This window comes from Magnolia sinica, chromosome 15 (genome assembly GCF_029962835.1).
Source record: "Magnolia sinica isolate HGM2019 chromosome 15, MsV1, whole genome shotgun sequence".
NCBI classification, from domain to species: domain Eukaryota; kingdom Viridiplantae; phylum Streptophyta; class Magnoliopsida; order Magnoliales; family Magnoliaceae; genus Magnolia; species Magnolia sinica.
Window position 1 is genome coordinate 62,002,035 of NC_080587.1, and position 72,089 is coordinate 62,074,123.

Sequence of the window (72,089 nt, forward strand, 5' to 3'; positions counted from 1 at the left end):
AGCAGTGTGGCCCACCTACTCCCTTCTGTAGTATGATGTAATCCTATGTGGTGGGGCCCTCTAACTTGATAGCTGGACCACTTGGGCTGATGTCCTAATCAAATGAAACAATTACTGGACTCCAATAAGCCCATAAACCTGTTGGGTTAAAAATCCAGCAACTTGTTATAATTATTATTGGCCTTTAGGCTGAAATTTTGAGGAGTGAGGCCCACCACATTGTGAAGATCTTAGAGAGAATAATTTATACCTTTGGTTCCTTAAATGTTGGGCTTGATAAATGCACTTTTGAGGCCCACCACAGTTGAATTTAATTGGGTCCATGAATGTAGCTAGTTGTTGAACTCTTTAGGCTTAATTGGGCTAGAACTTTCCAGATAGGCCCATTGAACTCTTGGGCCATTTTTACCATACTATTGTGTTGGGTTAGTGGGCTGGATTACACAAGTAGATGGGCCCTTGGTTGCCCACCAAATCAACTTTAATACTTGGGCCGGGTTGTAGGCCCAACTTACTTGACTAAGAGCATGACATTTGCCCATGTGGTTTGAGCAATGGGCTGCCCACTAGGCCACCACAATATATGGGATTAGTGGCCTTTATGTTGGGCCCTAACCTTTCCCCTATGGACCCATAACGGTATGTATGGGTTGGGCTATGTGTATTTCCCTTGGACCCATGTTGTAGATAGGCCTTGGGCCGCCTTTCTGAAGCCCAACATGAGTATTTGTGATATGATTATGGCTGCCCGTTTCTTATTTCTGATGTTGCGTGGGCCTTGGACCTTGATCCATGATCAATTAGAGATGGGCTAACTCTTGGGGACCAATTGTGGTTGGATGTCCACATTGGTGGCCCTAAGGTAGGCCCATGGGCTTCTATAGGTGGTTAAAGGTCCACCATAGACCCTTGCTAGGCCCGTTTCATCTATTTAGGCCATACCATTGTTCTCCTTAGTCTCTTGGGCTACCCTAGGTGTATGGGCCCCCACTAGAGGTTGTATTCCTTATGAGGAATTGGTTAAGTACCTAGACCCTTCATAGTTAGGTAGAGAGTTCATCTTCACCTCATCGGCACCCCTATTCATCTTCATGGGCCACTCCCATATGCATCATATGCATGCTTGGTTGAGATATGATTGGCCATGGCTGTGTCATTGTGTAGAACATGTTGCTATCTCCCCAAGAGATAGATGCTTGGAATTGATGCATGGGTGATTGTGTGATTCATGCATCTGGCATTGCATAACTTGTGAATATCCGCCCTTACTTCATCAGGGTCTTGCCTCCACAGGGGTATTCGTGGATGGCCGTATGTGTGGACACCGAAAATATTAGTTGAGTATACCGGGTGCATAAGATGCCCATGGGTGAAATTTCCAAAACTTCCATGGTACCAAGGATCTGCTCCAACGCTGTGATCAGGTGGAATACATGAGCGCACAAGGGCCTTATACCGTTAGGCCGCGACTCCCACTGTCGTGTAGTCGGTTGGATAGGGGTGTGGCCTTACCTGTCTGGTGTGAGGAGACATTGCTAGGCTGAGTCTGACCAGCTCGTAAATGGGTCCGCTACCTTCAGGCCTTGTTAGTGATTGGTTGTCCACAGGCGGGTAGTGAGGTCTCTTACGCTCGTTTGACTGTGTGGGATCTGCAGAGCGGCAGTCATTGAGTAGTGTAATGGACCCCGATGATTTTCTTATGATTGAAAATGTACTTGACTTATGGTTTGGATATGAGCACTGACATTACTTGCATCGCATTAGCATTGGCTGTACAAGCCCCCCTCATACATTGCCTTAGTATGGCACCCATTACTTATTGCATCGCATTTATGTGAAGCCTTGGTAAGACTAGTGATATGTTCATTGATCATGCTTCTCTCCTTATACCTCCCACTATTCTTCTATGCACCATTGTCACACACTTACACCACCCTCTAAGCTTCTATAAGCTTATGCACGATTGATGCGTGCAGGAGACTCTAGGTAGGCGCCGTAGCAGCAGAGCGTTGAGTAGAGTTGAGCAATGAGGACTCCAGTGCTGCTGATTTCTCTCTCTTTTCCTTTTATCTCATGTATGTCCTTTTGGACCTTATGGATGATTGTAAAAGTTCAAATTCTTAGTGGATTTTGTGATGTGTGCCCTCTGTTATTCTCAGGAATACTTGCTGTGATCTTGGGTATACTTGTATTGGAATGATTATACTGTTATGGAAATCCTCCTTGTAGGATCCCAGGATTTGGAACCTGCCTCAGGAGCCAAGAATGGGGTACTACGGAGGCTGTTGCGGCCAGAACCGGCCATCGGGCTACTTGTGAGTCCGATTACCGAGTCTGGGGCGTGACAGGAGTTGGTATCAAAGCATAGTAAGTAATTCTGAAATGACTAAGGATAACATCGTATGTCTACTAAGAGCATGGGACAAGTAGTGTCCCGAGATCCTTCCTTTCGCTCCGTATTGAGCCTCTAATTGTTTTGATTCCTTGCATCATCATTATTTTGTAGACGATGCCGCGTGGACGTGGCTCCCGTGGTCGTGGCACCTGTGGTCGTGGTGCTCGTGGACGAGGCGCCCGAGTTACCCCTTCTACTCGAGCACATCCTGCTCCCGTTGTTGAGGATCCGATTCCTGAGGTCCCAATCCGGCTTGTTCCTCCAGTTGAGCCCATAGCGCCCATACCTCCAGTTGCTCCGGTTCCCCCACCTATTCCTCCTACTCAGCCTGCTGCTCCAGTTACTGAGGCTCCTGCTCCTCCGGCCGCACCCGTGCCTCCGCCTGAGGTGAGTGCCGCCCCTGCCATTCCGATAGTACCTATAGGAGCCGAGCATTTTCAGCAGTTGATGCAGCTTGTTGCCATCGCATTGTAGACCCGTCAGCTAGCTACCGCTGAAGTTTCTGGGCAGTCTGACTTACCACAAGCTACTGTGATAGCTCGAGAATTCCGACAGCATGATCCCCCGAGGTTCAATGGTGACAAAATGTGTCTACTGATTCCAATGACCTATTTGGATTACCGATTGTAGCAGTAATGTGTCGTAAATGAATAATGATTTCCATTACTACCATAGTAAGTGGTAAAACAAGGCAGTGGTTGTACACAATACTCCTCTCGGATATCAACTTCCGACATGTAAAGTACTTTCGTTGGTTAGATACATTTAGATGTAATTTTGTCATTTTGAAGCATGTCTTTAAAAAAATGAAGAAGATCCAAAGCTCAAGTGAACCACACCACAAAAAGCATTAGGGTCAATGACACCCACCGTCAAACCTTCCTTGGGCTCACCACAATGTTTATTTACCATACAAATTGTTCATAATCACAAACAACTTGGATGAAGGGAAGACACAAATATGTTTGATCCAACACTTCTGTGGACCTCAAGAAGTTTCAATGACAAGTGTTTAATCCCCACTACTAGCTATGGTCCGATCCATTTCCGCTTTGAATCTGTCTCTTTTTTTTTCATCTTATTCAATAAAATGATCACCTAAGATGGATGGACATGGACAATGTCGATATGACACATACATCATGGTTGGGCGCATGAACTTATGCCACATGAATACACATTTAACAATTCATGCCATACATGATTCTAAAGGATTACATTGATTTGAACGTTATCAATATCTAATCAAATGTAAGAAGTAATGATGTGAGTTTTACACCACATTATTGTGGTAGTCCATAATCCAAATAGGTCATAAGGTATGACCCATAAAGGTCAATGCGTATCACATTTAAAAGTCCTATGTTCAATTCACAAATATATATATATATATATATCTTTTTTTAAAAAGCTTAATTATAATGTTTAGAAAAATTAAATTAAATTAAAATTAGAAAACTCACCCCCTTCTTCCCTGAATATTTTTAGATCAGAAGAATCTTTACTCTCCAAACACATGCAATTCCCAACCCCCCTTCTGTTTTCCTTCCCCTTCCTCTTCTCATCTTGCTTTTTTGTTGCTGCCCGCCTTACCTCGATTGCAATGTCAGCGATCGAGAAGTACTTATGCATATGGAGGACAAAATTTTAATTCAACTACTTATGGTGGATCACAACAAATAAGGCCTTTTAGTCTAATCGTCAATCACCGTTGTCGTTTTGCATCAAGTGGTGGCAAAGGTGCCAATAAACACATTGACCAGGGGTCAATTTTTTTTCTTGCATGTTAAAGCTCGGCTTTTGCAAGACAACCCCATACATGAAGGTCTCACAAACTAAAGTTTTCAATACAACTTTGCTTGAGACACGATTAAGGATATACATAGTATACTATATAACGATATTACAATCTTATAGATATTCTATAAAACTTAAAAAAGTGTTTAAGATAACGTAGTTGTTGTATATAAAGTATACGTACTCATAATGAGAGTAATAATTTAAAGGTCATAAAATGCTTACACACATTTTAAGGTGAAGAAAGAAATGATTTGAATATGATTGTACATACCAATTCTAAAAGTCATATGCTCAATTCATCAAAAAAATCATTTTCTTCTTCTTAAAAATGATTATAATATTTGAAAAAAAAATTAAAGTTATAAAAGAAAACTAACCACTTTCTCCTAAATCTTTTGATTAGAAGAATCTTCATTCTCCAAACACACATCATTATTAATCCCGTCTATTTTCTTCCCATTCTCCTCCTCATCTTTCTTCTTTGCCTCACCCCACCTCAACTGAATCGCAATATCAATGATCGAGAAATACTTCTGCAAATGGAGGACAGGAATCCACTTCAACCACCTATGGTGGATCACAACAAACACGGCCTCATAGCCTGATCGTCGATCCTTACTGTCGGTCTGCACTAGGTGGTGGCAGAGGACGTCGATGATCACATTGACTTAGAGTCAAATTTTCTTTCTTGCAAGTTAAAAGCTCAACTTTTACAGGACAACCCTATATATGAAGGTGTCGCAAATAAAAAATTTTAATACAATCTTATTTAAGTCTCGATTAAGGATACATATAATGTATTATATGATGATGTTACCTTCTTATATGTATTTTATAAAACTTAAAAATGCATTTACGATAACTTATTCATAATATATAAGGTATGCACATCCATATTGAAAGTAGTTATCTACAAATGATAAAATACTTCCACCCATTCTAAAATGAAGTAAGGAATATGTAGGGCCTAAATCTTAGATTATTGTGTAGGACCTTGGATCTTGTGTAGGGCCTAAATGAAGTCCCAGTGTAGGCCACTAGACATGGGTGTGTATGTCTTAGTATCCATGGGAGCCTCCGATGGGAGTAAATGTAAGTTTTTAGACTACGACCGTGGTTGTTGGTTAGCCTACGGAAAACCAACTAAGTCTCTTATGTAAGCCTCCAACGGGAGTGTACGTCGGTAGGTTTTTGTGTAAAACTGAGGTTTGTGGCGAGTATATAGAAAACCACATAAAGTTTCTTGCAGGAGTCATTCCTTGTGTAGGATTGTAAATATTAGAGGTTAACTTGATTTTAAAACTCCAATAGTGAAATTCAATACACTCATGGGTTGGGTGCGTCCGTCGGAAGTGGAGTAGGAAAATCGAACCACTATATATGCTTGTATTTAGAATTGTCATTTGTTCACTTGTTTAATTATATTTATTTGATTGAAAGTCTAAATGAATGCATAATTAGATAAATGCTAAGTATTGATAGTTAGCATATCTCACACATACATGCACACTATCATATTTAAGGCTTAATTAAAACAAGGGTGGGGTCTACATCCCAGATTGGTCAAATGACCTAATGGGTTCAAATTTTGCTTGAATTAGGCAGTGGGCCCTGGAAGCCAGAAATAGGATCTGATATGACATTTATGGTACCCTAATAGTGTGTTTGGATTAGTGGTTACTCCCCTAAATGGTGATAAAAATAACCTAATATGACATTTATGGCGTTTGTATAAAATCTGTTGAGAGAAGTTATCGTTGCTGCCTTTGATTTATTCACATCACCTTATCTCCAGACGAGAGATCGTATCCGGTGAAGAGACGGAACCAGATTCACAGTTATCATTTCCCATTGATTGACTATTTGTAGCGTAGTCTCCTGTGCACCTTAGAACCATAAATCATCATCCCTCTGTTTTATAAAACACAACCTCACTTGGTAGCTCCTACACTCAACCCTTCCTTGGAACTAGTTTCTTGTCATCGCCGTGGTTGAGGAGATGGACCTCCGTTCTCCGTGAAGGACAGATTTGTGGATAACTACAGAGGCCTCAACTCAAGTACAACACATTCACCTTACCATATCCTAACTGATTCATGGATGTGAGCAATAATGGGTGTACCTTCTTCCTTAGTTTCAGCTATCTGCAAGAGGTAAGGTGTCTATATCCTTGAACTCATTTTATGACATTCTTCTTTTCCATTTCCCTCCACCGTTTCCATCATTTTCCATCACCCATTTGGTAAATCAGGTTGTGTGGTGTTACATGCATGCATTTTTTTCGAGTTTCTTCATAATATTTTCATTCTGTATTACACACACACCCATCAACACACACCCTTTCTCTAAGGTACAACAGACCATCATCTGTTGCACTTGCATGCAATTCTTTTATTAATGGTGCTACATATTAATTGTTATATTGTCTTTCCACACACACACACACCCGTTTCTTTTGTGTATGTGCTTTTCTCTTCTTCTTTTATTTGTTTTTCATTTCTTTTTCTTTTTTCCAGTATCCCTCCACTTCCCCAAAACCCTTTTGGTAAAATGGACGAAAGTTCCTACCTGCATGCATATTCCCATATTTGAAAATCTTTTCTTGTGTTTCATATTGTGATAATTTTATATAATTTTCACAGCTTTCCTTGGAAGTAGTTAAACATGCTATTATAGGCATGTGTAATTCTCATGAGTACCCTGGTTATCATGTGTTGAGTATAACGACTAACGGTTGGTTTTGCAAGTGATGGTCGCATCTTGTATGTTAATCTTTTATATTTCATTTATTATACGTAATACCATATTACGTAATTTCAACTTATGATGGAATATTTCTATCGTTGTTAGTATGTGGTATTTTTTAATTTGAAGTTCGTGATTGGATGTATAGATTTGCTCACATCAAATTAATGGAAGTTATGATTTATTAAATGGAAAGCATGGTTAGTAAATTATATAGGTGCCATTATAACTAATGTACATCACTCCTTATTTGTAATCCCGAAATAGGCCTTATATATTATGAAATAGCATTAGTACAGGTGCGGACTCTCGACTAGTCCATCTTGGTGTTTCAACTATGAAAGAGAATTAACGAGATAGTCCTGGAAAAAATTGTTTGGGGTAGAAGATGATTGGGTTTTTAACATCTATTTGAAGATATCTTATTTGTTGGCTGAAAACCCAGTATTTATTACAACTGGGACGAGTTTCAAGCGCAAGTGCATAGGTTCAGTGGCGACGACTACAGGTCGTACCCTACATACGCAGATGCGAGAGAGGCTTGGGAGATGCATGTGACCTGTGCCCGCCTAACTACAGGTCGTTGTACCACATAGCAGTGCTTGAATTAACGAACGTCATTGTAAAGTTTTTGAGCTTCTGATGTAATCAAAGGTAAGTTTTTGTTTTTGGACATCTGACATTAATAGCGATACAACGAACTGTGGATGTTAATAGTTGTAAATTCAGTATTTTTATCAGTTTGTTCAAGAATCGATATGCAGAGTCTTCGGTCATGAGACAATACATCGTCACTAATTCAGAAACCTTACGTGGGGTGGAGATGGACTTAGCAGGCTCAAAGCGAATAAAAACAAGGCCTAAACGAGATAGAGCCACGCCCAAGATGTGGGCCCAAAAGAGAAAACCCTAGTCCAGACCGGTAAAGGTAGGCCCAGGTGCACCAACCATAGGGCCAATACTATCAGGCACAGACCCAAAACAATAAATGGGTCCAAAAAAAGAGGCAACTGCCCAATCCCCACCCAAGCCCAAAACTGCAATGCCTGGTCCCGAAACTGAACAAAATCCTACAAAATTCAAACCCCAGGACTAAAGCCCAACGGATGGGCCCTCTTTAAAACATCTGATCAGTAGGTCCCACATGTTGATGTTTACGTTGTATTGGATCTGGTCTCATCTACCATTCTTATACTTGCTTCTTACACGCTCTAAAGTAGAACTCGTATGAGATATCCAAAGTGCTCATCTACCAGGCCCCCAAACCAGGTAGAAGCTTTGGCCTAAAAACTAAGTTGGTGTACTCCTGTCGATCGGCTCCTACAAAGGATGAGTGGTTAATAGTAATTGTCCAACAACGGCACATCTTATGAGCGGTCTGGATTATGCACATATAAGCGGTGACTGATCACACCCCCCACCCCCCCCCCCCCCCCCCCCCCCCCCGCCAACCAATATTCTCTTGAGGATAATATTCACATGGGCTCTCAATCGGGACAGTCCAAGGTTTTCAAAACTTTGTAATTAGCCCAGCTAACGACCAGACCAGAACAGTACAAAATCGAAAGCCCAAAACAACCCTGGTCCCAGCCCATTGCCACGTGGATAGAACTTTCATAAGAACTACTCCATCCATCAGGTAAGCTGCCTCTTCTTTTTTCTTTTTTTACACTACCCACAATGGGTGCTGGAACCATGACCTCTTTGTTGAAACTCTTGTGAATCTACCGCTGAGCCATGTGTAGAGACCCATCAGATAAGCTACCTCATGTTCACTCCAAAACTCAGGTGGGCCACACCATAAGAACAAGTTGGGATGGGCACGTCCACCATTAGTTTTGTGTGGGGCTCTCCGTGGTGTTTATACGCCATCCAATCCATTTATCCGATGTGCAATTTCACGCTATTCAAAAACACAGGTGGGCTGTTTCATTGAATTTAGAGGTTTTAGGTATGATTTTATATTGTACCCTATGAGGTGGTCCAACCGAGTGTTGAATCAGCCTGCTTTTTGAGATACAGGGCCAAACAGGAGGTGTTGTACCTGATGGGTAGGGTGGATCTCAGATGCTTATAGTCATTTCCTGCACCTTCAACGATGGGCTCAATGTTTAGGCCATCATTTCACAGGGAAGATAATGGGGTGTTGGTCAATGTGAGATTCGGGTGCTGCCCAAATGCAATACCGTAGCAGGGATGGTTTATGAATCAAAAATCACACATATTACTCAATCCTATCTGATCTTCTGTTACCATCCAAACGATGGTGGGATTTTATTTTTATTTATTTTTAAGGTTAAGCCTGTCAAAATATGTATTGGGATAAAATGAATAAGCATGGATAGGGTTGTCTCATGGCTTTTATTTTTAAAGTTGGAGACTAACAATCACTACCATGGAGAGATGGCTCTACCAAATTACAGTTTTTTTTTTTTTTTTTTCTATTGTTTGATGATTCAAGAAGGGACAGCTCACATTCATCCTGTCTGGGCCTTGTGCTATTTTTCCTCGCAGTTTCCAAATTGCCCCCAAACCTCCACCGCACACAAACACAAGGGGGACTACTGTGCAACCAGTATAAGAATTGCAACTTGAGACCATTCTTGCAGAGGGGGCTATTGTGCTACCATAGTATGAAGATTGCAAATTAGACTAATCCTAAACTGCCTATTCAACCGAAATTATCAGTGAATGCAAGCCATCAACCGAATTTATCAGTGAATGCGAGCCATCAACCAATGTCGGGTCCCTACTCATGGCTCAGTTGTAGACTCTTTGTTTCAACATTGAGGTCATGGGTCCGAGTACCCATACGGTGTGTGTGGGTGTGAGTTAAAAAAAAATAAAATTTTAAATTTTAAAAAAAAAAAAAAAAACCAATATCATCTAATGGTGATCCAGGCTAAATCTCACAAAGACTGCAAATCAGATCCCGACCATCCATTTAAATTTATTAAAAAAAAAAAAAAAGAGTGAATTAGGAATACACCCATGGACAAACTAGGAGGAACGATCACAGGGATCACCATATGGGGGGACCTGACAGATGAACGTTCTGGATCTAAGGTTGGGATTGGTAACATGCAATGCCTAGGTCAGCTAGGCTTCAGATCTAGCCTGACCCAAAAATATAAGGTCTGACACCAATCCTAACCCAAACCTGAAATGTGAAATGCACACACAATGCGCACACAAAAATATAAGGCTAGCCCCCAATACCTACCCACCTGTTTCACACCATCCTACATATACAGAGTGAAATGTGAAATGCACACACAAACTGATACATATATTCTATCATGGCTTCACACAGCCAGACACAATGAACCAAATTCGATCCAAGCCCATACCAATTTCTTAATTTGGCCCAAAAATTTTAGACCAGACCTGCCTAGGAGTCTAGGCCTGAGCCCTACCCATGGAAGGCCAAGCCCATAGAGCCAATGGGGTGGCCCGACCCTGACACCTTTGATCAGAGCAAGCACCGTGTAGACGAGAACCCCAGAGCCTATTTCATAAGCTGTTTTGAATTTCAAAAAAAAAAAAAAAATCAAAAGAGGTAGTACTAACATGATGTTGTGCTCTGAGGAACAAATGCAGAGCATTTTCACTATGCAAGGGATGGTAATACCGCTTCTAACATTTCCATAAATCTGATATTGGCCTCTTCCATATTTAGGCATATTGCAGCCCATAAAATGCAGATCCGAAAATATTTGATACCACTCTAAATATGTGAGTTGTGTATTCTACAAATTCGCTACAACAGAAGCCAACATGTCTTGCTCCTTTTGCACCATATTATCATGTTACAACTCTCATTGCATTAGATTTTAGAGCACTTGTTTGCAGAAGCACAGCCGCTTGAGAAGAAAAAGATTAATGTATTTGGGTAGCTGCATTTTCTTCATCAAAATGCTACGTTCTTATATACAAGATGAACAAAGAGCTGGATTGCAGAGCTTCAGACCTGTTCGTTGCCCTTGAGGATGTTGTACTTGCAGAGCGGGCATGTTGCGTTGATTCGAAGCCATCTAGCGACGCATGCAGAATGGAAGTGATGGTTGCATGGAAGGGTGTTGAGCTCTGCCCCATCTTCATATGCAGTGAGACAGATACAGCATTCCTGAAACAATAACAGGACAACAATCAGGAAGAAAGGGAAACAGAAACCAAAGAAGAATATGCACTTCTGGAAAAATATCGAATGGAAATCCATTGGCCGGCAATTGCTTTTAATGCACAATGGCTAGGCTGACCAAGCCTGAGTCCAGCCCACTTCAGGCAGGTTCCGACTGAACCTCAAAGATTGTGGCTTGCACCTATAACCTAAGTTTTTAGGTCCAGCACCTACTTGTGCTGGATCTTAACTGCATCATCCCAAGGGCCAGACAAGTAGGCCTAGCTTGTCTAACATTGTTCACCCAAGTATTTGGCTCGTAGGCTGGCCTGGCCTAAGACTAAATTCCTTCATTCAATATAGGTGGCCTGACTTGGGTTCTTAGCTTATGAGCTTGACCTGAACATGCCTTGATCCAGCCAAGTAACCTAGTAAAGATGGATTATATGATCCTCGGCCCAAAGATGAGCTGTATCATGGGGTGCTAAGATCCAAGAAATGGGGCCAATAGTGTTCTAAACTTAACCGTGTGAGCACCACAATGGATGAACTGTGCCCTAAAGATCCCCCAAAGTTAGAAAACCCACTTCTATTTTTCTTGTTTAATCAGCTCGGACATAAATAATTGTCACCAAAAGGGAAAAAAGGATTTCAAATAATCCATGAAGAAGGCAATCACCATGTAAAAAGTTGATTTATCAAGACCCTTTCATGGACCAAGCATCAGCTATAATTGGTTGCCCAAGAAACGTAATTGAAAGCGATGTCCAATAAAGGGGCTTGCAACCATAAATCATTAATCATAAATAAATAAAAATTGAGGACCGTGTATCCACCGGAAGCCCACAGAATCACACTATGTAAACCATCTTCAACAGATTATATTCATCCAATCTTCTGGCCTTTTGCGGTTGGAGTCGACAGTTTGCTGTGTTTTTTACCCATTTACTGTCTATTTCCAGTGCACCTGTTGAAATTCTGAAAGCTTTCAAAAACTGGTATGATGTCAAGATATCTCTTAAGATGCTTCACTCATGCCTTTTTTAAGGAAAATCGGAAATACACCCTTCTCCAACATTTGAGTTACATTCATCCTAAAATGAAGTTGCTAAAATAACCTCATGTACTAAACTTGTGAACTCAAATCTTCAAAACACCCCCACACGGTGCACTGACGTCAATTATACTAAACTTGCTTAGAATAGCTCCAAGACATCTCCCAGGTGCCTTTGTGAAAATGTCGGCTAATTTGTCTAGCTTCTTAAAATGCAGCACCCTCATGATCAACAGTACCTTTTTTCTTTTCTTTTCTTTTTTTAATAGGCTATTGATCAACAGAACTTTCTTTCTAATAGTCCACTTCAATGTATCTCTTATTTATTATGTCTATAAAAAATTGGATTGGATGAAATATGGATGGCAGCTTGATTACATAATGCATTTCCATTGGATAATCCAGTAGGATACTAACAATCTCATAATAGCGCTTTCTCCAAACCAGCTCAAAGGTGAATTGTTAACTCTCCCACTCGTTAGATAAGCTGGTAGAGACAGTGTGGCGTGTGTGAGTGATCCAGGGTTCAATCCCTGGTAGTGTTACCTTAAAAAGAAATATATAAATAAAATAAAATAAAAAGTGAATTGTTAATGACATGTTGTAATAACCCACATCTTTAAGAGCTTGTTTTTAGCATAAATTTTGTTTAGACTTGATTGATTATTATGATGCATTCTCTACATGTATCCACCTCATACTTTCATTAACATACGTACATACTCTCGCAATACAACACGGTAATTGAGTTTACTTTCACCTTCATCACTTACTGCAAGTATACTCTCACATATTAGGCACATATAGATGAACTCCATTAGATCATACACTATTCTCCTTGGAAACAAAAATTCCGCCGTTGCTGTGATAAAACACCCCTAGAGGAACCTATCCTACGGTCCGATCACCGATTGGACCACCTTATCCTATTCGATTTTGACCACTAAATCCTAAATCAACTATAATAGTCCATTTAGTAGACCATATAGGCAGTGTTCAAAATATCGGGATCGTGCTATGTATCGCACCCTTGGGATACAGATACGTATCGGTTATCGCACAGGATATATCGTTTATATCGCATAATTTATTGCACTTTTTGGGAAACATGGGGAAACATTGGGAAGATTATTGAATTTTTTAATGAAACTTTAGGAATTGTTAAAAAAGACCATAATACACACTTTTAAATCATAACATCTCAAAAAAAAAAAAAAAAAAAAAAAAAAAGGTGCACATAATAAGTTTCATTTGTATAGGGTCCTAAGCTATGCGATATTTAACTCAACTAATGCAAATAGGTTTTAATTGAATGCATGACATTTATAAATGTATTAAAGACATGTATGAAAATACAACTAATTCATTGAAGAGCAAAAGAAGAAGTAAAAATTGAAAATATATACATATCAATGAAGTGAACTGGTTGTGGGCTAGACCCACATAGAGTTGCGTGGTGGCTCGTAATCATCATCTCCATGTCGACGGGGCTGGAAATAGTACTGCTCATCCACAAACAGACAATATTGTGCCTATAGGAACCAAAGAATGAGGCAGATCCAAAGTTCAAGTGGACCCATCATGATGTGGACTCAACCTTAGCGCAGATTACCTACTGATAACGAGGTGGCTACTAACAGTGCTCTTTGGGCCCTATCATGATGTATGTGTCCTATCCTGGCCATCCATCCATTTTTTCATACTATTTTATGGCATGAGATGAAAAATGAGATAGATCCAAATCTCATATGGCCCACAGCGTCCATACATATTGAAAGCTCATTTTAGGGAATGATTAAAAAAACGAAGTAGATCCAATCTTAATGGACCATAATACAGGAAACAGTGGTAATCGATCATTAAAAACTTCTCGTGGGCTACAAAAGTTTTCAATCAATATGATGTTTGTGTGGTCTTTTCATCCAGATCTTTGTGACCTTATCAACAGGTTCGATGCAAATAAACATTGCAGCATGGCCCATGTAAGATTTGGATCACTACTGTTTCTTGTAGTACGACCCAGGTAAGATTTGGATATGCTTCATTTTTAGGATCATATCTTGAAATGAACTTTCAAAACTATTGGACGGTGTGGATTTAAGACACATACATCACCCTAAGTCCCATCAAGGTCCCACCCACCTCCGCGGAAAGTCTCATCGACGTGGATTTCGTGCAAAAGCCTTTGCCAGAAGTGCGCTGGGAACCTAGGTAGGCCCACCGTCCATATATTTTATGAGCTCATCTTAGGACATCAGGCCAAAAATGAGCCGGATCCAATACTCAAGTGGGCTGAAAACTTGAGGATTGAATGTCCACAGTTGAAATATTCGTGGGGCCACGGAAGTTTTGAATCACGTTAATATTTTTGTTTTCAGTTCATCCCAGTAGGAATGATATTATGAACGGTATGGATGGCATGTAAACATCACCGTTGACCCCAAGGAGGTTTCAACCATAGAAATTTCCCTACCCACCTTTTCCTTTAGTGCGGCCCACTTGAGTCTTGGATCCTGCTCCCTTTTGGTTTGAAGTCATAAAATGAGCTCACAAAAAGGATGGACGGAGTGGATTTCTAACAAACATCACGGTGGGCCCCACATACGTTTCCTGTTAAAGGGTTTGGCAATACATCGGCACAGGAGTCTCACCTAATCCCTCCCCATGCAAACGGAAGCGGACTGACTGGTGTGTTCACGTCACCAAGTTGTGTGGGTCCCATCATGAGGTATGTGTTAAATCCAAACGGTTCGTCCATTTGGCGAGCTAGTTGTAAGGCTCGAGCCTACAAATAAGGCAAATCCAATTATCAAGTGGACCACACTGCACAACGTAGTAGGGGATTGAACTTCTGCCATTGAAACCATTTTGGGGTCACAGAAGTTTTGGATCAATATGATATTTGTTTTTCATCTTCATCTAGGTATGTGTGACCTTATGAACAAATTGGATGGAAAATAAACATTATGGTGGGCCCTAGAAATGTTTTAATGGTGAGAATCATTGTCCCACTGCTATGTGGTGCGGTCCACTTAAGCTTTGGGTATGACTCATCTTTTTGGGTTCATGATCTAAAATGATCTCGCCAAATAGATGAACGGAGTTAATATAATAAATACATCATTGTGTGACCCATGCAACATTGATCTCCTTTGAACCATTGGTACAACTCAAGAGTGTCAGCACTCATCTTTGCACCACACGTAACCACACATTGAGTAAACTCTGTGGGGCCCACCGTGATTTATATATTTTATCCACTCCTTGCATCCATTTTATCAGATAATTTTAGGGCTTGAGCCCAAAATCGAAGCATATCTAAATCTCAAATGAACCACACCACAGAAAACAGTATGAATTGAATATATACCATTGAAAATTTCTTGGGGGCCACAGAAGTTTTGGATCAAGCTTATGTTTATGTTTTACCATCATCCATGTTTTTGTGATCTTATGAACAGGTTGGATTACAAATAAACATCACTGTGGGGCCTATCAGGGTTTCAACGGTGGAAATCAATATTCCCATTGTTTCTTAGGGTATGGTCCATTTGAGCTTTGGATATGCTTCAATTTTGGGCTCAACCCCTTAGATGAGCTATAAAAACGATTGGACGGCGTGGATAAACCACATACATTTACAATGGCCCCATGGAGTTTTCTCAGTACAATAAGAGGGCGACTCAGTACCAAATCTGATTTCAAAGGGGAGGAAGCCATTTTCAAAACGGAGGGTTCCGGACGAGAAGGGAGGGTTCCGAACCTTTCGGAACCCTAAAATCCCCAATTCCTCCTCAATCAAACCCAAATCTCCAAAAAAAAAAAAAAAAAATTACAGATTTCTCGCCGGAATCTCTGCTGATGTATCATAGGTACGAAATTCCTTTTTTCCTTTCTTCTTTTTTTTTCTAAATCTTGATAAAATCCTGCAATATCGTACGATACAAATATTTTTGCTTTTTTTAGAACTTCCGACTGGTTTCGTGTGGGTTTCGTTTCGCTGGCCAACGATACCGATAATATCGGCCAATATATCGGCCGATGGTATCGATATTGCGAACACTGCATATAGGAGAGTAAATTGATCTAAATGATTCCTTTTCATATCCAGCCTTATTCCACCGTTGACATCACGATCAAACGCAGACATCCCTTAATTACATCAAGGGTGTAAATGTACACACCTTGACCCTCTCAAAATATAATTTCTATATTTTCACTTTACCCCAAATTTTATACCACAACCTATCTAAAGTAGACTAGCCACACATTATAATTTTTGACCCAAGATCATGTCATCTCACTGTTAAAATAGATATTTTATGTTATTAACCTTTGTGGCTCACTTACATGTGGAGACCAATATTTTTAAAATAAATATTATTAGTATTCTTACTTATCCATAGGACCCAATCTTGAAACAGGCCCCATTGGCACATCACCTTAAAAATGTGCACCTCAAAACACCCTAGCCAAATAGTCCAATTTTAGCACATCAATACCTTAACTTAGGAAAGATTCTCATGTGCCTTCATCACCGTCTATTTTCCTCCATAGCGGTCAAATTGTATCCGTTTTCGAAATAGTAGACCTTTAGGTAGTCTAGAACAATCGTATGTAATCATTTTTTCTATGGACACTTCCATCACCATCCATCGCATTTTTGGTCCATGACTTTCAAGTGGAGTATCCTTTTTCGAAACTGACGGTCCATTAGCTAATTTATGCTTTATCGGACATTTTGACCCGGAAATTTCTAAATCCAGATCATCAACCACACTGGGAGACTTGACCAAAGTTATGTTTTAGTCCGTGAGAGTTAGTCGACAGGTGATTTTTTAAGGAATTTATAATGCAAGTCTCCCACCACTTTGGCACTTCAATTTCATTGTCAATCATGATAACTGGAGAGCCACTTTTCAAGATCAAAATATTTTTCTTCAATAATGCCACACACCTAAAACCTTTTGAGTAGTCCAGATCATGCACACCACCCTTAGATGGGGCCCACTTATAACATACACCACACACATTTCTTTAGGCATAAAAAAATTAAAAAAATAAAAATAAAAAAAAAGAGCTTCTGAAAATCAAATTAGAGAGCAACGTGTGTTAGCATGATGCCCTCCTAGCACCCAAACCGCAAGTGTGGTTCCAACTTGAGCCGAATAAGGAGAGATAAAAAGGGAGAACGTTGTACTTCTCCATGTGACAATCTAGTATGACCTGCGCATATTCATGTTGTGCATCTTGATTGGGGGACCCTGGTCTAAGAACAACATAAAAATCAGCTTGATCCAACGTTGAAGGCTCCAAAAATAATTTTTTTCTTAGAACATAGAATGTCCACCCTTAATAGCAATGTGGGCCACTGAAAATTTTAACTAGTCCACTTTCATGAACGGTTTAGATACTTCGTCTAAGCAATGGGTGGGACCCATTTTCAATGTAAATTAAAACAAAAGAGAGGGCGGATATTTTCGCTGCTCTATATACAACATACGTAGGGAGAAGCGTTAAAAATAAAAAGAAGAAGAAGAAGAAGAGAAGCAGGTGACTGCCCCTTCAACAGCGTTTGGAGAGAGAGAGAGAGAGAGAGAGAGAGAGAGAGAGAGTTTGAAGGGGCAGTCACCTGCTTCTCTTCTTCTCCTCCTTTTTATTTTTAACGCTTCTCCCTATGTATGTTGTATATAGAGCAGCGGAAATATCCGCCCTCTCTCTCTCTCTCTCTCTCTCTCTCTCTCTCTCCATTTAATTTACACTGAAAACGGGTCCCACCCATTGCTTAGATGAAGGATCTAAACCGTTCATGGAAGTGGACTAGTTAAAATAAAGTTATGTTTCAAAAAATGATGTGGATCTGAATTTTCAGTGGCCCACATTGCTATAAAGGGTGGACATTTTATATTATAAGTAAGATATGTTTTTAGGGCCTTCAAATGTTGGATCAAGCTGATTTTTATGTTGTTTTTAGACCAGGGTTCCTAGATCAAGATGTACGACATGGATTGCACGGGTCCCACTTGATTGTCACATGGAGAAGTACCCCATTCTCCCTTTCTCCCTCTACTTATTCAGCCCAAGCCAGAACCGCACCCACATTTTGGGTGCCAGGAAGGCAACATGCTAACATGCTCTCTAATTTGATTTTCAAAACCTCTCTTTTTCTAGAGAAACATGCATAGTGTATGTTATAAGTGGACCCTATCTAGGGGTGGTGTGCATGATCTGGACCACTCAAAAGGTTTCAGATAAGTGGCTTTCTTGAAAAAAAAAAAAAAAGAAATTTGTTTTGATCTTGAAAGTTGGTCCTCAATTGTCATGATTGACAACGCAATTGAAGTGCCAAAGTGGTGAGGGACTCGCATTATAAATTCCTTCAAAAATACCAGTCGACTAACTTTCACGGGCTAAAAACAGAACTTTGGTCAAACCTCCAAGTGTGATTGATGATTTGAATTCAGAAATTTTTCGGTCAAAATGTCTGGTAAAACACAAATTAGCTAATGAACCGTCAATTCTGAAAAAGGATAGCCCACTTGAAAGTCATGGACCAAAAATGCGATGGACGGTGATGGAAGTACCCACAAAAAAAGCGATTACATACGATTGTTCTAGACGAACTAAGGGTCTACTATTTCGAAAATGGATACAATCTGACCACTAAGGAGGAAAATGAACGGTGATGAAGGCATACGAGAATCTTTCCTAAATTAATATATGGATGTGCTAAAGTTGGACTCTTTGGCTAGGGTATTTTGAGGTGCGCATTTTTAAGGTGGCGTGCCAATGCCCCACACTCCATGTGTGGCCCATTTCACAATCGGATCCTACGAATAAGTAAGGATACTAATAAGATTTATTCTGAAAATATTGACCTCTACATATAAGTAGGCTACAAAGGCCAACAATTTAAATTTTCTATTTCAACAATAAGATGGCATGATCTTGGGTCAAAATTTATAAGGCTTGGGTAGTCTAGTCTAAATATGTTGTGGTAGAAAATTTGAGGTAAAACAGAAGTCTAGAAACTATATTTTGAGAGGGTCAAGGTATATGTACATTTACACCCTTGATGTGATTAAGGGATGTCCTATAAGATGATGTAAGCGTCCAATTGTGATGTCAACGGTGGAATAAAGTTGGATATGAAAAGGAATCATCCAAATCGGTTTACTCTCCTAAATGGTCCGCTAAATGGACTATTATGGTTGATTTAGGATTTGGTGGTCAAAGTTGAATAGGATAAGGTGATCCAATCAGTGATCGGACCGTGGGATAGGTTCCTATAGGGGTGTTTCATCACACAAACGATGAAATTTTGGTTTCTAAGGAGAATAGTGTCTGATCTAATTAATGTTCTCAAATCGCATGCGATCAGCATATGTTGTTCGCATATGCAATCACACAATCGCATATGCCATGGCATATTTTTTTAAAGAAAATAATAATATTTTGAAAAAAGGGGGAAAAATTAAATATCTTTTAAAAATCTTTAAAAAAGGAAAAACTTGCCTAATTAGTGCCATTATTGGCTTGGGTTATTTTACTTATTTCATTATAGTTTGAGTGTTTCATTGAGTTATATATTTAATTACTTATATTATATTATATAAATTTTAACAAAACAATCAACAAGCTACATTAAAAGAGAATTAATTATTAAATACTTCGAACAAAGAAATTTTACTGAGAAACGGATAACTTGAAACAACTTACAAGTTATAACTTACAACTTAATTTATAAAAAGTACGCACAAATGAGCTCACAAAAATGATGGACGGAGTGGATTTCTAACAACAAGTACGCACAACTTATAAAACACGAAAAATAAACATACTTGAAATAATTGTAGAGATATTAGAGTAAGAGAGAAGTAGGTGTAAGAGAGAGAGTAAGAGATTTAGAGCTTTGAAGTAAAGAATAGTGAAAATGGAGTGGATATGAGTGCCTATTTATAGGCAAAAGTTCTCCAAATTGAAAAACGTAAAAATAAAATAAAATAAAATTACTTCCACGCTGGCTATTGGGAAATATGTGAAAAGTATGCCATGGCATACTTGCCATGATCGCGAATGCCATGATGGCATATGCGATCTGATCCACTGTCGCATATACGATCGCATTTGACAACAATGGATCTAATGGAGTTCGTCTAGATGTGCCTAACATGTGAGAGTATACTTGCATTAAGTGACGAAGGCGAGTACACTCACTCACCGTGTTGCATTACGAGAGTGTACGTCCAAAACATATGTTAATGAAAGTATGGGGTGGAAACATGTAGAGAATGCATCAAAATAATCAATCAAGTCTTTAAAAAAAAAAAAGTTATGCTAAAAATGGCCACTTAAAGAATCAAGAAAGTGCGACCAGTCAAGATTCTAGTGTCTCTATACACAACTGTTGGTACACTTAGTGAGCACCACACTAGCGCACACCTCCCAAGTTTTCCAAGCCTACCTTAGACCTGCATGAACACACCACATGGAGATAATTCTCAATTAAAGATCGCTCTACCAGCATATGCACTTATTTTCTTATCAAGTCAAATCACAAATCCTTTTGCATACGTTCTTCCAAGTTTTTGAAAATTACATTATTTACATGCATATAATTTTATGAAACAGTTTACAAATCATCGTCCCACAAAACTTAATAATGCCATGGCGAACAAGTCTCGAAGTGCATAATCATGGTCCTAGAAACCTAGTGTCATTTCTACGAGGTATTTCCCATGCAATTATGCATTTCAGAATCAACGAAGCCACTTTCCTAGCAATATATCCTCGATTCCGATAAGAGAAAACAACAAAATGGATCGTCGATGCACCTCCTCATCATCCTATGCAAAAAATTTGCATTGCACGGTAACATGCGATAAATGCCATGCTTACTGATTTTGTGGCATACGAGTGGCGCTGCAACACACAAGCCTATAACAGCATTACATTAGCATATTGCAAAGCTGTTAAAATTTGATGTGTGGCATACTATTATGAGTGTCACCCAACTATTGCCATGAAGGGATTCTTTTATTGTCCTTTCAACTTTGATTGTCTGTGTTATGCCCAACCGAGTAAGTGGAACTTTTAGGCCAAACTGACAATGACCGTAACCTTATGTCAATTGGATTGTATGATGCAAGTCTAAACCTTCTAGACCATTGATGATGATTGTCATGAACATTATTAAAGTGTCTCAGATGTGTTTCCTGGTTGACTAATACAAGACCCTTTCTCAAATGATGTAATGACAAGAAATGACGTCCAAATCAATTGTGGTTGATCTCTTGAAAGAAGAGAAATTTGATAGGAACAATTCTGATGACTGCCTATTGGACAAAAAAATTGTGGTGTATACATTAAAAACCACTTGGAGAACACCTACCTAAGACTGTTGCGCAATATATTCAACTTCCATAGTCAAAAGCACAGTCAAGGACCCAACGAGGTTTGGGCGAATGGTCTTCACCGTAGGTTTTCTCCCTATAGGTGAGGGTTCGATTCCCCTCCTTGGCTTTACCCGATACACGCAGTTGTGGGTGATTGCGTGTATCCACGGGGATTAGTCTCACTTCAAAAAAGAGGTAGGGACACCCTGTGTCTTCAAAAAAAAAAAAAAAAGCACAGTCAAGGATTGTTTCTTACTGCACCATGAACAACACCTCTATTCAACATAAACACAACTTGAAGTAAACTTGCTTTCATCATCTCCCCAAGACGCATATGGATAAACCTACAACCTCAGCTCAGCGCCTTGATAACACAGGTAGTCCTTCGTTCCTCAAAAACAGTAGAAAATCCTCTTGACTGCCTGCCATTGTGCCTATCCCGGATTACTTTGATATTGGCTTGACCTACAACATTTATCTGGCTTGGTAGAAAGCATGGCATACATAAGGCTCGCTATCGCACTCACATAAGGTATGGATGACATAGACTGCTTCTCAATATCAGATTAGGGACATGTTTTTATTTAATTTGGAATATGTATCCATTGGATCAATTGGCTTGGAACTCTACATGCTAAATCATTCTAAGATGTTCTCAATATAAGATGCATGTAACAAGCCTAAAAGCTTCTTCAAGCGATCTCTTATGATGTTCATTCCCAGTATAAAGTTTGACTCGCCAAGGTCCTTCATTTTAAAATTCCATTATGCCAATTCCTTGGTTGAGAGCAACATTCCCATATCACTACCAACTAATAAAATATCATTGACAAATAGAGATAATATCAGGAAGTGCCTACCAGATCACTTCGCACATACACAATGGTTTGCTTCACACACAGAAATTCCGAAAGAAGTAATGGCTTTATGGAACCTCATATACCATTGCATCAATGATTGTATCAGCCCATGGATAGACTTCAAGAGTTTACAGACATTGCTCACTTGATCCTTCTCAACATATATCATGGGTTATTCCATATAAATGTTTTCCTATAAGTCTCCATTCAAGAAAGCAGTCTTCACATGCACTGATATAACTCTAAATCAAGGTATCCCGCAATAGGCAAAATCATGTGAATCTGTGTAAATATGATTACTGCAAATAAAGTTTCTTCATAATTAACACCTACTTGTGTAAAACATTTTGCCACCAAATGAGCTTTATATTAATAAATTGAACCATTTGTCTTCCTTCTGATTTTAAACACCCACTTATTTGCAATTGCTTTACAGTCAGCTTGGAAGATCAACTAGCTTCGAAACATGATTTTTGTCATCGAATCAATTTCTTCATTCATCACAAGAATCCGATATTCATAATTTGGGGATGCTAGTGCATCTTGAGGCGAATCTGGTTCACTTTCATCTACTGAGATACAAAAGTATGATTCACCTCCTATTTCAAAATATCTCAAGGGATTCTACCTCGCAAACTTCGTCGCAACTTAGGAACACTAGTCGACGCGCTCCCATTGTCTTCACGAATCGTGGGGATGCCCTTAAGCTACTGCTCCCACTTCCTTAATATAAAACCAGCATCTCAAGTTCTATTTCTACTCCGAGCTTCTCTATACTAAGATATTCATCTACTACAAATGTCACATCTTAGGATAAAATTTACATCAACCTACCATAGTCTTCATATACCAACATGTACCCTTTCGAATGGACAGGATACTAAATGAATATGCACTTAATTGTTCTTTATGTCATGATGGGGATATCACGCACACGCCCCCCACCCTACGCACATACGTAAGGTGGAGGAAGGCCCCACTATCGATCCAGATCGACGACGACCTCTATGGAGGACCTCTTAGTTAGGGGGTTGTGCTATGGAGCATTGGGGTGGACCCGATCATCATAGGGATTCCACCATTGGATCTCATGATCGTGGCCCGCTACAATAGATGATCTAGGATTTTGAGTTTTGGTTATTATCGTTATTAGGAACATCATGAACGGTTTTGATTGCATTGATTAGTTGTTATTTTTTATTACTTCGTCTCTAAGTAATAGTGTACGCACAGGGTGCGGCTTTTGAGGTTTAAGGTTTTTCTTATAAATAAGCAACCCCATGTAGGTTTTTTTCATTGAATCTTATGAATTAAATTCTGCGCTTTTTCTTCTCTATCCCTCTGAGTTGAAGAAGCTAATTGGGTGCGAAACCATCCCTTCCTCGAAGGGCTAACTACCGTGGTGCGAAGCCACACCTATTCCAAATCATCCCCATCTCTTCCACTCCACATCCACCATCTTCCACAGTCCTCCCTTCTTCAGATTTATCTTTTTCTGTGCCAAGTTCTCCACTACAACAGATTTCCAAATTTTGGCCCACCAGAGGGGCTGAAACTTCCGCAGAACACCACGCACACACTGAAAGGCGGATCGTCGCTGAACTTGGTGTGAGAGTGGGCCTCCCCTAGCCGACCACACCCAAGGAGTCCTTTTTCAGTTTCGTGGGCCCCACACACGTGCAGCCAAACAGCAACGCACGTGCGTCCAGGTGAGCCTGCTATCCAAACGCAGGATCTTTCTCAGGTTCTTCTCTCCTCTATTCCTCTCCTCTCGCCCTAAATTCCAAACCCTAACCCTAGAAAATCCCAGATCCTAAGTATTTCCAACTTCTGCAAACCCTAGGTTTTCCCCTATTTGAAACATGGTGAATCTCTTGAATTGGGGAACAGTCCTTTGCAGGATTGGATGAATCTACACTACATTGGGTATTGTTTCGTTTATAATTCTACTTGATTCGACCCTAAACGTGTGTAGGCTTGGACCCCCGTAGACTCCCTTGTTGAATGTTTGAACGTATGCGGGATATGATTTTTTTTTTTTTTTTTTTTTTTGTGATTGTTTAGAAATTGGTATGATCTAAAGCTTGAAATCTTGCATGTCATTTAATTTCATATCACTTGCTTCTCTTTGCAGCGGGAAGTAAAACGTAAGCTAATGAACACATGTAAATCACCTAACAATGGTCTCTTACCTGTCCATGATTCGAAAGGCATTTTGAGAACTAATTTTGAAGAAACTTTGCTCAATACATAAGCAACTGTAAGCAGTGCGTCTCCCCAAAGGGTTGTAGGTATATTTGCATGAGCTATGATAGATCTAACCATATCTAGCAGAGTTTTATCTCCTTTCATCTACACCATTTTCTTGAGGAGCATAAGGCATGGTATACTACAGACGAATGCCGACATTTTCGCAATATGATATGAAAATATCTAATGTATACTGTTCACCCCATTCCGCTCTCAATGCTTTGATTCTTTTATTTGACCGATTCTCTACTTCCAATTTCTATTTCTGAAAATTGTTGAGTGCTTTTGACTTTTGAGAAATTAGATACATTGTTCCATATCGTGAATTTCATCAATAAATGTTATAAAATACTGATAACCATTTCGAGCTGGCACATTCACAAGTCCACATATATCACTATGTATAATTTGAAACAATTCTTTAGATCTAACTACCTTAAGAAATGATTTTCTAGTGCTTTTCCTATCACAACATTCACAATAGGGTAATTCTATTATTGTCAATGTTTCCAATAATCCATATTGCGTTAACCTCATCATTCGATATTTCCCTATATGTCCCAATTTATTGTGTACTTAATATATTCAGATACAACACTAGCATCGAACATACTAACGGAAGAAGAAATGTTTGACATTGACAAAAAGTTATTTACAACACATGGCTTAAAATAAATTTTCAGGCACTTCTCCCCAGGCAAGTATTATATTATTTTTCCTTAGTGAAACACTGTCTTTACAAAATCTTAGATCGAAATTTTAACTATACACATGATAGATAGTTTCTTCCCATTATAGAAGCAAAAGGAGTGTCTTTAAGCAACAGAAAATGTCCAATGTATGACTCAAGTCAATATGTACCAACATTGATTATCCCCTCCATTGTGTTGTTTCTCATATATAGCTTGTGGCTTCTGAGTGGGATAGTCTAAAAGTCCACCAAACCTTCTCTCTCCTTCATCACATGCCTTGTTGCTCCTAAATATGCAATCCATTCGTTAAAGTTGAGATCAGCTATTAGTACCTCTGAGCAAACGTAACTAATGGGTGGAGGAAAGTTCACTATTTTACGTTTGAGGCAAGTCTTGGCCCAATGGCCTTGCCTTCCACACACAAAGAACGAACCATCACCCTGTCCTTTGGCTCTTTTCTTGTCATCTTTCCTTGGCAGCATAGCTTCAACATACATGTGGCGAGGCTTTAGAGGTTGTGAAGGTTTCATGGGTTGATATTTAGATGGATACGGTTGATTTTAAGGTGGATATGGTTGGATTGGGGTGGTCGTTGTCGGTGATGAGGTTGGTAGGGACGAAAATGAGGAATGGGTGGACAATAGGGTAGACCGGATCGACTATTGAGAGTACTCTGTTTGCCTAATTTCCTAAATCTTCTCCCTGAGTGAACATCTTTCCTTCAGATTTCGGCAACAAAGACCACACTGGTTCCAGATTTAAACTGCTTTAGACTCTAGTACTTCATGTTCTAAATGATGGACTAAATCCATAAAAGTCTTGATTGCTTCATTGTGATTTAGAGTGCCTTTAATGTAGGAATTGGAATCTGAAAGAGATCGAAACACTGGTATAATTTTCTTATTTTCAGTCAAGCAGTCTACATTTCGCAACTTCGCCGTCATCTGTTTTATCTACCTAACATGGTGTTTATAGGGCATCCGACTGGCATCTTGTATGCATCAAATTCATTTGCGTCGTTTTGATCTTGGCATATGACTCAATCAGGGCATCCCACGTTTCTTTGACAGTCTCATAAATTTCATACAAAATGATTAACTCTTCGTATATGGAGCTAAGCAGGATATTCCTGGCAGTTCTGTTATTTTTCTCCCGTTTTTTGAATTTCTTTTGAGCATGCTTCAAACTATCATTGAGACATCCTCGTTTTCTATCTCCAGTTTTCTTCTAACAGTTGTCAGTGTATACAACAAATTTTCTTCGTCTAATAAAATCCTAACACACCTGTGTCAGTCATTGAAGTTGTTCCCCTTTCTTTCAAAAGATCAATCACAACTGATTTGGACACCATTTCTTGTTACTCAATTAGGTCCTATTTTTTAATACAAATCTGAGAGACTTTATTTTAAAACTTCTGTGGCCCATAAGAAGTTTTTAATGGTCAATCATCACAGTTTTTCTGTTTCCCATGATGTGGTCCACCTGAGATTTTTATCTGATTGATTTTTGAGTTTATGCTCTAAAATGAGCTGGTAAAACGGAATATACAATACATACATCAGAATGGGCCCCATGGTCGGTGCCGCACTTAATCGGCTCCAACACTATCATATGGATTAGATCTACCCTGTCCATTGAGTACGCCCCTCTATTTGGTCAAGGGCCCAAAAATCAAGCATAGTCACTGCTCAGGTAGGCTACACCATGGGAAACAGCTGAGATGAATGGATTGTGTGTATATGCAATTCAATCCACCCATCTGACACACAGTACCACAATGAATGTATTCCCCGAAAATCAGGACATTTTAAGACTTGAGTGATGTGTCATGCACCTGATGGACCGGGTGGATCTGAGACATCTTGTCCCAGAAACATCCAAAATGTGAAAACCCCATTAGTCAATTGGTTTCGAGAAACTAAACGGTTGAGAGGGAAAGTGTTGTACCGGACCATGCAGGATTGTGACAAGTTTAAAACATCAAATGGCTGGATTTTGTATTCCAGAAACATTTCAGTTTACCGGGCATCCACAGAAGCGTTCACCAGATCAACGGCTCGGATCACTGTATAAATGCCATTAGATCTACCTCAAACAGTCTGTACAGATATCCAACAGGGTTGAAGACAATTCTCCACACAATCCTTCATAAATATGTCTTCGAGTACAAAGAACATGTGTGTCCGCCAACCAACTACGACGATTAAGTCGATCCAGATGTTAACAGCATCAATATGTGTTACTTCAACATGCCAAGCGTCTATATGTAGCAATGTGCCACATGTAACACCATCTATCTTCAAGTACCCTATATGTGTCACACGTGCCACACGTGCTAATGCGCCACCATCCATCTTCAAGCACCCCACACAACAATTTGACGCTTGTGCCAAAATCCATCTTCAACTGCTCCACATGTGCCACCTTCCATTTTCAAGTAAATTTTCTGTGAAAAATATATGCTTTGCCCAACAACAATTGGAAATGGAGGAAATTTTTCCAAGAAATTAATGTTGAGAAACAATAAGGGGAAACAACCTTTCCTATGTTTCAATGAACAGTGGTTCCTAGGGAACAGCATTTCCTCAATTCTTTCACGAATCCAAACAGCGTCCCTAAGTAAATCTAAAATATGTTTTTGTTTTGGTTGGATTATTAAATGCTTGTGGCAAACTGAAATGCATAGTAATAGCGGGACTCATGCCCAGTCCTCTCCTCTAGTAGCGGCGTGCCTTAACCAACTCAACTACTAAGTAGCAACCAAGCATATATAGTTCTAAATTTTATATATAACCTTTTTGAGCTATGAAAACGCCCTGCTTTGACCGTGCTGCCTCAAATCCAAGAAATATCTTTGGCACCCATGATCCTTAATCTCCACATGCACCAGCACAATAGTTGTTTCATGTACTCATTCAGACTACTTTAAACCCATAACCTACAGAGAGCCTGTTTGGGTAGCGTGAATACCCGCGTCTACATGGAAAGCGGTCAAAATGGAAAACAATAGAAATGTCGGAAGGTCAAATGTTCAATATATGCTATTTTTGTTTTTTGGGTTGATTTCCATAAAAATGTTGAAAGGTCAATGATCAAGAGCAACAAACATCTCACATTAACATGGAAAATGCGTATGGTTAGCTTTTTAAGAGGAAATCGATGAGAACATTTTGAGGCCTGATCAGTATCCAAGATTCCAACCTTGCAGAGGTGGTGATCTCAATGAAACTGTCAAAGCCATTGTCAAGATGAACCTTCTGTCAAGTAGAAGGGGATTCCTCTAACATGATAATGTGGGCCAAGATTGGGGATGGCCCATTGAGGGTACAAATTTTGTGGAAGAAGTTCAGGATGTGTGCCAGGCTTCCGATATCCTTTTCCTTGGTCCTACGGAGTCAGGAGCATGAATGAAAAGGTACACAACCTGGCGAAAGGAGGCGTTTTCAAAAAAGAAATGATATTTCTGGACAGATGGACCCAGCCAGAGCCATAGTGGTTTTTTTTCTCTTTCTTTTTTTTTTTCTATTGGTGTTCAGTATTGTGGGTGTTAGTTTCTTTATATTTCTGCTGTCCCTGTTGTAGGGGTTTTCCTGTTTTTCTCCTTTGCTCAATAAAATTTCATTACCAATAAAAGTAACAGATAAAATAGTACGAGTGTGAAAATCAATTCTGCATGATGATAAAATGGAAAAATTACCGCATCCTCAGGTAAAAGAACGCGTTCATTTGCTGGACCTCCACTGCCTCCTGTGGGAGTCATCGTTCCTGCTCCAGCAGTAGTCTTTTCCTCATCGCCACAGGTTTGACCATATCTATATCTAGGAAGGAGACTAATATCTGCATCTGATGCACCTTCCTGTATATTCACGCCACAAATGATGGAAATAATTACACTGTTTCGGCAATTAGAAATGTCTGCTGCCCTATTTGACGGCTATTAGCAAACTCTATTTACTTCAGGATCGCGTACAGACGAGTTGACTTAAAATAATTAGCATCATAAACAAAAATTAACTACTTCTGAATTACCTTTCCTGGCATTCATACCAAGGGATGGGCTCCAAATTGCAATTATGTTACTTTCAAGTTGTACATGAAAGGAATACAACCACATTTTGAGGGCTACTTTCTCCTTAATGAATAATAGGAAGCATCATTAAATTTTATTATTTCTTGAATTGGATGTTTGCATTCAATTCACTTGTGCATCCGAACGCAGCTTAAGAATAGTTAACTCTTTTCTGTTCATACCTGGCCAGCGACAGCATAAAGAATCGCAATAATGCAAGGCAAGCAGCAGCAGAGTGCAATCCCTATCACACATGCCAAAGCAACACAAAAGATGGCAAAGAACACATCGAATGCCAGAAATACCACAGCCAACCTGCACAAACTCATTACGAAAATGGCAACCAGAGATCATTAGTAATCCACTGCATGTGCATGCATTGAGTTTACAAGACAAGCATAACGTCTATCATCAGCTAACATTTAAGGATGTTGGGATCAATCAGTGATACAAATGGATAATAGGGGGGAAAAAGTGTACTTCATTCAATCTCACAAACTACCTGTCCTTGTATCCTTTGCGAGATCAAGGACATTGATCTCAGATTGGGAGTGGGGAAAGAGAAATTGAGATTATGAAATAAGAACATGTAATTCGATCTTCAGGGGAGGGGGGAGGGGGTTGGAAATATATTCCCAGGAGACATGAAAATCAAACAAAATTGGGAAATCAGGACATTTATGTCATGTCTTTATTCTTAGAAAATGGTGGCTTTCATTCTCAGTTTCTGGGTCAGCTGCAAACAAATTATTCCACAAATTCAAACTACTTGAATCAAAACTGACTTGTTAGAAGAAAGAGGTCTTCAGCAAAAGAGCAGAGAAAATCGACAGCATCATCAACAAAATACACGATCTGGACCCGAAAGAAGAGGCAGATTCTCCATCTGCTGAAGATATAAACAGGCGATTATCCCGCTCTGTCGAACATTCCAAGTTTCTGAAGCAAGAAGAAATTATCTGGCGGCAAAGATCGCATGCCGTTTGACAGCAATACCTCGTTTTTCCACAGTATAGCCAGTGCCCAGGCTAGGAATAACCATATTAGCAGCATCACAGCAAGATGGAGAGAGACTAGAAGACAAGGAAGACATTTGCAAAGCCATAGTTGAATTATATTCTAAACTGCTATCCAAGGAAGAGCATCCATGTCCTACATTAGGCAATCTACATTTTCGCAAGATATCAGATTAGGATAAGGTGTACTTAGAGAGACCGATAACAAATCAGGAAATCAAGGAAGCAATTGATGCATTGGGGAGTGACAAGGCTCCGGGCCCTGATGGATTTCCTAATCATTTCTTCCAAGTCTTTTGGGAAGTGGTTAAGAAAGATGTGACTGACTTCATTCAAGAATTCCACACCAAAGGTCATTTTCCAAGAGGTATGGGGGCAACCTTCATAGTTCTTGTCCCCAAAAAAAAAGGAGTGGATTCCTTGAGCAATTTTAGGCCTATCAGCCTCTTTGGGAGTCACTACAAAATATTAGCAAAAGTTCTGGCTTCCGGATTTCCCAAGGTTATCTCGGACAACCAAGGTGCCTTTGTTGCTGACAGGCAAATCTTGGACTGTGCACTTCTCACCAATGAATGCATTGATTCAAGATACAAGGAAAAGAAAAAAGAGGTAGTATGCAAACTCGACATCGAGAAGGCGTACGACCACGTTGATTGGGATTTTATGAAATATATGTTGAAAAGGATTGGCTGCGGCGAAAAATGGATTAATCGGATGGGGGAATGCATATCTTATGCTTCTTTCTCAGTGTTGGTCAACAGATCGCCAAAGGGGTTCTTCAAATCCTCGAGGGGTCTAAGGCAAGGCGACCCATTATCTCCATTCCTGTTCATAGTAGTAGCAGAAGCTCTCAATGCTATGTTATCAAAAGGCCAGAAGCTAGAATTAATATCGACCTTTCGTAGTTCGAATTATGGGCCAACTATATCTCATTTGCAATTTGCAAACGACACCCTTCTGATGTGTGAGGCAGATCCGGTCAAGATAGACAATTTGCGGAAAATTCTGGGTTGTTTTGAAGAGGTTTCCGGGCTGAGAATCAATATGCTCAAAAGTGAGATGTTGGGGATAAGGTTATCCAAAGAAGTATCAACTTTTGAGAATATTTTCGGATGCAGATCGGGATCATTCCCTTCTTACCTGGGTCCCCCCCTATGTGTGGGGAAACCTCCCAAACATTTGTGGAACAAGGTGATTGAGAGATTTGAACGAAAATTATCAAGATGGAAAGGGAGGTACCCATCATTAGCCAGGCTAATGCTGGGACATTTTCACACCGGGCTTCAGTGAGGTGGCCTATGTGAAGCGGGGGCACACTTGGGGTGGGCGACCTGTGTGAGACGAGACTCATGTGAAGTGGGGCCCACGAGGGGCAGTTCGGCTAAGGGCCTGGCCCGCGCTATGAAGGGATTGATTCGTCACGCTCTATTAGTTCGAGCTTTTAGAGCATGTAGTTAGTTGTCCTGTGTAAAAAAATGGCATCAGAGCGGGAGGTCTTGTGTTCAAGAGTCGAGACCCCTCACCAGAGGTGATTACTGAGAAGGCATTTTCACACTAGCCTTGAGTGGGGTAGCTTGTGTGAAGCAGGGGCCCATGTGAAGCAGGTGCCCGTGTGAAGTGGGGCCCACAAGGGGAGTTTGCCCGAGGGCCTAACCTAGGCTATGAGATAAAGGGATTAATTCACCATGCTCTATCAGTTCAAGCTTTTAGAGCAATTGGTTACTTGTCTTGCGTCGCAGGCGTACCATTCTCATTAAAGTGGCTCTTTCAAACCACCCTCTATATTTCATGTCTCTTTTCATATGCCCGAAATCGAATTTAGAGAAACTTGAAAAACTGAGGGAAGGGGCAGAGGAAAATCATAAATACCATCTTTTGAGATGGAATGAGGTACGCTTGCCTCTAGTAGAAGGCGGAGCAGGGCTTAGGAACCTTATGTCTATGAACGCGATGTTGCTTGGCAAGTGGCAGTGGAGATTTGGGGTCGAAGAAGGAAGACTGTGGAGAGAATTCTCAGCACACAGATATGGGCTGGAAGAAAGAGGATGGGAGACGGAAGTCTTCGTTGCATCGAGCTTCAACGATTTGGATAGCCATTCTTGCAATATCTCCTTCAATTATGGCTTCATCAGCCTATTCATTAGGAATTGGCGACCATATTAGGTTTTGGGAGGATACATGGGGCAGATCGAGGCCCCTTCAGGAGGATTTCTCTTCATTAGCAGCTCTATCATCACTTAAAAACATTACAGTAGATCGGTGCAATTGTTTCGAAGGCAGGGGAGCATGGTGTCCCCCATGTAGGAGGGCACTATCAGATTCAGAATGTGAAGATTTTGCAAGACTTGTTCAGCGTCTCCAACATTTTTGTCCTTCTCCAGGTTCTACCGATTCTTTGGTGTGGCTAGCATCAGCCTCAGGTTCTTTCTCAGTAAGATCTTATTACAATCTTGTCCGGCCTCCTCGAAATTCTTCCGAGAGCATCCCTCCCTTTCACTTTTGGTTCTACGGTGCAACCCCCAAGGTTTCCTTTTTTATATGGCTGGCAGGTAGGAAGTGGATATTAATGTTATACAACCTTCAAAAGAGGAGTATGATACTTCCGAATATGTCTCCATTGCATGGTAAGCGCAGAGTCCACAGATCATCTTCTTATCCATTGCCCTTTACTAGCCAGCTTTGGAACCATATTTTCAATCTTTTCAAGACCAATTGGTCCATGCCCCAATCAGTTCCGCAGTTCTTGTGGGCCTGGAATGGCGTTCAGTTCTCTAAAGAAAGGTTTATCGTGTGGCAGTTGCTTCTCATGGCTGCTATGTGGAAGTTATGGCTCGAGTGCAATGCCCGCTGTTTTGACAACAAGAGCAAATCTCCATATCAGGTGCTAAGGAAGGTGAAAAGGGACGTAGCCGAATGGGCTACTGGGTGTCTTCATGAAGATCTGAATGTAGTCTGTTCCTTTTTGGAAGTGTAATCTTCTCTTTGTTGTATTCTCTGTTTTGACTTTGTCAAGCAGTTTTTAATAAAATTTATTCATGATTCCTCACAAAAAAAAAAAAAAAAAAAAAAAAAAGGAGAGAGAAGAAGAAGAAGAAGAAGAAGAAGACTGGAGAGATTGAAAAGGTTGTTCACCATAGAATTCAAGCTAGGTGGAAGAAATGGGGATGTGCCTTTGAAGTTCTATGCTAGTACCAATCAAACTAAAGGATAGGTTAGCTATAAGACCAGCCGTGCTTTATGGGACAAAATGTTGGGGCAGTTAAGGAACAACATGTTCATAGGATGGGTGTAACTGAATGATGATGTCGAGATGGATAAGTGGCAAGACGAGGAAGGATGGAGTTAGAAATGAATGATTAGATTCCAAAGAACATAGAAGTAGCACTAATAGGTAATAAGATAAGGGAAGACTTAGATGGCTTTGTCATTTGCAATGGAAACCAACAACCATGGCAGTTAAAAGTGAGTTGGTGCAAGTTGAAGCTTTAAATGGTGCAAGTTGAAGCTTTAAAAGGGCAAAGGGAAGGCTCAAAAGGACATGCATGGAGGTGGAAGAAATACTTGGTGACCTACGGTCTAACTAAAGTTATAGCCCTTGATCGATTGGAAGGAACAGGATTCATGTAGCCCCGACCCAAATTAGTTGGGATAAGGCTTAGATGATGATAATGATGATGATGATGAATGGCAAAACATGAAGAACAGAAAAAGATACATGGACTGGGATGACAGAAGACGCCCATGACAAAAACTACATGGCTAAAACTAAAGAAAACAACAACGAGAAATTCACGGTCTCTTGTCCATGATCACAAGGGATTCATGGTTCACTCCCTCTTTATTTTCAGAAAAGCAATGACATCTAGATTATTCCTGGAGAAAAACATGGATACTTGAGCAACACTGTAGGTCTTTGAACCCTCTAATGTAGCAAGTTCGCAAGTTCTGGAACTTTTATGTTGAATACAGAGCCTGGGTCATTTCCTTAACCATCCTTTCTTTCATTCTTTTCTTCTTCTTCTTTTTTTTTTTACCTTTTTTTCATACTGAGCGGCCTGGCAAGTGACCAGACAAGCCTGACCTTTTGGCCAGGCATACACAGTGAACACCACCAGCTGAACGAACGGGACATCACATATATGAACCACAATGGCACATATGGAGACAGTTAGATCTAAATCCTAGTGACGAGGGAACCACTGAATTTCTCGGGACATTTGGCCATGCCAAAAGAGAAATGATATTCTGGACAAACCCAGAGTAAAAGGAAACTTGGGTCTTAGTTATTTTAGAAAACGAGATACTTTCGCCACCAGGGAAAGGTGACATTCTCAGCCAATGAAAAGAGACTTGAAAATCTGTGAAAAGGTAAGAAACTCGGGTCATTTGCGAAATTTTATTTTGATTTTCTGGAAATGCAGATTTTTCAGTCATTTAAAAGTCTTTTAAGTAATTGAATAATTCAACAAAGATAAACAAACAGAAAGTAGCAAGTGCCAGAAAGCAGCCAAAATCTAGAGCATTTTCAGAATTAAAATCTAGTGTCAGTCTGTGGGTATGTAGTATTCTTATTCAAATAAATCCAATTTATTTACCAAAAAAGTAATAAAATAAATCAAATAATTTCTTTAAGAAAGGATTGCTGTTAGCCTAACCAGTAGAGTCGTGGAGCATTCTGCAGGAGATTGTCACCACCAGAGACCACCCAATAGAAGCCAACTATCCACCAGAGAAAGGAAGCCATCGTATTAACAGATTCACATCTTTTTGCAATACTGAGCATCACCAACCATCATTACTCACATCAGAATTGTGCCCACAAAATATAAGTCTAGAGATGAGAAAGCACAACATATTTACAGAGTTCAATTATTAAACAGGCATATAGCTATAAATAAAAAAATAATAAATAAATAAAAACAAACTCAGAAAATAGTGAAGTCGCCATAAGACTCATAACACATCATTGACCACATATGCAAATCATTTCACAATATTAAGCATCACCACCCATATAGCTAAGTAAATTATTATTGAACAAGCATAATAGCTAAATAAATGTAATTCAGTAAATAGTGAAGTCAGCACGACCACCCATATTCACGTTGTTTTGCAATATTAAGCATCACACGCATCAGAATTGTGGCTACCAAAAATAAGTCTAGAGGTGAGAAGGACAAATATTTGCATAGCTCAATTATTGAACATGCACACAGCTAAATAAATTTAACTCAGCCAATAGTTCGTCTCCTATGTTGGGGCTATATGAAAACTCCTAGGTTAAACTAAACAACGGATATTTCCTTTACTATAAAACAGCTTACGGTAGCATTATTTGCACTATGAAACACAACCATACTACCTAGGTGATCTCTTACAAATGCCTTGTACCAAGGGACCTAAAGGCACATGAGGGTTGTAAACTGGAAAAAAGGAATAAGTTAATGAAGCACAAAAATGTAATTGAACTCGGAAGTGTATAGATCCGAATATGTACCAAATTTTGATGATTGGTTCCATCTCTAGATGCCCGTAAATGTCTCCAATCAATCCAATAGTCGCAAGCAATAACTGAATGTAAAGATGACTATGGAATCACTTTCAACATTGAGGTTGGGTCGCAAGCTAATCCTATGCACCAAAAACTATGTGGAATCTAATCCTATGCACCAAAAACTATGTGGAATCACTCCACAACAAACCCTAAGGAGTCACACGACAGATATCTAGAAGAATCACTCTGCTACGGTTTTGAATCCCATCACAGTAAAGGAAAACTGATCTTATTCATTTTCATTATCTGTCCATAACAACTACCAAAAAAAAAAAATTTATATACATAAATAAAAAAATAAAAAATAAAAACAAGGCAACAAGCCTATTAGCCAAACAAAACACCTTCCCTAAACCATCTCAACTTCAATATTAAAAAAATAATAATAAATAACAACCCAATAAGATACAAAAGCCGCATTTGGATGAATGGTGATAAGCTACTTATTTGGCTTACAGCAGCAAATCAGTAGCTTATGTGACAAAAGTTAGTTCCATAAAATGTTGTTTAAGAGTTGTTGAACACCTGAAGATGGCTTATGGCCTTAAGCAAAAAAAGATTGCATTTTTACTTTTGATGAAGGGAAGAGAAAGGGAGGAGAAGGAGAGAGGAAAGGGAGAGAGGAAAGGAAGAGAGGAGAAAGAGAGAAGGCGGCCCACCTGCAGCTTTTTTTTTCACCGTCTTAGCCTTCCCCGACCAAGATCTCAGTTGCCGCCTCTGCTCTGGTAGCAGCCACCACCGTCATAGCTAGGCCATGGTGGGTTTTCTTCTAGCACGGGCATTTCTCACACAGAAGCTCTGTGCAGAGAAAATCAGTTATAGCAGCAGCAGCAGCTTGTTTCTCAGAGCCGAAATATCAGTATCGTGTTACGTATCACATACTTGGGATACAAATATGTATCGGTTATCGGACGGAATGTATAATTTGTATTGGGTAATTTATAGCACTTTTTGGAAGACAAGGGGAAACATTGGGAAAATGGTTGAATTTTTCAATGAAACTTCAGGGATTGTTAAAAAAGATCTTAATACACAGTTTTAAATCTTAACATTTCAAAAGGAAGTGCATTTAATAGGTTTCCTTTGCATTGGGTCCTAAGCTATGCGTTGTGTAACTAAACTAATGCAACCACATTCAAATTGAATACATAACATTTAGAGTGTATGTGATGATCATTTCATTAAACACTCCTAAATAGTTTGAAATTAGTCTCAATTGACAGCTGGTTGAAGGAAAATTTCGAAAAAAATAATAATTTTTTATTAATTTTTAATTAAAAAATGATTTTAATTTTTTTGAAAATTGACCAGGACTTAACAAATTAATAGATCAGCCCTCACACATGCTCGATTTCATGTTTCGAGTGCAACATTGCAAGCGATTTGGGAGAAATTGGAGAAATTTTGAATTTTTCCCAAATCCAATCACTTGCACTCAAATTTCGAAATTAAAGTGTATGTGATGATCATTTCAACAAATAATTTGAAATTACTCCCAATTGACAGCTGGTTGAAGGAAAATTTCAAAAAATATATATATGGAGAACATGAAGAACCAATGGATACCGAAATCAAAGCTCCGACTCCATGATTTTACATGCAAAACATGAAGAACCAATGGATTTATAACCATTTGACACTAACTTAACATAATTCCAGCAAAAAAAAAAAAAAAAAGAATGGAAATTGAAAAATGCTCACCAGATCGATCATGTGGGATATATCGGCACTACCTGTGTGTTTCATATCACATAGGTGAGATACAAGATATACCATGGGATATCGGTCGATATCGTCGATATTTAAAACATAGCTTATAACTTCATAGCTAGGAACAATGAAGCTACAAGGCCCTTTCAGTGGTAGACACTATGTGTTTCTACTTTAAGGTCATGGGTTCAAGAACCCATATGGTGTATGTGGATGTGGATGTAAGAGTGTGTGTTTGTGTGTATTCACCTTTCAACAAAAAAAAAAAGGTGGTTTTGAAAATAACCCATTTCTCCTCTTCTTTTTTTCTAAAATGGGGTTTTGGAGATTTTCATTTTATTCTATTCTTTTCTACTTTTTTTTGTCCAAAGGAGAAATATTACTCAGTTTTTAGGGGCTTTTCAAGAATGAAATTGGTTTTGTATTGATTTTTTTATTTTAATTTTATGGTGTGAACTTCTGTTTGATTTTTTCAGAATTAGGCGCGCGCACACACACACATATAGGGAAATGGTACTATGAGGTTGTCGAGCGCATCCAACCTTAACATAAGCTCGAGTCGTGTCTTGGCATGAGCTATTAGATGATAATTTTTCAAAAAATACCGTGGAGATGCCATCACTAAAAAAAAAAGGACAAAACCGGCTAACTCGGCATTATACCTTGGCAGTGTTGCCATCACCAATTCTGTGGGGCCCTCCATGATATGTATTATATCCACACCGTCTATCCGCTTTAAGAGATCATTTTAAGGCACGAGTACATGATGCAGGGACATGTGATGACCTAATCCTAAATGCATGTATAATCAGGTTGAAGAATGTTCAAATAAATACACCAATTAACTAACTGTTTCCAGTCAAAGGGATTAGGTAAACTTCAAAACAAAGATAAGGGCATTCCGTCAATATCATGTCCCTTAGCATAAAATCGCGTAAACAGTAAAAAGGGAGGACCTAGGGATATGAAAATATCTCAGATCTAGCATAAGTCAGTCCACAATCAAGTTTGGATCTGATTCTACTGACTAACCATCATTCTTTTCCGTTCAAACTAGAAAGGGGGTATCCAGAGAGAAACGAAATGGGTGAAGAACGAAGGGTTCGAGATGAAAAAAGTACAGGTCCTTTTGTCGTCAAAAGAAAAGAAGGAAAATGATTCTTATATTTTCCTGCACCTCGAAGATCTAGAAAAAAAATGAAACCTGAAATCGGGGTGGAATCCTCAACACCTAAAGGCCAATCCTGAAACCCTAATCTCTTGAATAAAGAGGAAGAAAAGAGACGAATTTCTATTCATTTAATAATAATGAAAATAGGGTTTCTCACAACGTATGCTATGGAAAAAGTAAAAGTGCACTAAAGCCCCTGAAAATAAGAAAATTAATAAAAAAAAAGAGACAAAAAGTAAAGAAATTGCAATAGAGCCTCTAAAATAAGGAAAAGAACAAAAAAACGCCTAAAACTAAAACACATGTGCGGTAAGGTGTGAAATCCGACCCATGGATCTATGGTCAGGATGTGGTTATGCCGCTCCTACACTCGTAGTGCGTCAGAAAATGGGTCCGATGGACCCAACGTCCATCCACATCAACTCCTCCACTCCAGTACACTGTCGGCGACGCCTCCTCCTCTGGTACACTCTAAATGGTGCACCACTGATGTCCACATCAGCGCAAAACTGAGGCAAATCCAAAGCTCAAGTGGACCGAAACATAGAAAGCAGTGGGGACAATGATGCCCATCGTTGAAACCTTTCTATGACCCATCATGATGTTTATTTTCCATCCAACTTGTCCATAATGTCACACAAAACTAGATGACGGGACCAAACAAATATCATCTTGATCCAAAACTCGTGGCCCCAAGAAGTTCTCAATGGTAGGCGTTCAATCCCTACTACTTTTTGTGTTATGGTCCACTTGAGCTTTGGATCTGCTCAATTTTCGTGCTAATGCCCAAAATTGATTTTGCCAAATGGATAGATGGTGTGGATATAATAGTTACATCATGGTGGGGCCCACAGAACTTGGTGATGGCAACACACCACCAAGGTTGGTGGTGTGTGGCACACCAGCCATTCCACTTCCGACACGAAAGGAAGCAGATTAGGTGCGGCCTCGGCCTAACCAAAGACAGTGCGTCCCTTACCGTGGGGCCCAACTTGATCTGCATATTTTAGACCCACACGGTCCATCTGTTTTGGAAGACAATTTTAGGTCATGATTCCAAAAATGAAGAAGATCCAATTCTCAGGTGGACCATACTATCGGAAACAATGGCGATTGAGTACTCTATCATTAAAAACTTCACATGGCCCATTGTAAAGTTTACATCATGCTTATTTTCCATCTAACCTGTTGATAAGTTACATAAACCTGGATGAATTCAAAAAACAAATATCAGCTTCATCAAAAATTTAAGTGGCTCATTAATTGTCAATCACAACCTTTTCCTATGGTTTGGTCCACCTGAGAATTGGATCTGCTTCAGGTTCTGAATGATCTATAAAAACAGATGGGCGACGTGGATAAAAAATTTATACATCGATGTGCGCCTACGATAAGGGTTGCACCGTCTTGAGTGAGGTCGCAGCCGCACCTAATACACTCCACACACAAACAGCATGTCCTTCGGATTGCGTGGGAAGGAAATTTTATCTACACAAAGATAGGTGGGCCCACTATAATGTTTGTGAGAAATCCACCCTGTTCATTCGTTTTGTCTGGTCATGTTAGGACGTGGGCAAAACAATGAGTTAGATCTAGAACTCGAGTGGGCCACGCGACAAGAAAATGTGAGTAGGGAAATGCCTACTGTTGAAACCTTCCTAAGGTTAACCGTTATTCTTATATGCCATCCATACCATTCACAAGGTCATTCATACTCAGATGAACTGAAAATACAAAACTATTAGCTCAATCCAAAACTTCTGTAACCCCACGAATGTTCAACAGCGGACGTCCAATCCTCACTGTTTCTTGTCGTTCAACCCACTAAAGTTTTGGATCTGCCCCATTTTTTGTCTCATGCCCTGACCTGACATGGAAAAACGGATGGACAGTGTGGATTTCTCACAGCATGATGGTGGGCCCCAACTAGCTTCCTATCATATTAAGCTTCTCCAAGAGGTTGTCATAGCTTCATATCCCATTGCGCATTTTGAATGTTTATCATCCAATAGCTCAAGCCAAGACACGACTTGACCTTATGTTAAGGTTGCATACACTCGACCTCATAGTACCATTTTCCATATATGCTCACCGGAGCACGTGCACACCTTTGCATTCGTGTCATGGGCCTAAAATCCGAACAATCCATATGGTGCGGCACACCATGAAACCCACGGGGACCAATTTTCACCCTGATCGAAAACTCTGGTGGGCCATAGCAAAGAGAGATGCAAATCAAGGGAGGAAATTGTTTTCTTTTGTCATGGCCCACCAAAGTTTTCGATCAAAGTAAAAGTTGGGTCCCGGGGGTTTCATGGGGTGCTGCATCACGTGGACCGTTCAGATTTTGGGCTCACACCACATGTATGTATGTACACACACACACACACACACACACACACACACACAAAGATTTTCTAGAAGTTGGGTTTTTTTTCCCTAAAAAGATAGGATGGTCTAGAATGGTGAATTTTTTTCACTTGATTCTTTTCAGGATTAAGGTAAAAGTTGGGTCTCGGAGGTTTCATGGGGTGCTGCATCACGTGGACCATTCAAATTTTGGGCTCACACCACACATGTATGTATGTGCGCGCGCGCGCACACACACACACACACACACACACACACACACATAAAGATTTTCTAGAAGATGGGTTTTTTCCCTAAAAAGATAGGGTGGTCTAGAATGGTGATTTTTTTTGTCTTGATTCTTTTCAGGATCAAGGTAAAAGTTGGGTCCCGGGAGTTTCATGGGGTGCTGCATCACGTGGACCGTTCAGATTTTGGGCTCACACCACATGTGTATGTATGTGTACACACACACACACACACACACACACACACACACACACACACATAAAGATTTTCTAGAAGTTGGGTTTTTTCCCTAAAAAGATAAGGCGGTCTAGAATGGTGATTTTTTTTTTATCTGGATTCTTTTCAGGATTAAGTATATCGTTTACCAAAGATACGAATCAATGGAAACCAAGATCAATTACTTGCGGAATAAGTAGTTGCAGCAAAACAACTTGCAATCCAAACACGACCTGAGTAAAAGTCCAAAAGTTGTTAAACTACTTATTGACCAACCATGTAAAGCAATATCATTATAGACACACAAAGAGCGAAGCAAATTGGCAACAAATTCGGGTGTCGATGAAGAGAAGCGTCTGTTTTAAAATGCCAGGGAGTGTAAATAGCTAAAGTGCAGTTCAAAGCGGGAGCACCACCTACTTTGAAGGATCGGGCAACAAAGTTAAAGATAGACGTATGGACAAAGTAGCCATATGATGTATGTAAAACCAAAAACTAAATACCAAAATTCAATTGGAATTTAGGCCTATTGAATACCATGGGAGAACACATGCCGAAATACCAAAAATCACTTGGAATTTAGGCCCCTATTGAATAACATGGGTGATTTATAAGTGCCACTATTCAGACCCACTCAGTTCAAGCATACCATAAATCAAGGCTTGATTTGCACCCATGCATCTCCCTCCCTCTCTCGCAACGTGTTTCTAACATGCATTCATTGATGTATCAAAGGCATTCTTTGACAACGATGTTGTCTATCAACTTGACCTGCTGAAGCCTAAAATTTAACCAAATATAACAAAATTCAAGCATGATTTGCTGGATTAGGGCCCATTACATATATACAGTGTTCGTAATATCAATACTATTGGCCGATATTATCATTATCGCGGGTCAACGACACGAAACCCATCGGAAACCCCTCGGAAATGAAAAAAATATAGATTTCCATGTATCATGCGATATATCGCATGATATCGCACAATTTTTTGTGATATCATTGAAAAAATTGAAAAAAGAGAAAAAAAAAAGGGAAAAATCATTCAATCCAAAGGATTTCGTTACCTATAGAAGAACATTGCATGATCAGAACTAGAATTTAGTGGGCCACTCGATCGATCCATAGCGGTGCGTCGTAAGCTCCACAAAATCTCGATTTCCCCTTTTTTCTCTTCGAATAGATGCTCGATTTACATCATAAAGGAGATTTCGGCAAGAAATCTACGAAACCCCAAGAGATTTGGGTTTAATCGAGGGATTTTAGGGATTTTTTAGAGAGATTTTAGGGTTTTAGACCCTTTTGAAACCCTTTTTGTTTGCATATTTTCGAAAGTTGGGTTTTAATGCATTTTACGGACGCTGGTGCATAGCGTTAGCTCAAACGGGCTAAGTATCACGGGCTCTGTGGGGTCCACCTTGATGTATATGTTTTATCCAATCCGTCCATTCATTATGGAAGATCATTTTAGGGCATGAGTATAAAAAAGAGGCATTTTTAAGCCTAAAGTGGACCACACCACAGGAAGCAATGGAGATTAAACGCTTACCATCGATAACTTTTCGGTAAGGACAGAAGTTTTGGATCAAGCTGATATTCATTTTTTACCTTCATTCGGGTTCATGTGACCTTATGAACAGGTTGGATGGCCAAATAACCATCACGATGGGGCCTACGATGTTTTAAACATGTTGGATGGCAAATAACTCAATCACCACTGTTTAATGTGGTGTGGTCCACTGGAGCATTCAATCTGCCTCTTTTTTAAGATCATGCCCCTAAAATGATCTATCAAAATGGATGGATGGCGTGGATAAAACATATTTAACATGGCGGGCCCTATATAGCCCCTAATAGGTCTATCCGTCTCTTACTAGGTAATGGCGAAGGTAGCAGATTAGCTATTTCCTTGTAAGAGGTTAGTGGCCAGTGGGTGTTAACCTTACTATGTGGGGCCCACCTTGATGATTGTTATCCATATCCACGCCGTCCATCCTTTTTCTTAGCTCATTTGAGGACGTTATCCCAAAATTTATGCAGATCCAAATATCTAGTAGACCACACCACTGGAAAAGGTGGTGAATAACTATTAAAAGCTTTTTGTAGGCCACACAAGTTTTGGATAAATCCAATCTTTGTATTTTCCATTCATTAATTTTTTTTCTTGACCTTATCAATAGGTTGGATGGAAAATAAACATTACAGATCTGCTTGAAGTGGGCCTTGGGAAGTTTTTAATGGTGACTATTCAATCATCATTGTTTCTTGTGGTGTGGTCCACCTAAGATTTGGATATGCTTAATTTTTAGCAACTTGTCCTAAAACGTGTTGGAAAAACAAATGGACAGAGTGGATATACAAAATGTCATCAAGGTGGGCCCTATGGTGGGAACACCCACTAAGTTGTTACCTGGGTAACACCTAATCCGTGCCCTAGCGAACTTGGGTGAGTCCCCCAACCAGCAATGTGGGTGGGACTCACCCAAGTAGGGCCCATCTTGATGTATGAATTGTATATCCACGCTGTTCATATGTTTTTTCAGCTTATTTTATGCCATGGTCCAAGAAATAAATAAGATAAAAGTTTTAGGTGGACCACAGTATAGGAAACAATGATTAATGATCATTGAAAACCTTTTGTAGGCCACAAAAGTTTTACATCAAGGTAATATGTGTTTTTATTTGTCATCCAAATCTATATGACCTTATCAATAGGTTGGATGGTCAATAAACATTACAGTGGATGCCAGGAAGCTTTTAATGGTGGAAGTTCAATGAACACTATGTCCAATGGTGTGGTCCACCTGAAATATTTGTTGGCTTCATTTTTGGGCCCATGTCCTAAAATAATCTGGAAAAACAGATGGACTGTGGATATACAATGAACAATGAACAACAGATGGACAAGGAGGATATTGAATATAGTTGTCTTAGTTCAATGGGACGGCGCATAGCTTAGACCCTATACAAAGGAAACCTATTATGTGCACTTTTTTTTTGAGATTTTATGATTTAAAAGTATGTATTAAAGTCTTTTTTAATAATCCCTAAAGTTTCATTGAAAAATTCAACCATTTTCCCAATGTTTCCCCATGTTTCCCATAGTGCGATAAATTATGTGATACAAACGATATATCCCATGAGATAACCGATACGTATCTATATCCCAAGGGTGTGATACATTGCGCGATACCGATATTTTGAACACTGCATATACATACAACAAAAAGAAGACGGGAAAAAAAAAAACGATGGTTTACCCCTTCTTCAGATGTTTCCAAAATGGTCCATTCAGCTTTGATTCATTGGATCCAAGTAAAATCCTATGTTTTGATCCTCAAGGTAGGCCTTAATCTAGTCTAAGATTAGTTTCTAAGCTTCCTCTATAGCTAAATTAGGATTCAGAGTCCCTTAACATCCCTGTTGTAGAATCCACTACCTTTGGCAGGACCACCTAGTCGAGTCTATGACGACCGGGGTCAATCTCTTTGGTTGCCCCCATCTACTGAAGACGAGATCTCCATTAGACAACCAAGGTCAATTCATGAAGTTGTCGCCACCCCTGCAAAGCTCTGCACAAGGCTAAATTATAAAGCAAGGGGTCTTTATAGCTGCTATCCTCTTAATCTCTACATGAGGATAATGCAGATGGCAGAATTTGGAAGAGATGAAGAGGGGGAAAAACTAGCATACAAAAGAAGCAGGATACTCTATGCATGTGGGTATTGATGAGACTATTGAGTTTGGTGATAATTCAAATAGAGATGTGACGATGGCGAGGAGAGAGCCTACACACCGCTCAAGAAGATAAAGAGTGTCATCACATGTTTGGAGGGAGGGGAGCCGTTTACGACATAGAAGGGGCAGCGGAGTGATGAGGCTGAGGTTGGGAGTGCGAGTCAAGGTGTGTTTGGTGGTTTACGGCATGGTTTAGCTGACAAAAGACTGCACGCACTTACCCCGCAACTAATGCTATGAATGTGGTGGGGCCAAGGAGACCCTCACGTGATCCAATTCTGTTTATGAAGAAGACAACAAAGTAGATGTGGTTAAAACAAATATAGAATACAATTACGGTTGAGAAGCTTGGTAGGGCAGTAGCCATACATGGCAATATAGCTGCAAATGTTGCCAACTCCTATTGGCAAGTGGAGATAGACGCAGAAATGTACAGGAAGAAATGTATAGGAGCAGAGATGAGAGAAGCAAGGGTGTATGTGGCCACCTTTAGAGCAATATGACGGAGAAGAGGACACATTATCATGTGCGATGGTTGGACTGACCTAACTAAACGTAGTATGATAAACTTTATGGTGTATTGCCACTTGGAAATAGTGTTCCATAAATCATTTGCATCCGAGGCAACTAAAAATAGAGACTATATTTTCAATCTTATTGATATGACAGTGGATGAAATTAGAGAGCAAAATGTTGTGCAAGTTGTTACCAATAATGAAGTGTCATATAAATTAGTGGGAAAAATATTGATGGAGAAGCAAAAATATATATATTTTTGTCACCATATGCCACTGGTGCAGGCCCACGGCCCACCTAGGCTCACGACCCACCATAGGGCCCAATATGTGCTGATTTTTTGAATGTTTATTTATAATGGGGCCTAAATCAAGGATTGCAATTTACAATTTGTGGAAGATATGGGGGCTGATTTAAGGATGTAATTCAAGATATGAGGGCGATGTGATCAAAGATATGGGGCTAATTTAGAGATGTAATTGAAAATTTTAGGACTATTTTCTATATTTGCTTTTACTACTATCAAGCTTCTACCATTTAGGTAGATTAGCCTGATTTGAAGTCAACCATGATATGTAATTAGGATTATTTTCTTCCTTTTTTTTTTTTTACTATTGTTAAGCTCTTACCATCTTAGGTAGATTAGATTAATTTGAAGTCAACTATGATTGATTTGAAATCAATGTCTTAGCTGGGGATTCTCATTAGAGATTCACTTAAGAATCTAGGTCATTGACAAGGATGTCCAAAATTTACACAGTTAGGATTTTATATGTGGGTGTGGGATGATATGAAGCAATTTAAGTTGTGGCAAACACACAATGTAGTGCAGTCATCTATAATGGGGTTGTGGGATCAGAATACTACGCAACACCTGTTTTAGGCAGCGCATAAAACAGCCCATGCTCTATGGGACCTACCATTTTATACGTGTGTGAGTGTGAAATCCACTCCATCCATCAGGTGGGCTCTTCTAGATGCTAGGACCTAGGGGGAAAATCAGTTAGAATCACAAGTCAAGCCGGCCATACCATAGGGAAAAATGGGGATGGCTGGTGTAGGAGGAAGTAGCTATTCCAATATTTTTCCAAGTGTAAATTTCTCTAAAGTATTCCAAGAGAAGAAGATGATATCAATAAAGTTCTCTCCCTCTGTACTCTAATATTCTTGTGAGTGTACTTTTGCCCATTTCTTTGCTATTTGGGTGTTGAGATCTCATTGACTCAGGCTACACCATTTTGATATCAAAGTGGGTGATCATCGTAGAACTGTCAACTCTACATCATCTCCTAATGACTTTGAAGGCAGTGGCATAAGAAGAATTTGTACGAATAATCCAACTAATCAATACAATCGCAAAAGCGACATGCGGTAGGCAATCTCACCAATCAAGTGAGGGAGCTCTGGCGTGGAGGAAATCTGGAGACTTAAGTTGGAGCACATGGACACGTAGGGAAAGGTCCCTACCAAGGTCCAACTAGCAACGAGTAGCACTGGTTTATGAAGACACCAATGATCAAATCCTTAGATTATTGGAACTTGACAGAAAACCCAAAATTGATGTAGAAATTCCAGAAATGAGGAAGAGATTTCACAAAGTCAAAGGAACAATTAACATATGAAATGATCGATGCATTAACATTGGCCCTACACCTTAATTCACCAATGGATCAATTGAGGGATCCACTAATAGTGGCAGTCACATTTATAGACATGTGAATGGGTCTCAAGTGTTCGAAATATTAGTATTGTGTTACGTATCGCATCCTTGGGATACAGATACGTATCAGTTATCACACAAGATATATCATTTGTATTGGGTAATTTACCGCATTTTTTGGGAAACATGGGGAAACATTGGGGAAATGGTTGAATTTTTCAATGAAACTTCAAGGATTGTTAAAAAAGACATTAACACACTTTTAAATTATAACATCTCCAAAAAAAAAAAGTGCACATAATAGGTTTCCTTTGTATAGGGTCCTAAGCTATGTGTTGTCTGACTGAACTAGTGTAACTATATTCAAATTGAATGCATAACATTTAGAGTGTATGTGATGATCGTTTCATCAAACACTCCTAAAAACTTCAAAATTAGTCTCAATTGACAGCTGGTTGAAGGGAAATTTCGAAAAAAAAAATAATTTCTTATTAAATTTTTATTTTCCAGAAATTGACAAGGACTTGACAAATCAGTGGATCAACACTCATACATGCTTGATTTCATGTTTGGAGTACAACATTGCAAGCAATTTGGGAGAAATTGGGAAAATTTTGAATTTACCCCAAATCGGACCACCTACACTCAAATTTCGAAATTAGAGGGTTTGTGATGATCATTTCATCAAATATCTCCTAAATACTTCGAAATTAGTCTCAATTGACATCTAGTTGAAGGAAATTTTCGAAAAAAATATAGAGAATATGAAGAACCAATGGATATCGAAATCAAAGCTCCAACTCCATGATTTTTCATACAAAACATGAAGAACCAATAGATTTATAACCATTTGATACTAATTTAACATTATTTCAACAAAAAAAAAAATCCGAAATTGAAAATGCTCACTGGATCGAACATGTGGAATATATTGACACTACTGTGCGTTTCGTATCGCACAGGTGGGATACAAGATATATCGTGGAATATACCAGCCGATATCGTCGATATTTAAAACATTGGGTTGAGAATCTCAACCCTTAAATTAAAGCACCTATGCAAAAGATAACAATTGCATGAAAAATGGACAAATATTGCAGGAAACACAAAGAACTTTAAAGTTACAAGAAACAAGTTGGCACCCACAAAAACACAAGAGAAAAGGACATCATCTACAATGGACTCTAGAAAGGTTATGCCGAGCCGACGCTTCGGATGCACCACTAACTTCCACTAAAATAAGAAGATTTGTCACGGAGGTGGTACAATTCCAAAGGTTGAGATTGGTTTACAACTTGAGGACAAGTTCTTTCAAAGCTGGGGAGAATTGATGCAAGCCCATGGCCCACTGTAGGGGCCAATGATAATCAAGATTTGCTTTTACTATTTTTAAGCTTTTACCATCTTAGGTAAATTAGATTGATTTGAAATCAATTATGTTTGATTTGAAATCAATCTCTCTTAGTTGGGGGATTCTCATTAGAGATTCACTTAAGAACCCTATAAAAAAAAAAGGAATTTAGTGTAGGAAGTAATCATTCCAAGTTTTTCTAAGTGTGAGTTCTCTTAAGCATTGTAAGAAGAAATTTGATATTAAAAAGTTATTTCTCCCTCTCTACTTAAATATTCTTGTGAGTGTAATTCTTGTCCACTTCTTCGAAATTTGATGTCAATATCTCATTGACTCAAAAACGAGGTTGCACCAAGTACTCTTTATCAATAAAAAGTGCTTAGGGAACATTTAACAAACGTGTTTTGGTGTGAATTGTAAAACAGTAAGTCATTTGGGAGATGTGAATTGAAATCTAATTACCACCGAATCGATGCTTTTAAAATCTCAAAGGATGTGATTTCAATCACATTTACTACTGATTCCTCCAACGGTCCAAAATCTTACCACTGGGGAGATGGTTTTTAAAATAGCTAAGTGACACAAAAGTAGGGCCTAGGCCCAAGTGGGCCCCACCATGATGTTTAGTGAAATCTACCTGATCCTGACCACTAAATGCATTACCCCACACTAGTCCCATGGCACAAAATCAACCCATTCTATGATTCAAGTGGCCCATGCAAAGAGAAATAGTTGGGAGAGGGACACTCACCCTTGATTTTACATGGCCTAGTACGATGATTACATGAATCTACTCTGACCATTAGATGCATCATCCTAACTTAGGTCCAGGGCCAAAAAATCAGGTTCCCCTAGGCTTTAGGTGGGCCACACCAAGGGAAACAGTTGCGAGAAGGTCGCCTAACCTTGATTTTTACATGGCCTGTGATGTTTACGTCAAATCCACTTCGACCATTAGATGCGTGACGTGTTATCCCGAGTTAGGTCCAAGATCTAAAAATAAGGCCGACCTAGGCTTCAGGTGGGCCACACCAAATAAACAATTGGGAGAGGGAGGTCCACCCTTGATTTTTTTTTTTCAAGGCCCATCATGATAATTATACGAAAGCCACTCCAACCATTAGATGTCAAACTAAAATTTATGCCTAGGGACAAAAAATTAGGCACAATCTTGATTTAGGTGGGCCACACAAGGGGACAATTTTTAGGGTAAGCGTTATCTTGTACACTATTTCCAATCATGTGGTACACTTGAATCATAGATGTGGCTGAATTTTGGGCCTTGGGCCTAACATGGGGTGATGCACCTAGTAGTCCGGGTGGATTTCTCATAAACATCACAGTGGGCCCATGCAAGAATTCGTAGAATCCTATCTAGTTGGAAAGAACACCAGCTTTGAAAATCATTCCATTTCATTCTATTCACCAAACACAATTTTTGGATTCCAATGGATCCCAATTATAGGCTGCCAAACACAGATGAGAAATCTAATTCACATGGATTCCATGATAATTGTGATTTGGATTCCAACTCATATACCAAATATGAGCTACCAAACAAGCCCTAGTTACTTCATTTGTGTTACTTTTTCTTATTCTTTTTTTGTTTTCCTTTGACAGCATAGCACTTTATTAAAGAGAGAATCAATAGAATTGACTAATGGGTGAAATTTTAAAATGCTTTAGAATCATGTTCAGAGTATCCCGATGCACTAGTCCCAAAAAGTGGGATCCACGTTCAGTGATCTAGACTATCAAGCTGATGGTCTGTCATAGATAGGGATGCCCAACGGAACTCCCCATGTTGGCTCATCAAATCAACCATGGGACATCCTGCATCCAATGTGGCGCCTAGCAGACGCATAGATCATCAAACCATGGGCTCATTTTTACCAATTTGGCATGTCAGGACTGATAATTCCTCTATAAAAAAGAACGATTTTTCCAGGAAAAAAAAAAACACATAAAATTAAAAAATAAAATCAGGATTCCAATTCAACTCACCTGGACCGATACCCTCCAATTATATCCCCTTCGTCATCCTCGCTGTCAATCCCCTCGGAATCTGACCCACGTCCACTCCCACCCCCTTCTTCCAAGCTCCTCCTCCTCCGCAAATTCCTCCTCCGGTACTCCAACCAGACGAGGACAACATGGACCCCGCACTGGAGAGCGTATCCGATGATCCAGATCCTGATCGCGGTGTTCGGGCGCTCCCTGAGGGTGGACCCCAGCATGATGACGGACACGAGGGCGAACGCAAGGTTCCAGGCGATGTCGAGGGCGACAACAGGCTTCGAGTATCCCCAGTCGGCGCGCCGCTCCTCGAGGTGGAGCGCCGCGGTCTCCCGAACCAGCATCGACGGGCCACGACGGCCGCCGGTGGCCCGGTTGAGGAGGAGAGCGAGGGTGGTGGCCCTGGGCGAGTCCGAGGTGGGCCGGGGCGAGTCCGAGGTGGGCCCGGGGCGGAGGAGCGGTGTGGACGAGGGGTGGTTTGATGAGGTTTCTTCCATTTTCTAGGGTTTTTAGGATTTTGGGGATTCGTTTTTTAGGAAGGAGGGATGGAGAGTTGGAAGAGACGAGAAATGGCTGACATTTTCTTCCTTTTTTAAGGGTTTGGGGGGAGTTTTTTGGGACTTTTTTATGGGATTATCTCTTAATGCGTCTTGACTGTTTGTTTGTTTTCCTGTCTCTCCGTTGAAAGGTAGATCGAGCGCGTTTCCTGTTTCAACTGATCTCACAAGATTGCTGGGGCGATTCGCGCGAAGAAAGATTGAAGAGGACGCCACATATTTAGATACTCCACGGACCCACCGTGATGTTTGTGTCATAATCATGGTGTCCATCTGTCCCTCCACCTATTTTTAGAGCCCGTTTGATGCGTTCCATTGGATTGCAGCATTGCATTAGATGGAATTAACATTGTTATTACAAAATAATTATAATTATTATTAGAATATACTATAGTATTTTAACTATCTAATCATAAATTTGGAATTAAATTCTACAAAAAAAAAATAATAATAATGGTACTGGCCGAGTCAACTACTCGGATATTATTTTTGTAATTGATTTGCTAAATTTTAAGAACTACAACTAATGCCAGCCATGTCTATTCATATACAACTCTAATATCATATGTAAAACATACATATGTGTGTATGTGTGTGTGTGTGTGGACTTTGTAGATAAAAAACATTCATCAATGCAAGGTCTAAGGATATAATGGATTTTGAAATCTGCTAAAACTTTATTATATTTTTTGAGGGAATATTTGAATTAATCTAATCATTTCCATTATCTCGAAACATTGATGAAATTTATATGCTACCTAATGCAACATAACATTATATAATCCTATGTTCCAAACATAATAAGCCTGAAATTAAACATATCCAAAACGCAAATGTACTTCGTAAAAGCTATGAGAATAGAAAACACCTACCGTTAAAACCATTTTAAGTTACCTTGTAATGCTAATATGCCATCTAAAATATACCATGTGTTCATACGTAGCAGTATACCTAACCTTCTCGTGTAATTTCAGGCTCACATGGTGATTGGTTTTACTCCTCGTGCCACCTAAAAAAATTACATTACTGCTTACAAAAAAAGAATAGAAAAGAGATCAATCAATGGTTTGAAATTCCTCGAGGCTGTTTGATTTTCCATGATGGTATTTACTGGGGAAATAAGTACTTATTACTTTCTTACTTGTTTGAAAATGGATGAATAATTTCACCTAGAAAATCAGTCTAAAAATATTGACTTAAATTTGTAGGCCCCACTATAATGTGTATAATATATTTGTATTGTCCATCTTTTTTATTAGAATATCTCAAGGAATGAGCCAAGAAATGAGACAGATCCAATGCCCAGTTGGCCAAAATGAAAGGAAACAATGGACATAATTTGTCAACCGTTGAAAGTTAGTTCTTTTAATAGGCCCACATTGAGGTTTATTTACCATCTAACTCGTTCATAAGGTCACATAGACATGGATAAGTGAAAGACATAAATATAAGCTTGATCTAAAACTTATGAGGGCCCCAAAAAGTTTTTTATAACAGGCATTCGATTCTCACAATTTCACGTGGTGTGGTCTACCTGAGCATTGGATCTACCTAATTTTTGGGCTCATGCCCTAAATTCAGCTGGCACAATGAATGGGCGGTGTGGATGAGCCACACACATTATGGTGGCCCCCATATTTATTTTGCAAATTTCTTGATTTAAGTGTTTAAAAAATAATTGATCAAGCCAGCACTGGGAAAGATGCCGTCATTAACTTGGTAAATAATAATTAGCAGGTAATTACATTTGAGCCAGAAAATCAAACAGCACTAAGAGAAAATGATCCTTCACTCAAAATAGTTGGAATGGTAAGACTCAGCATTGTAATAGGCTAGGTTTTTCTCGATACTTTGGGCAGAGAATGCATGATGTGGGGAGAGATGATATGGCAAGTTGATGTATCAAACAGAACCACTACCACGGATCTAGTGATGGCACTTTTTTAAAAATGAAAATTATAAATATTAGGCTTTAAAATGGAAAATACCTTACGGTGTCTACGTTGGTAGGATTGCCTAACGAACGGATCCGATCTAGCCCACGTGAGCCTTATTTTCACGTGTGTGGAGAAGCACTTTCAAAGGGCAAGCGAGCGTGTACTACCATCACTTTCAACGAGAAAGAGATGACGCACATGAACACATACGGTATATCCTCTCTGCGCGTGTAGTCTGTGCATTGTACTCGAAATCAAAATGTCACGACCTCAGCTGGCCCATAGTTCGAAAATCAAATTAATCAGACAATCCGTCCCATCACTTCTCTGCATGGAAGTTGAAGAACATTGATTGACGGATAGGATTATCCGATTGTTATCCGTTCCTTCCACCGTATGGTTCGCTACATGGAGGGCTCCGATTTCCCACTTACGCCTGTCATGTTTACGGAGCATTTCCGTTCGCAAGCGCAACGGTGGTTGTGAAGGTGAACGGACCTCGGAAGGCCGAAGGTGCCGACGTGGCTTTCATATGAGATATGAATCATCCATTAGGTGGGCCATACAGTGTTTATTTATTTATTCTGAAATTGCAAGCCATGCATCATGTAGGCAGTCGTGTGTTTTGGATATGAACCGTTGGTCACCCTTACAATCATGCATTTTGCTCGTACAATACAAGAGAGCGGATTGCATGTGCCTCGGCACAGAGATTCGAGATATACCTGTGCAGGGAATGCGTGGGGTCCATAGAGATGTCTGTCATAAATCAACTCCGTTCATCTTTTTTCAAAGACCACAATATGACATTGGTATAAAAATCAGGCAGATCCAAAACTCAGGTGGTCCACCAATAATGAAACAAAAAGTCCACCAATAATGAAACAAAAAGTCCACCATTGAAACCTTCTTGGAGCTGACCATGACGTTTATATGCCATCCAAACCGTTCATATGCTTATTACCACTCAGATAAACTGTAAGAATAAACATCATCCTTACAAAATAACTTCTGTCACTCTAGGCATTGAATCCCTACTGTTTCATGTGATATGGCCCAAATGGTATTGGATATGCCTAATTTCTAGATTACCACCATATTGTGGTCTTTAAAAACAGATGGACGGAGTGGATTTGTCACAGACATCTCTGTGGGCCTATATAGCCTCGGCCACAGGTATGTCTCCGTGTGTCTGGGAACATGCAATCCGCTCTAACAGTACAATACACGTGACGTAATTAATGAGCCAGACAGAATTCCTTCTGTACCAGGGCATGTTAACTGTCCAGGGGGAGCGTATTGCACGTGACCCGGGCTTTTGAGATTTCTCGCGCCTGTGGCTGTACGGGATTTGTCGGAGAGATTTCAGTAATAAATCCCTGTGGTAATTTAGGGCCCGTTTGGCCGAGTGGATTGGATGGAATTGAATGGTATTAGGAGGATAGCATGAATTTTTAGGTAACGTTGGTGTTGTCAGTGAACTGTCTTAAGATCCATGGGATTGATATATGCCTGAATTGCTACACCAATTCTGTTCGGCATGCCTGGCCAATTCTGGAATTTAACCATCCTATTCCTCAAACCAAATACGTCCCAACAAATTTGAGTAGATTAGGGTAGATTTGACGGGATTTAAGGGTACTGATGATGTTGTCAGTGGATGGTCTTAAGATCCATGAGATTGGGATCAAATCACTCAGTCTGATGCTTGGCCAATCCCCAAATTTAGCTTCTAATCCCTCCTAATGCCATCCAATCCCTTTCAATCCGCCTGGCCAAACAGGCATTTAAAGCTCACGTACGTGAGCCACACGAATAAAATAGTAGGAATAACAATGTTCACCTTTAAAACATTTCCGCAGCTGAACGTGATGTTTATATGTAATCCAAGCGTTCATATAATTATTACCATTCAGATGAACTTTAGGAACAAGTATCCATCTTGATGCAAAACTTCTGTTATGGTGTTGCGTTCAATCTTCACTATTTCGTGAAGTATGGCTCACGTAAGTCTTAGACATGCCTGATTTTTAAAATCCCATCATATCACGGACTTTCAAAACAGATTTGATGGAATGAACTTGTCATGAACATCTCTATGACTCACACAACTCCAGCACGTGGCTATCTCTTTGCAAGTCACTGGCAATCTGCGACGGATTTTTTAAGAAAGCCTTTTGGAATGCTGATACAGCCCCTAGAGACGTTTTGAGAGATCTACTCCATTTAAACCTTTTAGAGCTCATTTTAAAATATGTTATAAAAAATGAAGTGGATCTAAACTCAAGTGTGTCACCGGAGAGAGAGAGAGTTGGGGAAAGAAATTCCTATCGTTGAAACCTTCATGGCTCCACCTGGATGTTTATGTACTATCCAAACCCTTTATAATGACATTACCACTAGGATGAAGTGAAAATATTTAAAAAAATTGCCTGATAGAAAATTTTGATGGCCACAAGAATGTTTCAATGATTCACACTAAATCCCTATTGTTTCCTCCGTGTGACTCACTTAAGTTTTGGATATACATTATTTTTAGTCACATGTCTTAAAATGAGCTCTCAAAATGGATAAATGGGGTGGATTTCTCACAAACATCTCGATAGTCCCCATCCAACATCCTTGAAAGCCTTTCACTGGAAATTCCCTTTTTGGGAAGCGGATTGGCTGGTGTACCACACACCAGCGACATAGCAGGTGTGAGCATGTGTCGTGTGAAGATGAGAGCATAGCAGGTGTGAGCACGTGTCGTGCGAAGATGATAGCTGACACTCCTCGAGCTTGGAGTCGTATGAACCGTTTAAAAGAGATCAAAGTTACATGAGCCTCAAAATGATGTATTTATTATATCCACGCCATTCATCCATTTTGCTAGATCATTTTACACCATGATCCAAAAAATGAATTATATCCAAAGATCAACTGGACCACACCACAAATAGCAGCGGGGGAATGATTTTCACTGTTAAAACATTCACAAGGCCCATGATATCGTTTATTTTCCATCCAATCTGTTCATTAGGCCACAAAGACTGGATGAAGAGTAAAAACAAATATCACATCAATCCAAAAACTCATGTAACCCTTAGAAGGGTTTCAATAGTAGATGTTCAATCCCCCACTGCTTTTTCAGTGTGGTCCACTTGATCTTTAAATAAGCCTCACGACCATCTTGCCAAATGGATGTACAGTTTGGATATAACACACACCTCATGATGGACCCAAAGAACGTATTGACGTCAATACACCAGGTAGATAGCTGCTATGTGGTACACCAGCCAATCCGCTTCCCCCCTTTCTATCGGCGCCCGACTGTCCGTCATGACTTCGGCGAACGGCGAGCCACATGAGAGCAGGACCTTTGATCGGCCAGACTCAGTCTCAACAAAATTGAAAATTTGAATAGGCCCAAACTGTTAACTCCGCTCGAACAGTTCAAAAATCCAGGCAAAGCCAACCAAAAATTATAATAATAATAATAATAAATAAATAAAAATCTTGGGTGGAACTTTCATAAGTTCCATCCCGTCCATATGTTACACTGTCTCATGTTACAGTGTCTTGTGTTAATCGTTGAAGCCAAAAATCATGATAATCCCAAACTCAAGTAGACCCTAACATAGGAAATAGTTTGGATGAAAGACCTACCATTAGCTTTGTCTAGGACCCACCATGGTGTCTACATGTCATCCACTCCTTGTACCCGATAGGCTTGATCAAGGGAAAAGGAATTGCCAAAAATCACTGTATTCCAAAACTTAGGTGGACCCGACCAAGTGGATTTAGAGTTTTTGGTTCTTCTTGTGTGGCACACTCGAGTGTTGGATAAATCTCAGTTTTGATATCAAGGCCTCAATAAGGGATGGCATATTTAATGGACGACATGGATTTTATGCATGTTAATTTGTTTTTGTTTGACATGGCCCATTGGCTCACTTGTAAGCAACCAGTAACAGGTGGGTCCTAGGCATTTTTCCTCTAAAATTCTTCTTCTTCTTCTTTTTCAAATTTCTCTCTAAACTAAAAAATTATAATTTAAAATCAACAAGAATAGGATTAGATGAGTCAGACCTACAATGAGTATAACCCCTGCATCATCCAAACTGGTATATTACTCAATCTAATGGAAGGCATTTTTTAATTTATTTAATATATCCTAAATAATACTTGTTGAAGTCAAAATTTGAACTTCCCTCCACTCGGATATTCGCACTCTGAGCTGCTTCAAGGCCCTGAACCTGCACAACAGTGATGAGTAAAGGTGGTTTTGGTTTGAGTAGGAGACCCTCCGATGCCTAAGTCAGGTCAAAGGAATCTGAGTCTAAGTAGTATGATAGAAGGAGAGTGTGAGATCTTGCATACCTGTTTACTTCTCACAAGATGCTATTTATACCTTATCGCCTAAGGTGAGCATGCTCGTATAACTTGGCGCATCTTAGGGCATGATGGGTATATCCGTCTAACTAGGCGCATCTTGGAGCATTTGCCTCATCTTACGGGTGATTCGGCTACCCGGTCATTGCATGATTGTGCCGAAGTAGGCGGTTGAGTAACTGTCGCCAATCGTGTGATAGTGGGACACTTCACAGCCTTCCTCATTAGTGGATCCTGGTCCGACTCCTAAACCGAGCACCTCGGCATCAGATCGCTCCGAGCCGACAGCTTCAACCTCGGACCATTCCAGGATTCCGCTCTAACCTTGAAACGAACTGACTCAACCTCAGATCATGCCATCCGTGACCTCAGAACATAACAGTCGCCGACTCAGATGTTCATACAACTCCGAGCTTAGTTTTATGCCTTGAATCGGCTCTGGATAGAGGTGCACATTTTTGACTCGATCAGGGGGTTCCGACCTGATCAGACCCGATCAGGCCCGTTCCGAACAGAACTAACGGTCAAGATCGGGCCTGATCGGGTTGGAATTTCCAGATCCGTTTCTATTCGGGTCGGGTCCGGATAGCCCTATGTCCGGACTGACCCGACTCGTATACCCGACCCGAATGTACCCGACCTGACCCGACCCGAATGGCGGGTGGGTGCTATAAAGGATCTTTTTCAGTTTTTTTTACCCTAACTTTTCTAACCTCGTTTTTTCTTACTGCCTCTCTATTTCCCCTCTTTTCTTACCCTAACCGCACCCGAACAACGGACGAGCGCTGCTGCCCGACGTTCTGCTGCCTGCCCGACGGACAATCTTCTTCCTCTCCATTCTCCTCTTCTTCTTCAACGTCCGTTCTGCTACCTGCCCGTCGCCCGATGCCAGTCTCCTCTCCTCTTCCTTGATTGAATCAGGTTTTGGTGAGGATTCTATTTTGAATCTTTGATAGTTTCTTCTTATAAATCCTCTTCTTATTTCTTCTTATTCTAATAAATCCCTGACTATGGAGTGAATCTGATGCATGTGATCTGCCTTATATTCACGCCGTTCATCTGTTTTGATAGATATCCACGCCGTTCATCTGTTTTGATAGATATCTACGCCGTTCTTCCAGTGTCAAAGGACACACCAGTGTCCAAGTTAGGGATAAAATTCCTTTTATTATCCACACCAGTGTCAAAGGACATACGGCGCAAAGCGTCTACTCGTTTTCTTTTTCTTTTTTTTTTTTTGGTACGACTAAGCGGTTTGTTAATCTCGGCCACTTGTGGTGTATGGCAGACACATGATTGGAAGTAGAGCCTATCAGTCTAGTTAGGGCATTATGCATTAGTCAGATAAATTAATAATCAGTGGCTATAAAATATAGGCAGGTGCTCAGGGGAATCTGTTCTGAGAACGATTGAGTAAGTATTTGTGGCACATGCGCGATTGGCATCTCGCACGTGTCGCTCATCAGATGGGCCCACCCATGAACATGATCTGGTCAAAAAATCAGGTCAATCCATTCATGGGGTGTGATGCAGCGTATGAGAAGGGTGAGTGGATTAGGTGAGACCCCGACCTCACCCAAGACGGTGCTGCCCTTACCCTGAGGCCCACCTTGATGTATCTATTCTGTATCCATGTCGTCCATCAGTTTTTACAGATCATTTTAGGGCATGATTCCAAAAATGATGATTCAGTGGTTGGCCGGCATATATGACTAGCTTAGAAGATAAAATAAAGAGCAATTCCAAAAGATGATATCCTGTTTTAGTTGATAATTATTTAGCTACTCTAAAAGTAGCCCATATGGAAATGGATCCGTAATTGTGATCTTTTCTTGTGTTTGGTTCCGTGGAAGTATTTAGAAATGGTTTCAAGAAAAAGAGGTGTTTTTTGTTTTCTCCATAAAACCTAGCTTGTGAACTCCAGGGAAACATATTCCTTCCCAACGGTCTAATTTTTTTAAATTCCCTCCCTCCCCACACCCAAACACAGTGTCCAAAATCCTTAGATTATTAGTTTCTCAATACCTATCATAATTAGCAAAATATCTTTCTCATAGAATGATTCCTAGATTCCAAGGAGGCAAACAACCATAGAATTTTCATCACTTCATCTGGTTTATGCATGCAGGGTTTTGGGTCTTGTTGCCAATCATTATAACTGATAAGACATGATTACCTTATTTTGCTATTATTGCTATTTCCACTTCTGTTTGTTTCATGGAAAAAGACATGAAAACTCTCTCTCTCTCTCTCTCTCTGTTTTTTTTTTTTTTTTGGTTTTTTTTTTGGTTTTTCGTGGAAGCACATCATATGGGTTGTATTCTAGTCAATGGCATCTTAGGTTTTTGCCTGCTGGTCACTAAAATTGAATTATGGCTATGGCAATTACCTATTTGATTCTAGATTATGAAATATCTATTAGAGTTGCAGTGTAGTTGATATATCTGAAAACTAGCTTTGAATGTTTTAAGTTACAGCTGAGGTAAAGTGAGAGCAATGATTGTAGTTGATATATCTGAAAACTAGCTTTGAATGTTTTATCTTGTCATGTTTCTTTAGAATCTTCAAATTTGCCAAGTTTTAGTGATGGACTCAGTTTATTGCTAGTGCTATAGATTTATCTCAGGACCAAGGAAAATTTTACTTTCTTGAAGAAATTTGTGAAATTTTCAGATGCAGTGCTCAATTTCTCATGGTGGATTGATTTCTCTTTCGAAGTGTTAGCTTTTTAACATTATTAGAGAGTTTTTATTTTAATTCCTGGGTTGTACATGTGCCAAGGCATATCAAAATGTACAATGTTCCACATTCACAGGTAGTAGTCACTAGGTTGAGCATGATTAAGGTCATTGAATTGTTGGAATTGTTGTGTCGTGGCCCATTGATGCAACCAGATGGTTACAAATGCTATTAGATCAAAGCTCAGCTACTTGATCAGATATCAGGTGCAAATTAGGATAATCTAACTGTCCTGATCAAATTCACATGTCTAAATCATATGTCTAGATTCCTGCCTTCCATACTATAGATCTGGATCTCTTCGAAGGGTCCCAGTTGTCTTAGTTGGTGATTTGGACTAGATTAAGGGATAGATTAAATATACATATCAAAGGATTCATTTGGATTTTGTGGTGCACCCACCATGCAATTGAATGCTTGTAATTGAACAAGCTTGTGAAGGAACTAGTGTTTAGCCAATTGGTTATTAAATTAATTTCTAGTGGCTTTTAATAAGGGAATTGACCAAATACAGCTTCATCAGTGCATTTTGGGTGTTATACCATAGATTAGGGGCTGACCCCAAATAGTTGGTTTCAGTGACTTCTCACCCCTACTCAATTTTCTTAGAAGCAGAAAAATCAAGCTGATACTCTGTTCAAATGAGCTAGGTAAAATCATTTTCAAAATCATGAAGATATTGTATAACTTGCATGTCTAAAGGTGCTTGTAGGGCTAACAATTGTATAATTAACTAATTGTATTACATTGCTTCTTCGCTTTTCTCATTATATAGTTAGCTTAATATGTATTACATTTTTTCTTCTTAAATTATTATTGTGACTTGTTGGTTTATAGTTGTGACTTGTGATTGTTATTTGTAAGTTAGATAATTAGTTACCTGTTTGAAGATTTCTATGTGTCCATACATAGATATGGTGTATTTTTGGTGGCATAGAAATCGCTCAAATTGTCCCATTTTTGGACAGTTCAAGGTTAAATGGATAGTATGCTTTCATATAACATATTTAAATGTTCATCCTAATCCGTGGTCCATCTCCTCGTTTCTCTCTAGATATGTTTCTTTCGTTTCGTATCCAATGCCAAATATCTTTACATTACTTTAGATATTTGGCATTAGAATGTAACGTAAGATCAACTTATCTGGAGATGCATGGGGAGATGCTGCCGGATTTTCGGCGTGGATGTTTAAATGGGAATATGAAAGTATTGCAATCCATCTAACCTTGAATGGGTAACTAATTTAGGATTTAATTGTTACTTGTAAGTTAGATAATTAGTTATCCGTTTGAGGATTTCTATGTGGCCATACATAGATATAGTGTGTTTTTGGTGACATAGAAATCGCTCAAATTGTCCCTTTTTGGACAGTTCAAGGTTAGATAGATAGTATACTTTCATATAACCTATTTAAATGTTCATGCCTGATCCGCGGTCCATCTCCTCGTTTCTCTTTGGATATGTTTCTTTCGTTTCGTATCCAATGCCAAATATCTTTACATTGCTTTAGATATTTGGCATCGGAATGTAACGTAAGATCAACTTATCTGGAGAGGCATGGGGAGATGCTGCCGGATTTTCGGCGTGGATGTTTAAATGAGAATATGAAAGTATTACAATCTATCCAACCTTGGATGGGTAACTAATTTAGGATTTAGTATAACTCTGTTAGCATTAGATTGCTAATGCTAATATGATTTAGTATATTTCAACTATCAGATGGAAAGCGAGGGTCTTTCCAATACCCTGTCCCCGGCCCTTGGTGGTCGATCAATTACGTCACCGATGATCCTTGAAGATGAAGGATTAGGTGTTGAACATGAAGAGGTGCCCGTCGACATGGTTGATACTAGTACCACATAGTCACATGTTGCGGGAAATACAAAAAAGAGGTCGGCAGTATGGAAAGATTTTGAAGAAGTAACCCTGAAGAACGGCCAAGTGAAGATGCAATGCAAACACTGCAAGAGTCAGTACACTAAGCAAGCAGATGGTTCGACCACAATATTGAAGAAACATCTAGCAAAGTGTCTTAAAAAAATAAGAAGTGGGCTAAGGCAACAAACACTTTCATTTTCGCAATCTGCAGGGGGTCCATCAGTGTCCATCTACAAGTATGACAAAGAGTCAGTGAATGAGTGGACGACTAAGTTAATTATTTCAGATGAAAGACCATTTCAGATGGTAGAGAGTGTTGCTTTTGTTGGACTAGTCAAATGCCTTAACCCCATATACGAGAAGGTCTCTCGTACAACAATCAGGAGGGTGTGTATGAAAATGTATGAAGGCGAGAAGGTCAAGTTGAAACGAGAGTTAGCCACGATTTTTCAAATTAGCCTGACATCAGATTTGTGGACGGCATCCAATCAACGAAAGGGGTATATGTTCCTAACTGCTCACTACGTTGATGCTAAATGGAGGCTTTGCAAGAGAATAATAAACTTCCGTTATCTTGCGCCTCCTCATAGTGGTTTGATGATTTCAGACTGCATACACAGATGTCTAATGGAGTGGGGAATTGAGAAGAAGATTTCGATAATTTAACTAGACAATGCCTCTACAAATGATAGCGTGATAATGATTTTGCGCAACCAGTTTAAGGCCACTGGTGACTTGTATTTTGGTGAAAAGATATTTCATGTTAGGTGTTGTGCCCACATCCTAAACTTGATTGTACAAGAAGGCCTTAAAACAATCGATCCCACGATCGAAAATATAAGAGAGAGTGTGAAGTACATACGGGGGTCACCTTCACGATTACATGCATGGAATGAGATCGTGAAGCGGTTGAATTTGTCAACTCAGAGAACAATGAAGTTAGATGTCACGACACGTTAGAATTCAACTTTTGAAATGTTGGATTCAGCGATAGCTTTGAGACCTGCCTTCTCTCACTATGCGAAGTGTGATAGTGCGTATATTTGGCTACCTTCTGAAGATGACTGGTCAAGAGCTGAATCAGTTCATAAGTTCCTTTCTGTTTTTTACAACAGCACGAAGAAATTTTCAGGCTGCAAGTATCCAATAACAAATATATTTCTGCCTGAACTTTGGAAGGTAAAAGATGCCTTGTGTAAAAGTAGTAGTGGACAAGACTTTTTACACTTCATGACCATAGGTATGCAGGTAAAGTTTGATAAGTATTGGTCTGAGTGTAGTCTGTTAATGGGTGTTATGGTTGTTCTTGATCCCTGGTACAAGATGTTTATGGTTGGCTTCATATGTAATAGGTTGTATGGTGTGATGGGTGTTGCTGAGGCTGAAAAGATTTCTAGTGCAGCCAGTGAATTATACAATTTGTATGCGTGTGCCGCAAAAGAACATTCTCCTCATATGGGTTCTAGTTCTGCTATTGATGAATCGCAAGAAGACACGATAGATGATTTCATGTCTTACTATACACAGTTGAAAGGGACTCAAGCACAGATGCATGATCAGAACTTGAAGAGTATCTCAAGGAGGATATTCTAGTTCTAAACAAGGGCGATGATTTTGACATTTTGGAGTGGTGGAGGACGAGATCTGGTAAGTTGCAGTACCCTGTGCTCTCGTTAATGGCACGCGATATATTATCAATTTCAATTTCAACGGTGGCTTCAGAATCCGCTTTTAGTACCGGGAGTAGGGTCGTAAGTTAGTATAGAAGCTCACTTACACCTGAATCGGTTGAAGCGCTCATTTGTACTCAGGATTGGTTGCGTCCGATGTGGGGGAAAGAGACCTCTATTGATGAGGAGTTCGATGAAGAGGAGAGTGATAAGATTAAAGAGACAGTGCCTGCAGCTGCAATATGATTTTGATGCCTTATAATTTTGTTATATCATGTTATTTGTAATTTTGTTAAAACAGTTACATTGAAGTTTTATGGTTATGTTTTATGGGTGGATGAATATTTCTCTTTTTTCATTAATACTATTCAACTAGATAATGTTGTTTAAATCTTTTATTATATTGTTAGGTAATTGCGTTCATTCATAACTCTTTTTTTTTGTCCTAAGCTAACCAGATATACAATAGATATGTCATCGGAAGATGATGCATCGGCGGATATTTGGGATTATGGAGTCCAAACCTACTCCCAGGATGGAAAGATAAAGTTGAAATGTAAGTTGTGTGGAAAACAGTTTGTCAACAAAATAAATCGACTCAAATTACATTTGACTTGTCAGGAAGGAGATGCCGCACCTTGTAGCAAAGCTTCTCAGGAGGTCCGAGATTTATTTGGAGCCATTCTCGATTCTAATACAAAGACTTCCCACACCCCTCACCCTGTAACTACAACCAATACAACTAACCAAAGAATATATAGAAGTAGGCCTCTTATAAATGAAGAAGGGTTTAACAGAGGAACTACAACTGCCTCTAGCTCTAGTTCCAGGCCTTCCACAACCACCATTAGTAGAGAAGAGGAACAAGAGAAAATTTCAAGGGAGCAAGAAGAACGAGATTATAAAGAGGCCATCAAAGAAAGCATGCAAATGACATACAGATCAAGAAGTACCAGACAACAACATCCACCTCCGAGACAACATGATACTGAAGCAAGCACAAGTAGACCATCAAAGTTTGTTAAAAGTCTTGCAACATTTTATAGGCTATTGGGAATCCCGTATAAATCGGATCATAAAAAGTGTCTAAAAAAAGTTCTTGCATCTGTGAATGACGACGATGGGAAGGGATCCCTACCATCCGATTCAGCAGAGGTGAACGACCATTTTTTGGACACATCCAGCTCGGAGTCACCCAAGAGTTCTCCTGCAGTTGAATCAGTAAAAAGAGAACTGAAGGATGAATCTGGCGACGAAGGTGGAGGTAGAGGAGGGGGTTACTATTATGGACAAGGTTCATTTAGTTACATGCCACAAAGGCATTCATCATATAGAGGGTTTTGAATGTATGAAAGTTTTACCTAATCTATATGTCAGTATGTACTTGTTAAGTTTTTTTACTTTTGATTTTGGACATGATGTTGGACATGGTTTATTTACTTTCGAAGTGAAGAATGTTCTTTCGTTTAGATGCTAGTTTGCTTTTCTGGCCTAATCTTTTTCTTGTTCTTTCTTTATTATTCTTTAAATTTTGGCTTAAAGTGTGTTTGGTACCAAATTTCATGAAAATCTGCAGTAATGTTGAAACCTCTTCCAAAAAATTTGAGTGACGCTTAGAAATATTCGACTTGGATGAGTAAGCTTTGTTGAAATAAGATCTATTTTCATTAAATATATCATGATATTTTCATGAAATAATGGTGCAATCGTAACACATTGTCTTCTCTTTCAAATTTGAAGAACTCATTCTAGATTTCAAAGAGATATTTAAGCTTGGGAAAACATATCAGGTGTCAGATATGCATAAGTTCCTTACACATGAGTATAGAATATAGATATGTGGTTAGGCGTTTGAGTTGATTTGTAATTATCACTGAAAATTGTCTCTGGACTTTGGGTTTGGGTTTTATGCTATGCCTGATACAAATACTAAGATTGCATTTAGTTGCAAAATTGAACTGAAGTTAGTCTAATGAGGTGACAATCACTAAACCTTAACATTTGTTTATTAAAAAAAATTGTAATTACATCATTGGGATGGAGTTGAATGTGATGCAGCTACTATTGGGCCCTACTTGTTATAAATGCTTGGAAGCAGATTTACTCATATATGTTTGCTATTTACTCATATTACATGATTTTGCTGTTACAACGCGTTGTTTATTTCGCCTTTCGGACCACAATAAGCTAACAACATGTTAAAAATCTTGCCCTCATCAAATGCATACACAACACAGACCTTTAGGCTTTAGGGGCCCTCTCACACGAACCCCATGTGTTTACACGTGCATTCCAACCCATACATCTGTATGGGTGGGGGCTTCAGTTGTGACGCATTCCAACCCAAATCTTTTGATTTGTAGCCTTGTTAGCATGCCATGGAAGGCAAAATCCTTGGTGTAAGAAAGCACCTTTGATGCATAAGGGAAGACATGCCTTTAGTTATTGATATGGACCAAGTAGATATTCTAAAACAAGCACTGGCCTTACCTTGGAATCTTTAGTAGAAGAGAAGAAAAAAAAAAGGTGAGAGGAAGAAGCTGACCTTAGTAGGAAATGGGTGGTCATGGTTTTGTGAACTAAGTTGGCTTTTGTGAATTAAAAGTGATTTGTTCAAACTCTATGAGCTAGTAAGATGTGCAGCTGGTGCATCTTTTAATGTGGATTTGGTGGCTAAGGACCTGTTTCTTTCACCAGTTTCTGGTGTAATATAAAGGAAATGTTCAATGGTTATAAATTACTTTATATATCTCCTAACAGAAAATGCATTTTACTGTCAAGTCCTGTGTTTGGATTATCGACAGTAAACTTGTAATGATAACATTTTTGTATTACTGTACAGTAAAATTGCAATGATAACACTTTTCCTTTCACTAATCAGGGTAATTTCCAAAACAAGGAAGCGAATGACCGAAAGTTCATGTACAAGCTTTTGGCTTTGCGAGTTTGATTGAATCACTTTCAGCTCTTTCTTTTGGGGTTATAAATAAGCTACCACTAAAAGCCTTACATGTTGCAGAAACGACCAATAACCTTCCCCGTTGTAGAAAAGGAGCCAGACAATGAGCCGAAGCAAATTTCTCGTCCACTAGAAGAAGGTAAGCATCCTGAACTCATCTCCATCAAGGTCACAACCGGTAAGCTTAACCTACAAACGAGATTTGTGAGGCCCACCATAATGCGTACATGACAGCCAAGTGCCAACCCATCCGTTGCAGGCACTCCCCCAAGTTTTCCTTGGAGCCTAAAAATCAGGCTAATGCAAAACTCATGTCAGCCACATGATGCAAAACTCCCTATGTTGGATTGTTCCCTCTTTTCATGATTCTTAAATGATCTATAAGAGGGAACTTATATGCCTTCCTCCCCAAAAAAGAGCATTTATTGACCATCTAAAAAGCTATACAGGAACTTTTGCTCTTTACCAGAGTGAGTCTAAACTTAGAAGATGTGTTTTACCAAGGTGACTCTTAATCTTAGAAAATGCTAGTTACCATAGTGACTCTAATTCCTCCCTTACTCCCATCTCTATAGCAGAGAACTTTCATTTGCTAGAGGAAAGGATTCAACCCAAAGGCCCTTACAAACAAATAGAGTATCCATGAGTCCAAACTGCAAATAAGCAAGGCAATAATCAATCAACAGACAAGACATGCGTGAATTTTCAAACAACTTCCTGTTTCTTTAACAAGAAATGCATTTCAAACAACATGGCATGCACTTTATGCTTCTTTAAAAGCATGACACAGCTTCCCATCCAAATTAAGTGATCATAACATGTTATACAGGACACATATGATATGAGAAACAATGGAATACCCAAAGTACAGAATGTAAATTCCCTCTATAATGGAGAACAGAAAACAAAAGGCACTGATCAATTGGCCAAATCACCAAAACATGAACCACAATCAAAGATATGCATGTCTATCTGAACATAACTATTTAAGAACAGAATGTGGATTGCCTCAACAAACAGCACAGACCTGAGAAATAATAAAATAGTCAACAAAGATTGTAGAATGCCTCTACAAAGGACTGTTTGATTGTTAAAACCACCAACGCATGCATGATATGTGAACATTAGAGTATTTAGAATAGAAACTATTGATGAATGCACCTCCTTAGAATTGAATTGCTGGAGCCTTACATTCTTCATAACATAAAATTGCTCATGTTTTCTTTTATTTCATTTTCTAGTTATTTTTAAACAGCATATTGGGGCCAATGTCCCTAGGAATATCAATTAAAATTGGTGCACGATTTGGCTGATTTTTAGGCCTGTGGACCACTATAGAATGGCATCTAATTGATGGGGGTGGATGTCTATCACGTATCATGGCGGGGCTCACAGAACTCAAACTCATGAGAAGCTACCATGATATCGACCACATGGTACCATTTCCCTATGTGTGCGTGTGCATGTGTGTAAGGCAAAAGTTACAATCCACCCAACTGATAACTTCCAATTTAACAAGTGTAAAGTCATCTTGTGTGTGTGAGAGAGGCAAAAGTTACAATCCACCAAGCAGATAACTTCCAACCTAATCAAGTACAGAAGACAACCAACCCATCCAGTAGCTTGGCCCCACCAGTCATATTGACTCTTGTATTTTGCTATTGATTAATGGCTAGACAGTTTCTATGGTGTGGTCTACTCAATGAATGGACGGCTGATTCTTGCATGAGGAGATTTGAGTGGACTGTAACTTGTACTCCACACACATACACAAAGCATATTCAGTTTGTGCCTTACCCGATGAATGGCCCAGATCTCTGACACCTGTGTTCTACACAGGTGTATGTGATGCGATATTCTGTCCTCATTAACGTAGAAGCACCTAAGAAACGTCCAAAGTAGAAATTCAAAAATGCCAAAAATGGCTTAAATTTGCAACGCCCAAACAGACACTTAATTGCTTACCAGACCAAAATCTGAATGGGCCTAATTTCAGAAGCCCATGAGTTGTAATTTCAAATCTTGAGCTCTGTCATTTTTGTCAAATGCAAATCGTGCACCAAAATAGAATGCCACAAGAAAATAATGGATCCTAATCTGGCCCAATCCGATCCGACTCGATTTTCCTGATCGAGTCGGACTCGGATTGGTCCAGGGGAGCAGGTGTTAGGATCTGATCGAGTCATATGACCCGGACTCGGTCCAGAATCGGTCCGAGTTCGGGTCAGGCAATGCAGAACTCGGACCTAGTCGAGTTGGACCCAATCCGATTCGACTCGGTCCGATGCCCAGCTCTAGCTCTGGATTATCTCAGACCTCGAAGCCGAGGCGTCCATGGTCTTCCTACAACAGAAGCCCCCTACTCTTCAAGTTCGGACACGGACTCGGAGAGTAAGTATATGCGGAAGATTGGTAGTTTCCTCCGTTGCGGCCCCAACGCGTACAGCTGTAATCATGGTTTTCATATTCAAAAGGATACGTCCTCGGGGCTTTCTGTCCACGGGTTATCCTCAAACAGACGCGTGGCGACAGTTAGGATCTCGAATCATCAGAGACATTATGAGGGACCGCCACGTAAGTCACGAAGGACGGCTAAGCGACACTTCCACTACTCGAAGCCCGTCGCCCAAGGCTAGGAGCACGTGACTTGGCAGTGCTCAGACCAATGGCCTCCAGCCACATTTCCTCCAATTTCGGCTCGCGACGATTCGGTTGCGACCGTCATATCTCGCCATTAATGCAAGAATCATCCACGGGTTATAAAAATCCCAGCACTCGGAGGTGCTCATATTTTCGCTTTCTGAATTCATGTTGCTGCGAGTTGCCTAAGAAGGCGATTTTCGGGGAGCGTAGTCTATGGGGAGAGGCGATTCCGACTGATTAGCAGTTTTCGACAGAGGCAATTTTCGGTGACCATCCAGTGAGTACTCGAAATTTTCGGTGACCATCCAGTGAGTGTCCTCTCTCATTTCCGGTTTACCCTTATTTCCTTTACTTCCGCGGGATGTCGAACGATTCAGAGATGGTCCGAGGCGATTATGCCTTCAACGATGACTCCAGGCCGGGAAGCTCGGATGATAGAAGAGGGGCCTCTGAAGGCACTCTAGATGCGGTACCCCTCTCCCTCCACCCAGCAGGGGCAAAGAGGCTGGGGCTAGGACGCGCCGCATGGGCGAGAAGAAGGCCTCCCGCGTCCCCCGAGATTCGACGGGAATAACTACAGAGATGCCCACGAGTGGGCAAACTGTGAAAACCGTCCAAGAGGCTCAGTGTTAGTTGAGTCTCAAATGGAATGGATCCGATCGGAGTTTGAGATCCCAGACTCCCTACAAATACAAGCACCAGAGCCCCTCGATACTACTGGGGCTCCTGCCCAAGGGGAAGTCGTGATCTTCCTCTGCGAACTATAATGCTGGCTCTAACTTCCCATGCATCCCTTCGTTAGAGCCCTGACAGCCTATTTGGGACTGGCTCCAGGCCAGTTTACCCCCAATGCTTGAAGAGTTTTAATATCTTCATACATCATCTGGTGCCACATCGGGAACCCGGAACTAACACCAAAAGAGTTGATCAGTCTATACTTGATCAAGCACGAAAGCCAAGAGTCATGGTACTATTTCGTGACTCGCGGCAACAAGGGCTCGGGGCTGGTCTTGTAACTTCCATCTTCTAATAAGGATTGGAAGAACAAGTGGTTTTAGGCTTCGGGCGAGTGGGAGGCAACAGCAGCGGAGCTCAGGAACCTAAGGACTCGGGTTCCTACCCGATTTACCCTTCCAAGTCGGATCCTGAACAGTCTTTTCGCGATGCTTCCTTATTTGTTGTGGTTTGATCAAAGTCCTCATTTCATTTTTGCAGATTTCCCGAGGGGCTCACCTCTTGTCACCTCGGATCAGAAGAACCGGATCGCCAAGGCCAAGGTGCGTCCGGAAGATCTACGCTCCTGGTCATTCCTGATTACCGCCGACAACCTCCATCGGTCCGGGCTCTGCAAGTCTAAGCTGCTCCCCACATCATTTAGTAAGTTTCCCTTCACCTTTTACTTTGAAGAAGCAGAATATCTTTCAGTTTGGACATTGATTCATTGTACCGTGTTCAGGCATGGCCGAGGCTTCCGGATCTCGAAGGAGGAAGGCCGTTTTGTCCGTCGAGGAGATGTTCGGTCATTTCTGATTCAGAATCCGATGATCAGTGGGGTTATCATAACGTGGATGAGGCATCCTGAGGGCGCGAAGTTCAGATTAGAGAACGTTATTTGTTTATAGATTGATTATGTCTTGTATGGTATTGATTAGTATATGTATAAGTCAATGCTTCCTCTTCCCTTGCTTTGTCTTGCGTGATGGTAAATTTTGAGGATGAAATTTTTATTAGGAGGGGAGAGCTGTAAGACCCGTATCCTAGCCCGTACCGTTCCGTAAGCCTCCGCGGTCGAATTTCGACGACCCGCGATCTGTTATCGCAGTTTACACACAGCCCTGAGTCGTGTCCCGTATTCTAAAGTTGGCTCGACCTGAGACTTGTAACCTTGCGACCGCGCCATCGCCGCAGTTCTGACGCCACGTCTCGCGCGCTAAGGTGATACCCGGGCCAAGAGATGTGGGCCCACGTTCAGTTCGAGAAAAACATCGCGCGTTGCAATCCCGAGAGAATCCATCACATCAAATGTCAAGTACACATCCCATCACTCACACCCATCCCCAAGTACAGTACCCATCTCCAAAGTCAACTCTCTCTCTTACACAAGTACTCTCATCACTCACTCACCCATCACTCACATCTCTCATCTTTCTCATCTCTCTTATCTCTCTCATTTTTTCCAAGCAAGCAATCGTCCAACCTCCATAAGAGAGCTTGGTATGGCCCACCTTCCTACCTCCCATCTCCACCATCCAAGCTTCATCTCGACCATTGAATCTCATCAATTGGAGCTCTAGAATATGTTGATGGAAGGAGAAGTCCATGATCAAGGGTGGGTGAATTTATTATTTGATTTTGTGATTTGAGGGCCCACATATGTGGGACCCATCTTGATGTATGCATGTATA

The 72,089-nt window shown here is 40.0% G+C and overlaps 1 protein-coding gene across 1 annotated transcript; it reads right to left on the bottom strand.

The window, feature by feature from the left end:
- Positions 1-10,559: 10,559 nt before the first annotated feature.
- LOC131228218 (E3 ubiquitin protein ligase RIE1) lies at positions 10,560-51,628 on the bottom strand. Its single transcript, XM_058224108.1, has 5 exons — positions 50,916-51,628; positions 35,052-35,171; positions 29,563-29,695; positions 29,009-29,167; positions 10,560-11,066 (listed from the first exon to the last, which is right to left on the bottom strand). Exons 1-5 carry the CDS (start codon positions 51,422-51,424, stop codon positions 10,905-10,907), a joined length of 1,083 nt encoding a protein of 360 aa, XP_058080091.1. The 5' UTR covers positions 51,425-51,628; the 3' UTR covers positions 10,560-10,904.
- Between the last annotated feature and the right edge of the window lie 20,461 nt (positions 51,629-72,089).

Bases quoted from the DNA above. Each gene is read 5' to 3' on its own strand.
- LOC131228218 (XM_058224108.1), bottom strand. From the start codon at position 51,424: ATGGAAGAAACCTCATCAAACCACCCCTCGTCCACACCGCTCCTCCGC. The intron at 29,696-35,051 runs GTTAGGCTAACA...GAGTTTGTGCAG, and splicing joins AATGCTCCACGACTCTACTG to GTTGGCTGTGGTATTTCTGG. The intron at 11,067-29,008 runs GTAATTTTTCCA...TTATTGTTTCAG, and splicing joins TTCTTTTACCTGAGGATGCG to GAATGCTGTATCTGTCTCAC.